At 37.7% G+C, this 72,089-nt stretch overlaps 3 protein-coding genes, 1 long non-coding RNA gene and 2 pseudogenes across 8 annotated transcripts; 3 read left to right on the forward strand and 3 right to left on the reverse strand.

Moving 5' to 3' along the window:
- Positions 1–20,484: 20,484 nt before the first annotated feature.
- On the forward strand, positions 20,485–23,666 carry LOC143543706 (putative LRR receptor-like serine/threonine-protein kinase At2g16250). The gene is made up of 4 exons (XM_077035965.1): positions 20,485–22,483; positions 22,563–22,691; positions 22,793–22,815; positions 22,908–23,666. Exons 1-4 carry the CDS (start codon positions 20,688–20,690, stop codon positions 23,426–23,428), a joined length of 2,469 nt encoding a protein of 822 aa, XP_076892080.1. The 5' UTR covers positions 20,485–20,687; the 3' UTR covers positions 23,429–23,666.
- Positions 23,667–26,866: 3,200 nt separating this feature from the next.
- On the reverse strand, positions 26,867–27,511 carry LOC143543686 (uncharacterized). Its single transcript, XM_077035951.1, has one exon. It carries the CDS (start codon positions 27,509–27,511, stop codon positions 26,867–26,869), a length of 645 nt encoding a protein of 214 aa, XP_076892066.1.
- A 5,984-nt stretch (positions 27,512–33,495) lies between these two features.
- Positions 33,496–35,464, forward strand: LOC143543692 (uncharacterized). 3 transcript variants are annotated; one of them, XM_077035956.1, is made up of 6 exons: positions 33,496–33,774; positions 33,858–33,965; positions 34,040–34,167; positions 34,236–34,336; positions 35,141–35,200; positions 35,313–35,464. In XM_077035956.1, the coding sequence occupies exons 1-6, from the start codon at positions 33,579–33,581 to the stop codon at positions 35,395–35,397; spliced, it is 678 nt and encodes a 225-aa protein (XP_076892071.1). In that variant the 5' UTR covers positions 33,496–33,578; the 3' UTR covers positions 35,398–35,464. The 3 variants fall into 3 exon arrangements, with proteins under 3 accessions (XP_076892071.1, XP_076892069.1, XP_076892070.1); XM_077035954.1 differs by having other exon boundaries at positions 33,500–33,774; positions 33,858–33,968; positions 34,037–34,167; XM_077035955.1 differs by having other exon boundaries at positions 33,500–33,774; positions 34,037–34,167.
- A 13-nt stretch (positions 35,465–35,477) lies between these two features.
- LOC143543687 (uncharacterized) lies at positions 35,478–36,556 on the reverse strand (annotated as a pseudogene). The gene is made up of 2 exons (XR_013137123.1): positions 36,171–36,556; positions 35,478–36,103 (listed from the first exon to the last, which is right to left on the reverse strand). The product of XR_013137123.1 is annotated as an uncharacterized LOC143543687 (transcript).
- A 6,142-nt stretch (positions 36,557–42,698) lies between these two features.
- Positions 42,699–45,131, forward strand: LOC143543693 (uncharacterized). The gene is made up of 4 exons (XR_013137124.1): positions 42,699–43,043; positions 43,198–43,348; positions 44,259–44,611; positions 44,767–45,131. It is a non-coding gene; the product is annotated as an uncharacterized LOC143543693 (long non-coding RNA).
- A 14,936-nt stretch (positions 45,132–60,067) lies between these two features.
- LOC143543694 (uncharacterized) lies at positions 60,068–63,893 on the reverse strand (annotated as a pseudogene). Its single transcript, XR_013137125.1, has 6 exons — positions 63,730–63,893; positions 61,941–62,082; positions 61,078–61,253; positions 60,895–60,993; positions 60,567–60,812; positions 60,068–60,484 (listed from the first exon to the last, which is right to left on the reverse strand). The product of XR_013137125.1 is annotated as an uncharacterized LOC143543694 (transcript).
- Positions 63,894–72,089: the final 8,196 nt, after the last annotated feature.

Genomic DNA, 72,089 nt, shown 5'->3' on the forward strand with positions numbered 1-72,089 from the left:
TTATTGACTGTTTTTAGCACATCAGGCGCTCCTCATGGTGATGAACTTGGACGGATGAATCCTGTGACAATCGTCAATTTCAGGTTAACTCCGTTAACTCAACTCCGTCAATTCAAACTTAAGATCACTGAATCTATAACGCACACTTCATTACATTTAAACTAGGGTTTAAATGACGCTTAACACTTACTACATGTGTAGTCTTTCGGGAGTTGCACCGAAACGCAAACGAGTTGACGCAAACGATTGATGAATAAACGAAAAACGTCAAAACAGTAATTATGTGATAATTATGTGTTAGACTTATGTGTTATGTGATAACATGGTTATAAACGTTAACTCAAGATGTAAACAAGTTAGTTTAAGCTAGGAAAAGTAATACTTAGAAGTGGAGGGGCCAAAGTGTAACATAGATTATTATAAATAATACTAATAATAAAACCCTAACTTATTATTATTCTTCCCCACACCAAAACCGATCAGCCCACTCCCTTGGCTCTCCTTGGCTGCCGTCCACTATACACACACATACAACCAAGAAATCAAGTGTTTGATTCAAGATTAAGGTGCTAGGAAGGTATAATCAACTATCCTATGCATCGTTTATACTTAATCTTGACTTTTATTGGGTTAATTACAAACCCTAGATGCCGATTTTTATATGTTAGTGTGTTCATATGATTTTGTTTGATTTGATGATGTATTGATAATGATTTGATAACTAGAATTTATATTGTTACACGTTAATTGTTGTGTCTTTGATTTGAGTTCAAACAAAAACCCTAATCATGTATGTAATGTGTAATTGATGTGCATGGATGGTGTTTATGGAGTCTAGAATGTTATATGAATGCATGATAGTTCATAGATTGTTAATATGTTGAGTTTGGATGCAAACAGTTTCTGGACAGAATGTGTATTTGATGTTTAAGTGACTGTAACGAAGTGTAAATGTGAAGATTGGTTGAGATTATTGGTACTACAGTAAACTAGGTTGAGTCTAGTTTCTATAGAGTATAAATTTGTAATTTTTGGACAAGTAGAAGTTAACTTTTATGATTTTACCAAAACGTTGTGCAAAGCTGAGCTGTTAGACCTGCTGTTAGGTTGTTTTGTAAATGTTATATCTCATGATCTACGAGACCAATTGGGTTGGTTCCACTTCTGGAAGTTGACTTACTGAGTTAGGAACCTAACACAAGTGGTCTTGCATTTATTGGATTTTTCGTTTAACAGGAATTGCAAATAACATTCTGTTGCGCATGAATTTGACTGTTATGAGTTTGCTGTAATGATTTGATGATTGTGAGAAACCTATGTGGAATAAAAATATACTAAAATATGTTCTGGAAACCTAAGACATATATGCTTTTGTGATGATTTTTGGTAAATTAATTGAGATGCTATGATCGGTGGAATAGTACAATCTTTTAAGTAGAATTTCTGTCTCGGTGAAACTAGCTGCTGAGTTTTGTGAAAATGCATGAAATATGATACTTGCTAATTTATTATCGTGTTTTGACCAAATTGCCCTTGAGGGGAATAATGGCTAGTTAATTGTCATGATTTGACAAAAATGCCCTTACGGGAGTAATTGCTAGTGATGTACTTTATGAATACATGACATGTATATGATTGCTTGCACATGTAATGTGTCACAAATACACTTGTTAAAGTCACACACAATTCACAAACGAAACACGAAACATGTTATGTGCATAGGTATTATGTGCCGGGTCTAGAGACTCGATAATATTCCGACACTTAGAAAAATCTCTTTGTTGTTTTAGAACGCTAGAGAGAGTTTTTCTGTGACGCGCATCTTGGTGATTTAATTTGGGAATTTCTTCGCAAACAGTGAGTTTCACTTACCCCTTTTAAACTGTTTTAAACGCTTTTCACTTGGGGGAGATAACATACTCCGATAAACGCATTTAATATTTTGTTAGTAAATTATATATCACTTGTAAAGGCTAAGTGGCAAACGAAACAATTGAAGTCCTACACATCGAACCGGTTAATATTTGGAATAGCGAGTCACTGTTGAGTAGTACTACTGGGTTTGACAAACCCCATCCAACGCTAAACTCGACTGGAGGTCGAGCGGGTGTAATTTTGGCTAACACGTACCATGGTCTGGAGGACCTGGTGACAAGGCACTTAATAAACGAGTCAGCTTCGGTGTCGAACACTTAGTAATGCTTGCTTTATAGGCTAGCTACCTATAGATATATAATTGACGTAACACTATCTGGTAACGCAAAACGCTGTAACGCAAAACGCTGTAACGCAAAACGCTGAACGCAAACGCTAAACATTTATTTTTATTTAAACTTGTGAACTCACCAACCTAGTGTTGACACTTTTAGTATGTTATTCTCAGGTAGCCGAGGCGGGCGCGCGGTTTAGGAACATGCATTGCTTGAAACATTTTTAATTATGCAAACTTATTTTAAACTGTTATCATTGGGTTTTAAGTCGTCCTGCGTGACGCAACATTGGTTTCTATGGTTTTACGCTTCCGCATTTAATTACTCGTAAACGTTTTCATGGTTTTGAAACTTTGTTTTATGGTTTGATTATAACTAATGATTCCGATCCTGTTAGTTCACACCCTCTGACGGTAAAACTCCGTTAGTGGATTTTGGCAAGTGTGACAGATTGGTATCAAAGCCATTGGTTATAGTGAACTAGAAGCTGCATGCATACTAGACTATAACCGCGACGACCCATTAGTTATAATGATACGCACTGCATAGATTTGTGTAGACTTTGTTATCCTATCTCTTTACCTCTTTCACTCATACGCGCGCGCATACACGGCTTACCTGTAGGAATGTCGACGCCGCCACCCTCATCATCATCTGATCTGATGACTCATGCTCACGGGAAGGAACCGCAGTTACCTACCGCCTCGCCACCCCGTGTAGTCCCGGAACTCGAAGCTCCCACACCGAAGAGGTACCGCCTATCCGGAGGCATATACAAAAACGACGTTAGCTGGGATTGGTACCTTAACATGATCAGACGTATGGTCTATTGCGAACAAGTTCCCCCGTTACCTCACCCGAACCATCCTGCTTATCCCAACACCCTACCATCCATAACCGAACCTGTAGAGCGAGTTCTCGCAGCTGTTGTTTCATGCTTGGAGCGTGACGTGGGTTACATGCGCTATACGAGAGCGAACGTTTCCGGACTGTTAAAAGACGGAACCGAGACTAAGGAGGAAATTGCCCGCATGGCAGCGGCAATGAAGGAAATGCAAGAGGCTAGTGATCAATAGATGAAGATCATGAGAAAGATGCAAGCCGAGATGATAGACTTGCAAGAGCAACTCCAAGTAGCAAGGACCCGAACCGAGATGGCTCTAGAGCGTTGCGATGTCTTACAAATGCAACTTGCTCAGAACGTAGCCGAACCTGAGGCAGAACCTGAGGCCGAGCCTGAGGCAGAGCCTGAAGAAGAACCGGCTGAGGAGGAGGCACACTCAGAGGTGTCCTCAGACGATGACATCTAGACACGGTCGTGGTAACATCAACTTGACTGCAGCTGAACTCCAAACTCTGCTGAACGACCATGCGGCGACCGCTCTAGCCGCACACGTTCAGAATCAAGCTGGAGGTCCAAGTGGAATGTGTACCTTCAAGAATTACCTTGACTGCAAGCCCAGTTCATTTAAGGGCACTGAGGGAGCTATAGGCTTCCTGCGTTGGGCTGAGAGGCCGAGTCGGCGTTTGAGATGTGTAATTGTCCCCCTGCCAGTAGGGTCAAATTCGCTGCTGGAACACTTGAGGATTCTGCCCTCACTTGGTGGAATTCAAACGTGCAGATCCTTGGATTGGAACTGGCTAATGCTATGAACTGGGAGGAGTTCAAAAACATGATGCGAGAGGAGTACTGCCCGAGAGAAGAGATTTCAAAGTTAGAGTCAGAATTCTGGTCACTGAAGATGGTGGGCTCGGAAATTGAAGCCTACACTACTCGTTCCCACGAGTTGGCTGTGATGTGTCCGCGGATGGTGGATCCGCCGAGTAAAAGGATTGAAATGTACATTGATGGGTTAGCACCGCAGATTCAGGGCATGGTGACGTCTTCCAGACCAGCCACGATACAACAAGCGATCCGGTTAGCTCACAAACTGACGGATCATGCTGTGACCCAAGGTGCGTTACCACCTAGGGGTTCAACCACTAAAGCCCGTGACAACCCGAGTAATGACAACAACAGTAACAGCAACCCGAGTAGCGGCAAGAGGAAGTTTGACAACACCAGATCTTCATCCTCGAACCTCCCACCGCAACAACACTACCGTAAGCCCGAATTCACTCGGAGCTTTAACAATCAAAGTCACAACAACAATAATAACGGTAGCGGGCAGGGTTCGAGCGGATATGCTGGGAAATATCCGAAGTGCAATAGGTGCAATTATCATCATGTTGGCCCGTGTAACCGTGTCAAGTGTCAGAGATGCGGAAAGATGGGTCACCAGGCGAAGGAGTGTAGAGGAGACCTTGCGGCAACGGGTGCTCCTAAACCACCTATGACGACGAAAGGATGTTACGAATGTGGGCAGAAAGGTCATTTCAGGAAAGATTGTCCCAAGCTGAAACAGAACGACAACAATGGGGGTAATGGAAGTGGCAGTAATGGTGGAAGCAATGGCAAAGGAAGAGCGTTTGTAATCGGGTCGGGTCAAGCCCGCAATGATCCGCACGTGGTGACTGGTAAGTTCCCTGTGAACGATTGTTTTGCTTCTGTATTGTTTGACACTGGAGCTGATAGGAGTTTTGTGTCGAAAGCCTTTAGCCAACTCTTAGACTTAACTCCAACTCCGTTAGATGCTAAGTTTCCTGTTGAATTAGCTGACGGTAAGACTATAGTAACGACTCATGTACTTGCAGGATGTAAGTTAAAACTGTCAGGTCATATTTTTGATATCGACCTTATTCCTTTTACGCTTAGTAGTTTCGATGTCGTTGTCGGCATGGATTGGTTATCCGAGAACCGAGCAGAGATTATATGTCACGACAAGATAGTTCACATTTCTACCCCTTCCGGCGAGATCATTTCGGTCCGAGGTGAGAGGAGCGGCATGACCACCAGCATCATTACCCTTATGAAGGCGCAGAAGTATCTACGAAAGGGTCATCCGGCAATTTTGGCGCAGATTGTTGAGAAACCCGCGGAGGAGAAGCGAATTGAAGATATACCAGTTGTGCGAGATTTTCCGGAAGTTTTCCCGGATGATTTGCCTGGACTCCCTCCTATACGACAAGTCGAATTCCAAATCGAGTTGACACCCGGTGCAGCACCCATAGCACGAGCCCCGTATCGGCTCGCACCGGCGGAGCTTCAGGAGTTGTCCACTCAGTTGCAAGATTTGTTGGATAAGGGTTTTATCCGACCTACCTCATCGCCATGGGGAGCCCCTGTCTTGTTTGTCCGAAAAAAAGACGGGACTTTCCGCATGTGTATCGACTACCGGGAGTTGAACAAGGTGACGGTCAAGAACCGTTATCCTTTACCCCGAATCGATGATTTGTTTGACCAGCTTCAAGGATCGAGTTACTACTCGAAGATCGATCTGCGATCCTGTTACCACCAACTAAGAGTGCGCGAAGAAGATATCTCAAAGACGGTTTTCAGAACACGGTATGGTCACTACGAGTTTTCGGTTATGCCTTTTGGCCTAACCAACGCACCAGCCGTATTTATGGATCTTATGAATCGAGTATGCAAGGCGTATCTCGACAAGTTTGTGATTGTTTTCATCGATGATATTCTCGTCTACTCCAAGAACGAGGCTGACCATGAAGAACACTTAAGGGTAATTCTGGAATTATTGAAGAAGGAACAACTGTATGCTAAACTCTCGAAATGTGAGTTTTGGCTTTGCGAGGTTCACTTTTTAGGGCATGTGATCAACGAGAATGGTATCCACGTCGATCCCGGTAAGGTAGAGGCCATCAAAAACTGGGAAGCACCTAAGACTCCGACTGAGGTGCGACAATTCCTAGGACTGGCCGGCTACTACCGGCGTTTCATCGAGGGATTTTCAAAGATTGCTCAACCCCTCACCGCTTTGACTCACAAAGGTACTAAGTACAATTGGGGTGATGCGCAAGAATCCGCTTTTCAACTATTGAAAACCAAACTCTGCAGCGCCCCTATTCTAGCCCTCCCCGAGGGAACGGAAAATTTCGAGGTACACTGTGACGCATCAATACAAGGTCTCGGTTGTGTGCTGATGCAACTCGAGAAGGTTATAGCTTATGCCTCTCGACAACTACGGGTTCACGAGAAGAACTACACGAACCATGATTTGGAACTCGGAGCTGTGGTGTTTGCCCTTAAGATATGGAGGCATTACATGTACGGTACCAAGTTTACCATTTACACCGACCACAAGAGTCTCCAGCATATCTACGATCAGAAGGAGCTGAACATGCGACAGCGTCGTTGGGTCGAGCTGCTTAAAGATTACGATTGTGCCATCAAGTATCACCCTGGCAAGGCCAATGTAGTGGCCGACGCTCTCAACAGAAAAGAAACAGATAAACCCAGACGAGTGCGAGCATTGCAACTCACGATTCATGCAAACTTACCTGACCAGATTCGCGAGGCGCAACACGAAGCTTTAAAAGATGATAATCTTCCATCGGAACTCATGCGGGGCATGAGCAAGCAACTTGAAACCAGATCGGACGGGGTCCGATATTTTGAGAACCGGATTTGGATTCCACGATACGGAGAGTTGAGAACTCTAGTGATGGACGAAGCTCACAAGTCCCGATATTCTATCCACCCTGGCTCAGATAAAATGTATCATGATTTAAAGGCACTTTACTGGTGGCCGAACATGAAAGCCGACATTGCCACCTACGTGAGCAAATGCTTGACTTGTGCCAGAGTCAAGATAGAATACCAGAAACCATCTGGTCTACTGCAACAACCGGAACTCCCAATGTGGAAATGGGAACACATCTCAATGGATTTTATCACGGGTTTACCTAAGACACCGACGGGATGCGATACCATCTGGGTGATCGTTGACCGGTTGACTAAGTCTGCACACTTCTTAGCGATTAAGGAATCGGACAAAATGGAAAGACTGACTCGCGTCTACATGAAGGAAGTAGTGTCTAGACACGGAGTGCCTGTCTCAATCATTTCTGATCGAGATTCTCGTTTCACTTCGCACTTTTGGAAGTCGCTGCAAAGCGCACTAGGCACCCGTCTTGATATGAGCACAGCATACCATCCTCAGACGGATGGGCAAAGTGAACGAACTATTCAGACCCTGGAGGATATGTTGCGTGCATGCGTGTTGGATTTCGGAAAAAGTTGGGAACCTCACTTACCTTTGGTAGAGTTTTCGTATAATAACAGCTACCACGCAAGTATTAAAGCAGCGCCGTTTGAAGCGCTGTACGGACGGAAGTGTTGATCACCACTCTGCTGGGCAAAGGTGGGTGACAGCCAAATCACTGGTCCAGAACTGGTACTCGAAACTTCGGAAAAGATTGTTCAAATCCGAAATCGCATGGCAGCAGCACGAGATCGCCAAAAGAGTTACGCCGACAAGCGCCGAAAACCTCTCGAATTTCAAGTGAACGATCGAGTGTTGCTCAAAGTCTCACCTTGGAAAGGTGTGGTTCGCTTTGGTAAGCGAAACAAACTCAACCCACGATATGTTGGTCCCTATCGAATAACTGAGCGCATTGGTCCGGTGGCGTACCGACTGGACCTACCAACGGAACTCAGTGGCGTACACAATGTATTCCACGTGTCCAATTTGAAGAAATGCCTATCTGATGAAACCCATGTAGTCCCTTTGGAGGAACTGCAAGTTGATGAACAGTTACGTTTCATTGAGGAACCAGTCGAGGTTTTGGATTGGGAAACCAAAACGCTCAAGCACAGCAAAATTCCAATCGTTAAGGTTCGTTGGAACTCGAGACGTGAACCGGAGTTCACGTGGGAACGCGAGGATCAAATGATGAAAAAGTATCCTCACCTTTTTGAAGGGCTAACCAAACACAGAAAACCGCGAAACCCGGCAAACCGTCAGACATCACCGGAGACACTCATCACGACTTGACTCAAATTTTCGGGACGAAAATTCTTTAACATGGGAATGATGTGACAATCGTCAATTTCAGGTTAACTCCGTTAACTCAACTCCGTGAATTCAAACTTAAGATCACTGAATCTATAACGCACACTTCATTACATTTAAACTAGGGTTTAAATGACGCTTAACACTTACTACATGTGTAGTCTTTCGGGAGTTGCACCGAAACGCAAACGAGTTGACGCAAACGATTGATGAATAAACGAAAAACGTCAAAACAGTAATTATGTGATAATTATGTGTTAGACTTATGTGTTATGTGATAACATGGTTATAAACGTTAACTCAAGATGTAAACAAGTTAGTTTAAGCTAGGAAAAGTAATACTTAGAAGTGGAGGGGCCAAAGTGTAACATAGATTATTATAAATAATACTAATAATAAAACCCTAACTTATTATTATTCTTCCCCACACCAAAACCGATCAGCCCACTCCCTTGGCTCTCCTTGGCTGCCGTCCACTATACACACACATACAACCAAGAAATCAAGTGTTTGATTCAAGATTAAGGTGCTAGGAAGGTTTAATCAACTATCCTATGCATCCTTTATACTTAATCTTGACTTTTATTGGGTTAATTACAAACCCTAGATGCCGATTTTTATATGTTAGTGTGTTCATATGATTTTGTTTGATTTGATGATGTATTGATAATGATTTGATAACTAGAATTTATATTGTTACACGTTAATTGTTGTGTCTTTGATTTGAGTTCAAACAAAAACCCTAATCATGTATGTAATGTGTAATTGATGTGCATGGATGGTGTTTATGGAGTCTAGAATGTTATATGAATGCATGATAGTTCATAGATTGTTAATATGTTGAGTTTGGATGCAAACAGTTTCTGGACAGAATGTGTATTTGATGTTTAAGTGACTGTAACGAAGTGTAAATGTGAAGATTGGTTGAAATTATTAGTACTACCGTAAACTAGGTTGAGTCTAGTTTCTATAGAGTATAAATTTGTAATTTTTGGACAAGTAGAAGTTAACTTTTATGATTTTACCGAAACGTTGTGCAAAGCTGATCTGTTAGACCTGCTGTTAGGTTGTTTTGTAAATGTTATATCTCATGATCTACGAGACCAATTGGGTTGGTTCCACTTCTGGAAGTTGACATACTGAGTTAGGAACCTAACCCAAGTGGTCTTGCATTTATTGGATTTTTCGTTTAACGGGAATTTCAAATAACATTCTGTTGCGCATGAATTTGACTGTTATGAGTTTGCTGTAATGATTTGATGATTGTGAGAAAACTATGTGGAATAAAAATATACTAAAATATGTTCTGGAAACCTAAGACATATATGCTTCTGTGATGATTTTTTGTAAATTAATTGAGATGCTATGATCGGTGGAATAGTACAATTTTTTAAGTAGAATTTCTGTCTCGATGAAACTAGCTGCTGAGTTTTGTGAAAATGCATGAAATATGAAACTTGCTAATTTATTATCGTGTTTTGACCAAATTGCCCTTGAGGGGAATAATGGCTAGTTAATTGTCATGATTTGACCAAAATGCCCTTATGGGGAGTAATTGCTAGTGATGTACTTTATGAATACATGACATGTATATGATTGCTTGCACATGTAATGTGTCACAAATACACTTGTTAAAGTCACACACGATTCACAAACGAAACACGAAACATGTTATGTGCATAGGTATTATGTGCCGGGTCTAGAGACTCGATAATATTCCGACACTTAGAAAAATCTCTTTGTTGTTTTAGAACGCTAGAGAGAGTTTTTCTGTGACGCGCATCTTGGTGATTTAATTTGGGAATTTCTTCGCAAACAGTGAGTTTCACTTACCCCTTTTAAACTGTTTTAAACGCTTTTCACTTGGGGGAGATAACATACTCCGATAAACGCATTTAAGATTTTGTTAGTAAATTATATATCACTTGTAAAGGCTAAGTGGCAAACGAAACAATTGAAGTCCTACACATCGAACCGGTTAATATTTGGAATAGCGAGTCACTGTTGAGTAGTACTACTGGGTTTGACAAACCCCACCCAACGCTAAACTCGACTGGAGGTCGAGCGGGTGTAATTTTGGCTAACACGTACCATGGTCTGGAGGACCTGGTGACAAGGCACTTAATAAACGAGTCAGCTTCGGTGTCGAACACTTAGTAATGCTTGCTTTATAGGCTAGCTACCTATAGATATATAATTGACGTAACACTATCTGGTAACGCAAAACGCTGTAACGCAAAACGCTGTAACGCAAAACGCTGAACGCAAACGCTAAACATTTATTTTTATTTAAACTTGTGAACTCACCAACCTTGTGTTGACACTTTTAGTATGTTATTCTCAGGTAGCCGAGGCGGGCGCGCGGTTTAGGAACATGCATTGCTTGAAACATTTTTAATTATGCAAACTTATTTTAAACTGTTATCATTGGGTTTTAAGTCGTCCTGCGTGACGCAACATTGGTTTCTATGGTTTTACGCTTCCGCATTTAATTACTCGTAAACGTTTTCATGGTTTTGAAACTTTGTTTTATGGTTTGATTATAACTAATGATTCCGATCCTGTTAGTTCACACCCTCTGACGGTAAAACTCCGTTAGTGGATTTTGGAGGGTGTGACAAATCCTTTCTCGAGTAGTTCGTCTAATTGTTTCTTCATCTCTGTAGATAGAGGTGGACAAATCGGGTTTTTAAATACCCGGGTTCGGGTATGGAACTAGGTTCGGGTATGACCGGGTATTGGCAATACTCGGGTTGGGTTCAGGTTCGGGTTCGGGTCCGGGTATTGTCTCTAAAAATCATACCCTATGTATCGGGTTCGGGTCGGGTATAGAACCGGGTATTTAAATACCCTATTTCCGGGTATTAAAAAACCCTATTTTAGAGTTTTTTTCTAGTTTTTTTCCGGGTATTTTTCGGATATATATTGGATTTTTAAGGGGTTGCACCTTTTCGGATTATTTTTTCGAGTAAGATCGAGTATATATCGGGTATTTGAAAAACCTGGATCCGGGTATTGGTAAAACCCGGTTCGGGTATGGAACTAGTTCTAGTTATCGGGTTTACCGGGTACAAATCATGTCCGGTTTTGGTACTGAAATGCATACCCTATCCGTACCCTATGGGTAGGGTAGGTTCGGGTAAGGGCATTAAAAACCCAGGTATAAAAAAACCGGTTTGGGTATTTTTATCGGGTCCGGTTTGGGTTTTTTGTGCACCTCTATTTGTAGGTGCTAAACGGTACGGGGCATTGGCTATTGGAGCGGTTCCAGGCATGAGGTCAATTCTGAATTCTACTTCTCGATCGGGTGGAATACCTGGCAGCTCATCGGGAAAGAAGTCGGAAAATTCGAAAACAATATGCACGTTCTTTATCTCCTCTGGTTTCGATTTTTCGGTGACGTAGGCCATGAATGCTAAGCATCCTTGGTTCACATATTTGTTCGCTCTAATCATGGTGATTATGCTAACTTGGCCAGTGTGACATTCGTGACAAAACGAGGAACACCTTATTCATTACGTACCGAGTAAACGATAAATCGGTTAATTCGTAGCGATTAAATGAGTAACCGACTGATACTGCCTAAGACCCGTATATATATACTGAGGGGTCATATACGAGTTATATATATGCTACAGAGGCTAACATATTGATATTTAGGCCTCAGTACGTTTAAAACCATTTAAACGAAGAAGGTTTCGTTTATCGATACGCTATAAGCTTAAACACAATCGTTAACATCAAAACGAGCATTGTAGCATCCGTTAAGCCAAAAAATATTTATAAAACACTTATATGACGTGTTCTAAGCAATCTGTGAAAATATTTTGGATTTCTACAACGAGTCAGTATGTTTTTATTATTTTGCAAAAATGAGTTGAAAAACGAACGTTATCGCGCTATTTCTCGCACCCGATTTAATTTTCTCGCGAAAAACCGAACCCGGATTAAATTTTGGACTGAAATTTACGCGTGGCATGAATACCGAGGCACCATTGGGCCTTCTTTTGGCCCAATGGGCCTTTATATGTTACGGCCGCAAATCAAAGGGGTGGACCCCTTTTGCTTCTAGCTTCTTGTGTAAGCTAGTATGTTTAGATATTTTTCACAAGGATAAACCTGGATCATTATTCTTCTGTTCCTCTTCATCAAACACCCAAAAACCTAGAGGTAAATACTCTATTATATGATTTCCATGCTTGATTAATCAAGTTTAAATATGAAAAATTAACCCTTGATTAGTTTTAAACATGTTTATCCATTCAAAAACCATAAAAATAAAGTAAAATCACTTTTTGATGTTAAACATGTCTACAAATCAGTATCATATAGTTTTTTGGTCAAAAAACGCGGATTAGAACATGAATATAACGTTTTTACGGTTTGAAAGTTCGGTTTGAAACCAAAACCGAAACCCTAGTTAAAAAGGTTGTTCAATGGATGATTTATGCTTGGTATGATGTTATATGATATGTAGAAACACTGAGTTTTCAATCCAAGACCCGGAGAGTTGTTTAAACCATCGGAAACCACCGAAAACCGACAAGGTAATACCGTATTACTCGTTGAGGGGCTGTTTGTGCTTCGATTGTGACGTGCTTGTTGTTGGGTTATTAAAATTTTCAAGGACATTAGGGTTCATGTAAATGAGTTCCAGTTCAAAATTTGGTAATTTTTCGATCAACGGAGAATATTTGGCGAATTTATTACCGTTTATTGGCGTTTATTCAGGAAAAATAGGTAAACTTCATGAAAAATTATGAATTTTGGTTTGGAACACATATATGTTATGGTAAGATCACTGGAAAAGTTTGGGATGATTTGGAGATGTATAAGTATTTTTTTGTGCAATTGTGTTTTAATCGAGTTTTAACAGCCGAAAAACACGCAAAAAGGCATTTTGGCCAAAGTGTTAGATTCTGGAGATTTTTCAGGGGCTATTTGATGATATTGAGACCACTTGGAAAAATTATTGGATTTTTCATATGTCGTTTGGTATAAACGGGCTATTTATTACTTAATTATAACACATTAAATGAATTTTTATAAATAGATAATTAATGATAAAGTTTCTGAAAATATTTTTTATAAAATTCTCCATATTTTAATTTATTTTTACAAAAATTTCCTTAATTTATATAAAAGTGCATAATTAAATATGAATAATCAAAGATTTACACTAAATTTGTTTTAACGAAACCGTCAGTTTTTTTGTTTAACGGACTGACTGGTATGTCAAAATGTCAAAAGTGGTAAAATATCATAGTTTTAGATGGATTTGATAAAAACGAACTTTTTACGAGAATTCCGGACAATTCGGATGGATTGTACACGTTTTGTATTCCGTAAGAAAACGGACACGAACCCTGCGATCAATCGAGATACCGAAACTTCAAAATTCTTTTATAAATCAAATCATTTTATCAATAAGTATGTTTACTTAAGTTTATGTGATCTTACCTATTTCCGAAACGCGTAAACGATCAACTTGGCTAGGCTCGGAAAACGGTGAAACTGTGCCAAATCTGATTTTGAACATTTCATAGTATACAACGTCGCAATCTAAGACTATGGTCATGCTCTGGGCCTAACAGCTATACCTAGACTAGTTATACAGCTCGATTTAGTTTAAACACTGTACTAGTATTAACAGTACAATACCGGTTATAGGATTCAAGCTATAATCGAGGCATATTGCTTACTGACACGTATTACCCGCTCAAACTACGATAAGGTGAGTTTCACGACCCCACTTTCTAAACTATTTTAAGAACTTTTGGGGTGGAAAGCATGTTTACATATACTTATATACTTGAAAACGTGTGATGATGTGAATTATCTAAGTACTAACACTTGAAAGTCCCCACAAACACAAGTGATTAACTTCGTGCCGGTGACGTGTGGATAGTACTATTGGTTTGACAAACCCAACTGACAGGGCCGGTGGGGTATGCCAGAACATTTTAACCCAGTTGCACATTGTCATTTATACTTATTACATTCTGCTATGTGGTGTTAGACATAGTACATACTTGGGGCAAAGTGACTGTTAAATGCCAACGGGAGTGCATGGGCAGGGGTGACCATGTGTTTTAGCTCGTTTCGGTTTCACTTGTGGCTTAGTATAATACATCATACACATACTTATATACATACGTACTATGAACTTTACGAACTCGTATATTGACTCTGTTCGTACTCGTGAAACGTGAAACTCACCAACTAGACATAGTTGACCCGTTTTAACATGCTTTTCAGGTAAGCCGAAGTTGGAATGAAATGCTTACGTGCTTGGTGTTAGAAGCAAAGTTGAATAGCTATGAATAGATGCAAATACATAGTAATGAATAAGAAGCCCGTGAACTGGTTATGTGATTTTCATCTAGTTTGTAAACTTAGTACCAAACCATGTAATATGATGTAAATTAGTTTGTTGAATTTCTTTATAAACAATGTGGTTGATACCAGTGTTATTTGTTACATTCTCGTATTACGCTTCCGCAACTACCTAGTCGGGGTGTGACAGTCAGCGTCCTTATCCCCTTCGATTCGAATGGTTCGTTTGTCGGGGGCTCGAAGTTCTATGGTTTTGTTATTGCAAATGATATAAGCATTATTATCGGATAACCAGTCCATACCAAGTACTATATCAAAACCAACAAGAGTCATGGGTAACCATTGGATAGGTAAAACGTAACCAGCTAATAAGATTTTTCAGTTGTCTTAGGCTTCGGAAATTTTAACTACTTCACCACTAGCGGTCTCGACGCTTAAAGTTTTATTTAATTTCTTTAGAGGTTCGTTTAATAAACTACAATAGTTATAATCTATCAAACTTGGATTGGCGCCTGAATCGAATAAAACTCTAGCATACGTGATGTTAACTAAGAACGTACTGGTGAAGGTTTCCGGCATGTCAGCCGCTTTCTTCGTATCAAGGGCGAAGACTCTGTCGTTCCCCTTCTTTGGCTCGCTCTTTTGACCGCTTCCTCCCGCGCCTCCAGTAGCGGGTTTGTTCTTGGGGCACTCGAAACTGAGATGTCCCATTTCTTTGCAGTTGTAGCAGGATATCGACTTCTTCCAGCAATTGAATAAAAGTTTCGGGCCTACCGTGATGATTGGGCTGAGGACCGTCGACCACCCTGTCCTACTTCAACAAAACCGGCATTGGTTGGTATTTTGTGTGAGTTTTGTTCTTTATAGATAACTAAAAAGTGAAAAGAATCAAACAAGTTATTCAAATATCGTGTGTTTTGTGTTCGAGTTCAGGCCTAACTACAAACAAATAAGACGTTTTGTTCAAACCACGCCATAGTCGATACTCCATACCCACTAGACGAGCTTCCTTTGTTTGCCTTACTATATATAATAAAGAGAAAAGGACTTCTAAAAAGCTCTCATTGTACATTCGGAATTGACTATTATATATATCGCTTAAATATTGTTAAAAGAAGACAGATGTGTATTTAATTTTTTTTATATGAAATTTAGATGTAAAGAAAAACAAAACATTAGGACCAATAAGATAATGGGTCACCAACCCCGGAATTTCAATGTTTTCGGGGTCTTAGACAAGGCGATCCACTATCTCCTTTTCTGTTCATCATTGCTATGGAAGGTTTGTCGGGGATGATGAAGTCCGCTGTTAAAAAGGGGTTGTTTTCGGGGCTGAAGTGTGGAGAGGCGGGGCTAGTTTTATCTCACTTTCTATACGCGGACGATGTGGTTTTTGTTGCTGATTGGAATGACCAAAACGTGCTGAATCTACGCAGAATTCTGCGATGTTTTTACTTGGTGTCGGGATTAAAAATTATTTTATCTAAATATAGAATCTTTGGAATAAAGGTGGAAGGGGCTGAATTAGCGAGGATGGCTATGCTATTACGTTGCAAGGTGGGTCATTTCCTTTTCAGCATTTGGGTCTACAAATTGGCGCTAACATGAACTTCATTGATTCGTGGGACCCGGTCGTAGAATTGTTTAAAAAGAGACTCTCTAAATGGAAAGCTAAAACCTTGTCATACGGGGGTCGGGTTACTTTGCTTAAGTCGGTTCTAAACTCTCTCCCTACGTATTATTTTTCATTATATAAAGCGCCAATGGGGGTTTTAGAAAGTAAGATCGGCTGCGGAGGATGTTTTTTTTTTGGGGTGGGGGGTTCGGAAGAAAAGTCGAAAGTTAATTGGGTGGCTTGGGATAAAGTGTCGGCTCCAGTTGAGTATGGAGGGCTTGGATTTGGTTTTTTGCGAGACATAAATGTTTCCTTGTTAACTAAATGGTGGTGGCGGTTTAAGAACGAAAGAGGTAAACTTTGGTGGAAGATTATATGGTCCTTTCATCACTTATCACGGTCGTGGTCTTGTATTCCGGCTAGACTCTCTTGGGCTGGTCCATGGGGCAGATTGGTAAAGTTTCGTTGGATCTTCAACCAACCGGAGTAGAGTTAAATCAGATGATTCGAAGTGATGTGAAAAATGGCAGAACACATGGTTTTGGCTGGATTGTTGGCTAAATGTTGGGCCGCTGAAAGACCTTTTTCCAAACCTATTCTCAATTGAAAAGTCGAAGAGGTGCACAGTGATGGGGTGATTTGCGGAAGATGGGATTGGAGTAGAAACCCGGTGGGTCCGGTTCTCTTGGAGGAGTTTAGGGAGTTGCTAACTATGTGTCAACAGGTGTTACTCGAGCCCGTGAAGGATAAAATATTCTGGTGCGGTGACCCCTCAGGTGAGTTTTCGGTCCGCAATCTAAAAAGCATATTGGTGGAGAAATAATTAGTCAAGCCCGTTTCTGTTTTTGAATGGAACAATTGGATTCCAAAAAAGGTGGGTTTTGTGGCTTGGCGAGTCGTGCTTAATAGACTTCCGACCTTTGAAGCTCTGGCTAGGAGGAGCATTCCGATAAGTTCAACCGAGTGCCCGGTTTGTGGTATGCAGGAGGAATCGGCCGATCATATTCTTTTCTTGTGTGAAGTAGCTCAAGCGGTGTGATGTTTGATTTCCCAATGGTGCAAGGTACCTACAATTTATGCATTTAGAGTTCAAGATTTAGTGGAACTTCATAGGAATATGTCGGCTCCAAAGGATAAAGCTAAAGCTTTTCATGCGGTTTGTCTAGTTATAATGTGGTGTCTTTGGAAGAAACAAAATGATATAGTCCACAATGGGGCCTCGATTCATTTTCAAAGTCTTTTCGAAGAGATTAAATCACTAAGTTACCTTTGGATCAAGAATAGATCCAAAAAAAGAGGGTTAACTTGGGAGGATTGGTGTAGGTTTCGGTTATAAATTCGTTGTTAGTGTTGTATGGTTTTGCTTTTGGTGGAGAGGCTTAGTTTGTATTTTCACTCTTTGCCTTCGTTTTTGGTGGTTGTATTTGACGGTTCTAGCATCTTGCTAGTTTAATAAAAAAATTTGTTGGTCGTTCAAAAAGGACCAATAAGATAAGATGGTTTATTCATGATTATCAGTATTAATTAAAATTTAATATACTAGTGGACACTTATGTATAAATCATTGACTCTTTCTCGACGACCATAAATCATTAATCATTACCCTTCCACACATTATTTCAAAAATAAAAAATGCCCTTCCATCCACACATCACTCTCCTTTCACATGTATTGATTACTTTTTGCAAAATTGCCCCTAAAATTGTCTAACTACCATTTTCATTTTTGTTGCTATATAATCAATCATATTGTCTGATATTTTACAAATTTCCCCTAAAATTGTCTCCTGCTATCATTTTTGTCGCTATTTAATCAATCATACTGTCTGATATTTTTATTATAAATTAAAGTTCGTAGAACTTGATTTTATCAGGTAAATCACTCTAAAATCAACAAATTTATATAACTTAATAGGATTGTTTAGCTCGTGAGTCTACCGTTCTATAAAGTACAAACTAAAACCTGTTTAAAAAAAATTGATTTCGAGTAAAGCAAATAGGCTGCTTACACCCGTAATCGGAAATTACTAAAATATTATTAATAAATCATCTTTTCTTTAATTAGCTTATTATGTTAACTATGTCTAATGTTTTTTAAAATATGTTGTTTATGGTTAGAGAAGACACAACCGATATATAAAGGTCACGTGAATGTTAACTAATTCACTCTACGTAAACTTTTCCCAAGCTTATATAAGTTAACAGCTTAATTTGACTAAGTTACTTATTATCCTTCAAAGATTAATCTTGTAATTTCTTTATCTTCATTATTGATGTAGATATCTTCATGTAACACTTTGTGGATTGAAACTTGTTAATTCCACCATCTTTGATCTTGATTGTGTAATCTTCGTTAACTACTTCATCTTACTTAATTATGACCAATGATGATCAATTAAGTTTAAGTGTTAAGTGACATGTGTTTTTCATGTTATACAAGCTTAATTAAGTAATTATCAAAATTCAAAACATTAAGATTGATTAAAGTTTTTAAATATTGTTTTTCTAACAAAAAGGTTTAAAATAGTACTCAATAGCTGCACTTTAAACCACAAAATCAAATTTTAAGTTTTTTATAATGGCATTATATTATTTTAACAGAGTAGTTTCAATAATTAATATATTAAATGAAACTTAAAACTTACCAAACAATATGGTTTCTTAGTAATTGCTACCAACAGAAAGATATAACCAAAAAGTACAAGTAAATAATGCATTTTACCATTATGACCTCAATATTGATTGTTTGGTACCAATAAAACAAAAACACAACAAACCATTGTATGAATGTCAGTGGCCACTAAAAGAAACATAAGTACAATAAAACATGAGTGGTATTGGTTTACATATTTTGACCTTACCTTTTCTTTCCCATAAAATAATCCGGAACTAAATCAAAATATCTCCATAGGATTTTGCACATGAATGCATTATGCTAACTATTTTAGGACATTCACAATGAAACACAAGTTTAACCATATTGAGATAGGATGAATAAAACTCTACTGAGATTAATTTGTTGGTATAGGAGAAACCAAGTCCATCCACTTCACTCTTGGAGTGTGAATATAACCTTTGACCAAAATATAATTTGCTTATTGGAATACTATGTTTTGGTGATATTTGAGTAAACAAAATCATTTAAGTATAACTACATCTGCTTTAAACCAAAATATGATATTATACTTCGATATAAGTTAGTTGCCTGATATGTGTGAAGCACACACTTGTTAGAAGCTATTGTAATTTCAGGAATAAATGAACCCCATATTATACTTCATTGACTAACACCCCATGCGAGGTTTGCAGTTGGTGGCGTCTCACTGGAAAAAAAGTATGTTGCCTTATTAAAACGCTACCAGAAGTTGTTTCAGATTTACATGATTAACAGAAATTAGCACATAAACTAATCATCAGTCATAATTGATTATTAATGGTAACTATCAGTAATATTTTACTACTAATTGGCAACAACTTAGTCCATTCATGGGAAATGATCATTTGTAACAAGTTAAAACGGATTAACAATAACTTGGTAAAATCGTATGATCAAAATCTAGCTCAAGTAATCATCGTGATAATCCTGATAATCGTGTGGTGTATATGAAAAGAAAGAAGCAAACATTATTTGAGAGCTAAAATCAAGATCCAACATAACATTTGATTGATATAAAGGCTCATTCAATTTTATGAAGGGAATATAGATGGAAATCGTCCCATTTAGTTTTGTCCGTTTTTCTTCTATTTTAAGATGTATGACATTAAAAAAATTATATATAACTAAAGAAGCCTTTAAAAGTTTAGCTCGTTAAAGTTTTGCTATATAAATATTAAATATTTATCTTTTTGCTCTGAACTTAAGTTATAAACTTTAGTTTATTAGACTTTTAACACAAAAGTTTCACTTATATATTTTCTAGCCACAACTTTGGTTTCAGACATTACCTTTTTTAGTCATCCAACTTTAGTAACCAAACTTTTACCTTTCAACTTACATATTTCTCTTTTAGTCTCTCGACTTTGGTAATGAAGCTTTTGCCACAAAATTTTTACCATAACGAATCGAATCGATATCGACCGACTTCCAACCATGTTTCCGCCACAATACTCGATAGCTTTCAAACATATAATGTAGTTAACCTGATCCACCGCAATACCTGAATAAAATACTTGTTATTTTTGTAAATAAACCACATATATATATATATATATATATATATATCCCCCAAAAGTAACCTTACTCAGATTAGAAAGGTTTACTAATTATGTGTTTACTTTCTTCTTCTTATTGTTGTTCAGTCAGTCAACTAACTATAACCAGCAACTTAATCTCCTTCCTCCTCCTCCTCCTCCTCCTCCTCCACACACTTATACGCTCTTGTGTTCCCACATCCTTATTTATTCCACTCACCTTTATTATTATTGTTGTCATTCCATTAATGCCTCACACTATACATACATATACATATGCCCACAAAACACTCCATTTATTTTCATTTTCTTAAAACACCCTTCTTTTTGGCGCCTAAATTCTACACCCAACATCATATAATACTAATTATTATTATTATTATGACTCTATGATCAACAACACCCCCTTGCTTTCACTCTCATCATGGTTAAATTATTATTATTATCATTATTATTACCACTCCATCTCTGTTTCCTCTTCTTCCTGGTTAACTCGGTCTCGACTCAGTCGTTGCCACCGAGTTCGAAACTAGAACGAGCCGCCTTACTCAATCTCCGAGCTTCTTTAGGAATTAAAGCCAAGTACTGGCCAAAGAAACACGACCCATGTACCAATTGGACCGGGGTTACATGCTCCAACGGCACTCTCACCGGTTTAAACCTGTCCGGTTTACGACGAACACGATACGGCCTTCGAAACCCTAGCTTTGCGATTGACTCCTTGATGAACTGTACTGGGTTAATTTCCTTTAATTCATCTGGGTTTTATCTCCCTGGGTCAATACCGGTCTGGTTGGGTCAAAATCTTAGTGCACTCCAGGTGCTCGACCTAAGGTCTAGCTCAGTTTCCGGTCCAATTCCTCCGTCGATTGGTTCGTTGGATAAACTTAATGTTTTGCTTCTTTCGGGTAATTCCATTACCGGGAGTATCCCGGATTCTTGGAGCCGGCTTTCTTTGTTGTCCAATTTGAATCTTTCGGTTAATATGCTTACCGGGTCAATACCCTCTTCACTTTCGGCTCTTAGAAGAATCAAGATTCTTGATTTATCTTCGAATTCCTTGTCGGGCCCGATCCCTCCCGAGTTGGGTTCGCTCTCGAGTTTGAAAAGGTTGAATTTTTCTAACAATACTCTTGCTGCTGATATACCTTTGCAGCTTGCGAACCTTCATAATTTGGTTGAACTTGATCTTAGTTTTAATGATTTGGGTGGTGAGTTTTCTGATAATTTGACGATGAATATGCGAGATATCGTCTTTTTTGATGTGTCTAGCAACAACTTCACTGGCAATCTTCCGGACCTGACGGTGTTTTCTAATGCCTCTGGCGTCACTTTAAACTTTTCAAATAATAAGTTTTATGGAAACTTGAGTTCCAGTCTTCCAAATGCTAGTTTGATTGATCTTTCAAACAATTATCTTCAGGGTTTAGAAGTTAATCGAAATAACACTTTATTATCAACAAACTGCTTTCGTGGACAGCCGGATCAAAGGAGTTTGACTGATTGTAATACTTTCTATGTTCTGAGTGGTCTTCCTTTTGATGAAGATTACATAGCTCCAGTGCCACCTCCAGTCTCAAGAAAGAGCAACAAAGATTTGAAATATGTGTTCGCGGGAGTGTTTGGTGGACTTGGAGTCATTGTAATTGTAGTTATAATATTGGTTTTGATACTAAAACCATGTTATAAGAGAAGTGCAAGCCAAAGAAGTGCAAATGTAGAGCCGGTTCAAGAAGAAGGAACCGCGATTGATGATCAGAATATTTCAATTGATCTAATAAGCTTCACGGACTCATTTACATATGAGCAAATGCTGCAAGCCACAAGTGGTTTCAATGATGCAAACCTCATTAAGCATGGACACAGTGGAGACATATTTTCAGGGAGGTTAGAAGATGGAACTGAAGTAGTTATTAAGAGAATTGATATGCGATCTTCGAGAAAAGATTGTTACATGTCGGAATTGGTGTTGTACAGTAAGGGTACGCACACCAGATTGGTACCTCTTCTGGGACATTGCTTAGAACATGAGACTGAAAAGCTTATGGTGTACAAGTACATGCCAAATGGAGATCTATCAAATTCTTTGTACAGATGTACAGATTTGGAAGATGACGGTTTGCAGTCGTTGGATTGGATCACGAGGTTAAAAATTGCTACAGGAGCTGCTGAAGGGTTAGCATACTTGCATCATGATTGCAATCCTCCATTTGTTCATAGGTAATTTAACAACTCGATTTTTCAGTTACTAATAGTTTATACAAAAATATTTGGGACATCAAGTTTTCTTGATTTACAGAGATATTCAAGCAAGCAGTATTCTACTTGATAATAAATATGAAGTTTGCCTTGGAAGCTTAAGTGAAGTGTGTGCTCAAGAAGTTGATAATAATCAGAATGCCATCACAAAGCTGCTGCGAATTTCATCGTAAGTGTTATTTCTTATGTTCTATATAATAAGCAGAATGTTATCACAATCTTGAGAATGCAACATATTTATAACTTTTTTATTCTTTGTGAATGTTGCAGGAGTTCTGAATCAACACCTTCTGGTATGTGAACATTTTTATCACATCGACTACTTTTGTATTAAATTTTTAGTTAAGTTGGAACTTAAATTTTTGTTATATTTTGGACCAAACAGGATCGCTACCTGCTAATTGTGCGTATGATGTATACTGTTTTGGAAAAGTTTTACTTGAGCTGGTAACAGGTAGACTTGGAATCAGCAATTCAGAAGATACATCCACGAAAGAATGGATTGACCAAACTTTGAGTTTGGTCAACAACTATGACAGAGATTTGGTATCCAAATTTGTTGATCAGTCTCTAGTTATAGACGAGGACTTACTGGAAGAGGTATGGGCTGTAGCCATAGTGGCTAAGTCTTGCTTAAACCCGAAGCCCGCAAAACGCCCTCAAATGGCTCATGTTTTGAAAGCATTGGAAAACCCTTTTCGGGTTGTACGGGAAGAAGACTTTAGTGCTGAAATATTGAGAAAAAATTCATCAAAAACGTCGTGGAGTACTTTGTTTGGTAACTGGAGGCAGAGCTTTTCAGGGAGCGCGCATAGTCAAGGTCAAAGTCAAACAAACAAAGATGGTAACGGTGGTTCAAAGCTTTCTGGGAGAGATAACTCTCAGGGAAGTGGAGGGACAGGATGAAACTATATGATGAAAAGATGTTAAACAGTCTTGAAATTTTGATAAACTTCATCTTGTTTGTCATGTTTCAGGTGATTGGTTCCGCGGTGTGTGGTAAGATTATATAAAAGCCTGGTTTGAAGCCAAATTTTTTATGGTTCTGAGATTTTGTGCTTGTTATAGATCCAGATCCATTTGAAGTTAAGTGTAAATTGCAGAGTGTAGTTTTGTGACATGCTATTGTTGTAATGTAATATGGTTGTACCTAAGTATTCAAGGGAAAGAAAAAGAGCAAAGCTTGAATTATGGGATGTTGTAAACATTAAACTTGAGAGTAGAACTTTTCAAGTTAATGTTAGTGTTTGACTAGATTCTGAATCAAAGTCATTATAGGTTAAAGTTGGGGAGACAAAGATACCTTTTTAGATTGTTGGGAAACTTATATCACCCAAAAATCATGCAACTATTCAACATTTGCCGGAGGTTGTGAAAGAAGTTTCAATGTTGTTTCAGTAAAGCGATTTGTGTTTTTTCTAACTTTTAAAACCACTGAAGTGTAGTTGAATACACCGGTGTCAAGTTAGAGTCGCTAACGGTTGGTCTGAAATAAATTAAATTGTGTTAACGTAACAAGGCTTTGAACAAGATTGGAGACTAGTTTGAGAAATCACCAATCAAAAGTATGTTGTCTGGTTTACGGATTGAAAGGTCTAAGCCTAGGCCTGCTGATTGGTGCATTTGACATCCATACTGATCATATATTAAATGCATTGGCCTTGTTAGAAAATCTCACTTTTATCACTTCTCATATTTTAAAGTTTAGAGCTAATACAGTTGAGATAAAAAGAAAACAAAGATTAAAATATTTTGCTAAAGATATTAATAGATAATTAAAAATCTCGTGTCAATTATGATCAAATGGCAGTGAAGTGAAGATACAAGTTATAAGATTATTGACATTTGTTTGTTGCATTTATAGAAACAACTAGGATTTTTACCCCGCGCTTTGCGGCGAGCGCCAACTATTGATCAACTAATTAACCTACCCGCATGTTGCGACGGTACTCTGACTGTTCCATTCTTTCAGCCTACCTGCCTTAACTATACAAAATTATATAAAATTAAACTACTAAGTAAACTATTTGAATTTAGTAAATATGTATGTATTGAATTACATTGTTTATAATAAGCATCTAAGATACAAAAGCCAAAAAATTACAAGTGACAACTTTAAAACAATGCACTTCTCCGACCATTTTCAATTTCTTCCAAAACGTCTAGCTGATATGGCACTCATGAGTTGCTTGTTTGCATCTGAAGTTGTTTCAAGTTCATATAACAACATGCGTTAGGTTATGTTTTAGATTTGAATGTTACATTGGTGCTGACCTGCCTATTATCAGAACAAACTGCGGAAACAGCCAAAATTCCCTTCTTGAAAAATCTGACCCGCTATTAAATTGGCAGCCGACCCATTTCCTCTCTTTCCGATCTTTACTATTGTCAAAACCGACAAACCGGCTCTGGTTTTTTTTTAATTTAAACCGGAACCTGCGTGCTGTCACGTTACTCATTTTTGGCCCATCAAGATATATCCCTTTTAGTTATGCCATGAGTTAAAGAAAAGGTTGTTATAATTATCTGTTGTGTGTGATAGTATACCCCCTTGTTTGAACATATTGGACATCTCACGTTATAATTCTGTCAAGAAAAAGCAGCCAACAAAACAACAGTCAGTTGAATCTTTCTACTTGAAAAATATTAAAATTTGTTCAAGATATTTATATAATTACATACTATTTAATTACCACCTAGACACCGCATCCACCACTCGATGACACCGCATCCACCACCCGATTGATTCTTTTCCGTAAATGGAATTCGGATCTTCGGACCAAACAATAAACCTTGAACAACTTAGTGTTTCAAACATTTAGATAATACTATTGCCACGCCTTTATGCAACTGAGAAACAAAAGAAGCAATCAAAATTACATTACAACTAAAGCATATATAAACCTAAAATTTGTCAACCAATTTGTAAACTCACTCGCATTCTTGTGTAAACCAAATAGGCAACATAAATATGAATTTATGAAAATAAATAGAATTAGCAGTGGTAAATAAAATGTGACTTATAGCTTTCAAATAAAACAACTTACACAAAGAGAACAAACTAACAAAAACAAAAGAAAAACATGTTCTATGTTTACTAAGCCAAAGTGGTCACAGATGAATTTATAATCTTATTTTCATCCTTCTTATTGTTCCCATATAAAAAGGCAAAAATGGCTCACAAATCCCACAAAACCTATTTATCAGAACAACAAATGCATAGACAGAACGAAAAATAAAAATAAACAACTATCAAACGCTTCCAATTAGAAATGAAAGGGCTAATTGGAGAACCAACTGCAGCAAACAAACAATTATAAATATACGATGTATAACAACAATCTAAAAAGTCAATGAAAGAATTAGAAAAAACAACCCTAATTGTGACTGCCCATATATGAATGAAATGCTTTCAATTGAACACTTTAAAGAGTTGAAGTAAGGTAAGGCATAATCAACTATTGAGTCAAACAACTCAAAGAAGAAACCAAAATAATAATAACTCAATACAAAACAATATGTAAAGCGAGAAATAATACAGTGCAAACATAGCACTTAAAAAAAGACACCACAATCATACAACTACTCTACTGGTGATGAAGTCGAAAGAAAAACTGAAATCAGGATTCATACCAAGCTAAGCTAGAGACGAACATGGAGAGAGTCGATAATCAGTGATGTCGGGATTAGCAAGCAGCGCCGGAATCAATGTTAGCGTGGTCAAAATCCAACATCAATCGACGGCTTTCGTTTCTTTCATCTTCGTCGCCTATGAAAGTTAAAGTCAAAAGAGGATACAGATACAGACAACGAAGCATTCAGTTATCTGTCTCCTTGAAATTTGCAATGCCTTGTACATGTGTCACAAAGTAACTGGCTTCCCGTATGAATAGTATTTTTTTCCAACAACCAACTAAAATATATATATATATATATATATATATATATATAAATAGAACCCAAAGATACACCTAACAAAACAACTCACCACAAAAAAAAACAAACAAACATCATACGAAACTACAAATGAAACCTCGTCCAATCTTCCCACGAAATGTTAAGCTTTTTTGAGCGGTTCTTAATCCAAAGAAAACTAAGAGATTTGATTTCCCCCACCACCCTCGCAAGTTGACTCGGCTTCCCATTAAACACCACATCGTTTCTCAACTTCCAAATACTCCACATAGTTATAAGACAAACCGCGTGGAACGCCTACTTTATAAAAGAAGTGAACCTCGAATATTTAAACAGATTTAGGAGATCTTGTATACAAAACGCGTAAACTAAATGGGCCCCACACCACATCAATATCACCTCCATACGTCTTGTGCAAATCGACAAGAATTAAAACATATGTTCCACAGTCTCCTCCACTTCCCCACATATCGGACAAAGAACCGACTCGTAACATATATTTCTTTTTGCTAAAGCCACCAAAGTTGGTAGCCTCTCCAAACCTGCACGCCAAGCGAGTATAGATACCTTCTTTGGAACCCAATTATTCCACGTGAATGTGTTTAGCGACGACGGGTATCGGATCTCTTCCACCTTCCCCTTAATGCTTTTAACAGAGAAGATCCCATTATCGTTTAAACTCCAGCATACTTTATCACCCTCATTGCTTAAATGAATACCTTCACAAATCCTCAACAGATTTCTAAGCTCCTCAATCTCGTCTGCCGAAATCGGGTTTACTATCCAATCCCACACACCACATATTTCTCCATCATACATAACCAAACGGTCTGAAACTTGGCACGCCTTATTATTTTCTAATGAATACAGACCCGGGAACCGAACTTGAAATGCTTCCTCCCCAACCCATATATCGGACCAGAACATTAAGGTTACCCCATTTCCGACTACAGATCTCAATTCTGATCGCATACTAAGCCCCATTGGATCCAAATCTGAATCAATCTTCCATATACTCCTCCACTGGCTCGGAATCGACAAACTGTAAGGAATAAAATTCCAGTAGTTATCCATATGATGAATTGACCACACTACTTTCCTCCACAACCCTTCCTTTTTATTTTTGAACCTCCACCACCATTTTGCAAGCAAAGCGAGATTAGCGTCTTTTAGAGATCCGAACCCAAGCCCCCCTTTTTCGATGGGAGCAATAACAATTTGCCAAGCGACCCAATTAATTTTAGATTTATTGTCACACCCACACTTAGGGCCTAGGTGTGTGACCACAAGTTGGTACCTGTTTTGTAAATATATCAGAGTTTACTTTTAGCGGAAGACTTTTAGGTTGAATATAATATTAATTTACATTGAAAATTTTACTCGGGAATTAAATACCCGAGTGTTAGTTTACACAAGATATGTTTTCATTTTATAAGGATTATATATCAAAAACATAGCCATCTTGTACGTACTTCTATATTTAAGACTCCAATCCTTGTTAATGCTATTAACACTTAGTTACCTGCAAATGGTGGAAAAATACGTCAGCTATATGTTGGTGAACACGTTTGACTCAATAAAACATTTTGAATGACGATTACAATACAAATGTAGTTTTATTGACAATCTCAGCGGAAGCATTTCTACTTCCGGTATATGTACCACTGCCTTACACACACAACGGTATTCCCCGAGCCAAACGGTCCTGAACTGAGAACTGGTCATGACCGTTTAAGCTCGCGGCTTCATTGCCTTTGATTGATTGATTGAGCTTTAACAGTTATGTTTGGATCCATACATATGCGTATTCGGTCTGAGTTGATATTATTCTCTACTTTGTATTATAACGTTTTTAGAGATTTCATTATCTCATGTAGATATTGATTGTCTCGTTAAGACAAACACTCGTTCGTCTTATTGAGTATAAACAAGTTTTGACTGATTGAAAAGGTTAACATATTCACATGTACTGTCGGTGTTGGAAAACCTTGACTGATTGGTTGATTGTGAATGATACTTAACCTATACACAATAGGTTCGTATGAATGTTTTGAATGATGATTAAGCTATGATTTTAAGCTTAACCTTGAAATCGTTTATCCTTGACTGTGATTCAAAACACTTGGTTTTATGTGACGTTTGATATAGCATGCTTTGGCCTAATAGGTTCTAACACGTTGGTAAGTTTCTCCAGGTAAGTAAACGGGTCCCTCGGTTGATTGGGATTTATGCGAATTACTTTTCCTTAAGCAAGAAACTTACTACTAGTGATATCCCCCTTCCAGTTACTACATGCCCGTCAAAATATATCTTTTTATTTGACATTACTTCTTTATGAAGTAACGTTTATGAAAACATGATTGTGAATGATTTATAAAATACGATCAAGGTTAAAGGCCATAGCCTCGATTGATAGTCTAAGCTATAATTCAAATAACTTAAACATAACTCCTACCTTAATTCTGATGCTTAGATTGATAATAAGAAAAAGGCAGAATCTTTATCTACTCGCTTAAGTGATTGCTACTTGATTATAACTTCGTTTCTTGCACGAAATACGAGAAAACAGCACGTCGGCGTGTTACGGAAAAAGGGGCACGCCTTACGAGGTTAAGTGTGTGTAAAGGAAGGTGTGTTTGGGATGAAATGAGCTCAAGCCCGTCACCCCCCTTTTATAGCCGTTTTTGGACCCCATCGCGGTACGCGATGTGTCCCTTGTGGCCCTTCGCGTATCGCGACGCCGCCTTTTTACACCGCCTTATACGGTGGTGACACGTGGCCTGTCATTTTGCGCCACGTGTCGACACAGTGTTCAACACGTGTCCACCGACTCAGCAACCCCATCGCGCTACGCGATGGGTTACATGTTACCCCCGTCGCGTATCGCGACGGGACAAGATTTTCAGAAATTGCAAATCAGTCCCTATACTTTCTAAGTTAGTACATTTGGGCTTAAAATTAAGGAGGGTAAAAGTCGCGGTGTTACATCCTCCCCACCTTTTGAATAATCTCGTCCTCGAGATTTATTGGAATAGATAGGGATACTTCTTTTTCATTTCTGACTCAAGTTTCCATGTATACTCGGGTCCTCGTCTTGAATCCCATTTGATTTTTACGAGTTTGAGTCACTTGTGCTTGAGAAACTTAATCATATTATCTTCTATTTGAATCGGTTGTTCTACAAACTTAAGTTTTTCGTTGATTTTGACATCTTTTAATGGCATTGCAAGGGTTTCGTCGGCTAAACACTTGCGTAGATTGGATATGTGAAACACGTCGTGAATACCTTTCATCTCATCGAGTAATTCTAGGCAGTAAGCAACTGGTCCTATTCGTTCGAGTATTTTGAATGGTCCAACAAATCGTGGACTCAGTTTTCCTTTCTTCCCGAATCTTACTATACCTTTCCAAGGCGATACTTTTAATAACACTTTGTCGCCTTCTTTGAATTCTAGAGGCTTGCGGCGTACGTCCGCATAGCTCTTTTGTCGATCTCTTGCTGCCTTTAATCGTTCACAGATTCGTATAACTGAGATAAAGATGGGTCGTTATAACCACCTTCCAAACCCTCATATAACCCAATGGAACATGCCTTTTTCATCATCCGTGTCAAGCCTTCCATGGCAATGAGGAAAAGAAAAGGAGATAGCGGATCTCCTTGTCGTATACCACACGAGCATGGGAATTCCTGAGTTGGCGACCCATTGACCAGGACCGAAGCCCTTGAAGCGCTCAAAATATTCATCACCCACTTCCTCCACAAGTCAGGAAACCCCATTTGTCCCATTACAGAATCCACGTACCCCCCAATTTAACGCATCATAGGCCTTGTCAATATCTACCTTGACTAACATAACCATGCAATAAGCTCATTAAGAATAAACGGGCCATCGAGGATACTACGATTTGCCAAAAACGCCGACTGTTCCTCCGAGATCAAGTTGTGAATATACACTTTTAACCGAGCCAAAAGAACTTTTGACACCACTTTATTAATACAGCCAGTTAGACTTATTGGTCTAAAGTCCGCTAACCCACTGGGTCCTTTATCTTAGTAATTAAAGCAATAAAAGACGACATACAACCCCAGTTAAACGGCGCACCCTGGTGAAAATCATCAAAAATTTGAAGGAAATCGTACTGAAAAATGCCCCAACACCTCTTTAAAAATTTAAAATTATAACCGTCCGGACCCGGAGCCCTATCACCAGCACCACACTGTATCCTTTATTTCAGATAAAGAGAAGACCCTGATCAGACTTGAAGCTTCTGCTTCCGAAAGCTGGTTAAAATCCAGGCAGATTAAGACCAGCCTAGACGGAATTTGTTCGGTAAATTTCACCGAAAAAAATTAAATATCTCATCCTTAATTACCGGCGGATCAGAGACCCAATTCCCACCTAAGTACAGCCCATGAAGACGATTGTTACTTAGATTCGAGTTGAGGATTCCATGAAAAAATTTCGTATTATCATCCCCGTCTACCTCCCACCGAATCCGTGATTTTTGTTTCAAATCTTGTAATTTTACCCGGTCAAAATCCTCCACCATAGATTTACAGATCAATAAATGCTCCTCTTCACCTTGTAACAGGTCTCGTACTTCCGAGATCGAGAGTAACCGGCAAACCTCTTTTTTATTTAACTCATAATTCCTTTCGGCTTGGGGTTTACTCCTAGCGACCCACCCTTTTATACACCCTTTTAACCACCGCAACTTGGTCGCCAATGCCAAGTCAGCCGGGCTTGAGAACCGAAAGACTCTACTTTTCCTCTCAACAAATTCCATAAAACCCGGCAAATCTAGCCACGAATTAAAGAACTGGAACGGAATGTGGCCAAAGTCTTCACACCCCGACACTAAGGCCATGTTTGGGATTCCTTATTTACACTTCCTTTTGACTTAAGGAGTTTTTGATAAGTTACAATATCCTAACTTATCAAAACTCCTTTTTCCTTCTTTAAAAACTTAAAAAATTCACATTATCCAAACACTCTTTTAACTTACAAAAGTCAATAAGTTATAAGGAGATAAAAATAAGGAATCCCAAACACCCTCTAATAATAACGGACGGTGATCCGAGGTACCTTTTACCAAAGCAGTAAGCGAGGCCGTAGGCCAGAGATTCAAGAACCCCTGACACACCAGAAAACGATCCAGTTTGCTCTTATCCCCTCTGTCCGAGATGTAGGTGAACAACCCCCCCCCCCCCATTTGATACTCCGACAACTCCGCCTCATCAATGAAATCATTAAACTCAGCCGTATTTACCGCCGAAAACTCAAAGTTTCTACGCTCTGACACACTTCACCTCATTAAAGTCTCTAACCAAAACCCATAATCCGCCCAACGTCTGCTTTAGATGAAGAAGCTCCGCCCATAACCCCCTTCTCTCAACCGCATCGTTCGGAGCATAAATATTTACCACATTAATTACACCCATAACCCATATTTACCACATTAATTACGCCCATAACCCCTTTATGAACAGTATGTATATGTGAGTAAACCGTAACTTGTGAATTAATATATATATATAATGTGGAGTATTTTTTATTTTTTCTGGTAAAGAAAAAAGTCAAGGAATAAGTGGGCTGTTGGGTCAGGGCTGAATCAATGAAAAGTGTTAAGGGGTTATAACTTAGAAGGAGTGAATATTGGCAACTTGGATTCTTTATCAGATTTCTTTGTTATGATTAGCAAGTTATTATGTGATCACAACTCGATTTGACGATTTGATAATGCAAATATAACTATTGAATCTTTAGTAGACATGAATATGTTCTTTAATTTTTATTCTACCGAATAAGTTGAGTAAATTCACATGTTTAACGTGCGTATTAGGTTGCCAAAGACATTAACTAGGGTCACTTCTTGTATTTGCATTAGTATGCTGATAATTGATAATGATTACTTTGTGTAATTTAAATCTATCAATTCAATTGTACAAGATATAATTATACTTTTACAACGTCAGTTATTCATTATATATTACTGTCAAACAAAGTTATGTATGTGTAACTTTCTTACATCGTTAACTAAGTTAGACTATAATAATTGTTAGTTTCTTATCTTGTATTTTTGGTGGATCTTTTTAATTTGCTTGCAATTTAGGTTAATATTAGTTTAATTCACAATCTATCAAATTGATGTCCTTAATTTTCTAAAATCAAGCAAAACGTGTAATTCTAACCACACGTTTATCATGGATACGATACCTAGTTACCTTAGTTGTCAAAGATTAATTAGGTTCTTGAATAACTTGATGGCAGTCATCATCTACCGTTTATTTATATCATGTATCATAATGTGTATATATTATCTTCGTATTACAACATCTATGACTTAGAAACAAAAGATATTCACAAACAATTCCATCATGCCCTTGTAAATGTTTGTGTTCATATAGCTCTTGTTGATGTCTTAACATTAGTTTAGAGGGCAGAGATGGTGATAAATTGGTAGTCATATATTTTTCTAAACATACTAGTGGGAGAGCCCGCGTATTGCGGCGGGATACAATAGAAATTCGGTCGATGCGTTTATACATCGAAGGAAAACATTTTATATAAGAAACTGAACTAATGGAGGCAAACCCTAGAATCCGTAGATGTGATTTGGGAATTGAAGATGAGGTCTTAAAGTAGGCTTCAATTGAAACAGATCTGAGATTCAATAGCGGGTAGATGGAAAGGTTAAAGTATTCATCTGTTGCATTCAAATGAAAGATTCAATGACTCAAGAAACAAATGTGATAATGACAAAGCAATGAATGGAATTGAAGGTAGCATTCAGTCCAACATTAAATATACAAGCGTCTCATGAGAGAGAAAATAGGGAGGTGAAAGGTTGCCTATATGTATTATAATGTAATATATGTAATTTATCTTCATCAGTAGTGAATCTAAAAGAAAAAATGAGGGGTAACATGGATAAACAAATTTTGTTTGGAGATAGCCGATAGCCCGATAAACAAAACGAAGAAGGAAAAATTTTATAATAAATAAATGTCATTTGTGAAGAAAGTTGATGGGCGATATGTAAAGTTTCATAGTGCAGGGGGGTTAATTACAACTTATCAATCTAGTTTCTCAAATTAAATTTAATAATAAACAGATATTTTATACCACCACCCGCAAAGATGTCACCACCGTCAATTTCCACCCTTATCTCCACCACCACCACCACCACCTTATTCCCACCCAAGCCACCACCACTTTCAAACTCCACTCACCTTCTTACCACCCGCAGAGCCGCCGCCGCCTCCGTCATTCTAACGTCTTTAACCTCACTCCTTCACCAGCCTCCAGTCGCCACCGCATTCTCACTCGGCATTTGTACGTTTTCCATTATTATTCTATGTTTTCGATTATATCGTTATATGTTTATACAATATGCCAATATGTTAATTGTCTCTCAGCAGGACCAAAGGATTGGCTTAGAGATCAAAAGAAGAAGGCGGCTAAGTATTTATTAGCTCCAATTGACGCCTCTCGCAACACTCTTCAAGCTGCATATCTCTTAATCAGTTGTAACAGAATAACTAACTAACAAATTTCGGTTACATGACTAACAGAAAGTGTTTGATTTGATTCGCAGCAGGCGGTGAAACAATATCACCGGAAAAGGACTTGGAGGAGGTTCAACGGCTGCTTATATCGGCCGCAAGGGATTGTATTCCACAGGAGAGGACTTCTATTGTTACATTTCAGTCGAATACCGGTGTTGAGGTTTTATTTCTATTAATTATTGAATTAGCAGAATGAACTGCAGGATCATTTCAGTTTTTAACTTGCAGGTTTGCACATTTAAGTTGGTTTTGAAGAATGCAGCCTCGTTGCTTGAAGATAAGGATCCGATAAAGTTGCAGGCAGAAGCTAAGCTCACTGATCTAGAAAGGTACTTTGCAGTTTTGATAACCGTTTGTTAGCTAAATAACTGTCAAGATTAGGGGTTTCAGGTGATGGAATTTAGGATTATGTAGTTTGTTAACGCTTCTGGGATCGGGTATTGACGTAGAGCGGAAGCAAGAAAAAACACATAGATAGAATTCCCGAGAAACTTTGATGATTATTACTGAAATTAAAACCATAGATGGACGCATAAATTAGGACAATCAAGGATTCATGCATTTTAGAATAATAAAGGGAAATTTTGAAGATTTCTTAGGGGAAAATTTTGAGTGAATCGGAACTCTAAAAGTGCGTACCTAGCGCTTGTCTTAGCTCTCGCATTTGCGTAGAGGCCAGGGAAGGGCCAGAGCGCTTCTTGATGAAATTGGCACTCTAAATGAAGGAATTTGGGTATGACAGCTGGGCCAATCCGTGGCATCTGCTTATAGCATTTTGCCAAATAGTCTTGCTCGTTGAGACATTCCGTCCGTTGGTTATAGCCCTCGTAATGCCATTTCTAGCCCAGCTTATGCTAGTTTGAAGTTTAGGTCGTTTCTGCCTTGTTTCTATTTATCTAGATAAAGTGCCTGTTAACTAATGGATTAAGTGATTAACTCATCACATATGGTATATGTCAACACGTCATGGCACAAGGTAGCAAACGCCATACACATATGGCTTTTTTGAATAAAAAGTCGGTGTATGTATTAAGTGAATCAAGTCATCAAAAGTTTGAGTTTATTCATGTTTCTTAAGATTTGGATTCATAAAAGTTACAGTTTTACACCATTGTTGCATTTGCTGATTGCAGGTCTTTTAGTTCTCTTAATAGTGTGGCAAAAGTATCTGCCCCTCAGCTAGCATCTGATAGGTACTTTTTTTGTTGAATCAAACATGAATAATAGTTTCCAAAATTGCTTTTGAATCAAACATGTAATACTAATAATAATATTATATTCATGATACATCTCTTTGCTATACAGACAGAAGGTGGCTGATGCACTAATGGACACCATATCGTCTCTAAACATTTTTGAGCAGGGGATCAAAGATTGCCTTGAAATTTAAATTATTTACTTCTTGATGTAAACCTGCAACTTTGTGTTTATTAATTGCTTCCTTAAAATATCACATGAATGCAATCAAATCTACATGTATGAGATAGTTTAGCTGGGCGAACCAGAAGCCTGCATCAGATACAACCGCCTACACGGGGTTCCATCATCCGGGTGGTTTTGAACGGACCGTGGCAAACTGCGCAGCTTGTTAAACAGATTATGTGGATCATGTAACAGACCATAATCAGCATCCGGGTCCCCAATTTGTGAAAGTTTGACATCAGAGAACCCTAGAGATGGAAGCAGCTGATCAGGCCAGTCACTGTAAAACTGGAAGTTTGAAACCGAAAGTGTGGTTGATTGTTTGTTCATGAAATTAGCTAACAAAACCGTGTGCGTGGTCCTGCAACCGTCGGCTATTGTTTTCAATACTCTCATGGCTTGAGAATGAGGGAGATAGTAGATGATTCCTTCTAGAATCCACACGGTTTTGTTCTCAGGTATGAACCCGGATTCTAAAAGCTTCTTGAACCAGTCCTCATCTCGGATATCTGCTGCTATTCTTTTAAGTGATTTCGCAATTACTTTTGGCTCGTCTAGTGATTCCATTGCTGTTTTAAGTAACGTGTCTTTCATTTGCATCACCTCTGCAAAATCTATCTCGTAAACATCACATTCTTTCAGGCAATCTAACCTATACGCCCATGTATCCATTCCTGCATATTTCATATTCTTCATGCAAAAAAGTAACAATAGTATAAGTTAAAATGCAACTAGACAAACCTGCACCAAGAAGAACAACTTGAGCTCCACCACCGAAAGAGTTAACCGCTAGCTCGAGCTTTGAATCGAGCCATAGAGTCCTAACTGCAAGAATCACACCAGAAACCTCTTTAGCATTGTTCAAACGGTCTTTCTTGATCTTCTCATAAAGGTTTTTCAAATACATTTCACCCACAAACAGCTCGGCTAATGGGTCATGTACAGCATGGCTCCATAGTGCCCTTCCGGCCGCGGTCTGGCAAGCAGATGCTTAACCGAGTCCCAGTTGGTCTGTATGGTTGCATGGAGGTCTCGAACCGCTTTGCTGTATGACAAGGTTGGTTGTGGCCAGGTGTGGTGATCAGGTAGGGTGCCATTCATGATTAAAGTTGTGCTTGGTTTAATTTGATGGGTTTTGAAGGAGTAAATAGGAGATGGAGATGGAGATGAATATGAAGAAGAAAGAGGGTAATGCATTTATAATATGAATTATAAGTGGGGTTGATTTTGTTGAAATGAATAGTTTTATGTGATAAGGAACCAACCGTATCCATGTTCTTCTCATAGGGTAGTGAAGGAGTCCACGATGACCACCCAATTTTGTTGTGGGAAAATCACATCAATAGCCATTTTGATCAAAATAGTTGCATTTTCTTAAATTTATAGATTTAATCTTTAAATAGAAGGGACTTCATGAGTACTGGACACGTGGAACATTTTTGTCAAATATCACTTTAGTATACTACTTTTGTCAACCAATAGCACATTTGAAGTAAAAGGTTTAAGCTTATCATAATCTATGCCTTTAGATTTTGGTAAGTTTAAGGAGTCAATGACCATTTGAGTAATATGTTGCATGGTCTTTATCTCATACTCCATCTTTAAAATAAACTTACCATAATTAGAGAGAATAAGAGATTATAAGATTATAGAAATAAACTAAATCATTCATGCATTTCATTCTCTAGTTTAGAGAAAATAGAGAGAGAGAGAGAGATGCTACAATGTATCTTTAAATATAAGGGATCAGTATTCATCCTTCATAAGCATCTGTATAAATGTTGATGAGCGATTCATTGATTGTTACTCGTTATTGTATATGTAAGAAAACCAAAAGTAATATAAAAATGATAAAGAAATACTTATAGAATTGAATAGATATTAAGAAAACTAAAAGTAATATAAAAAATAATAAAGAAATACTTATAGAATTAAATAAATATAAATGATGAGACGTGAAAATTTTTAAAATGGTAATGAAATATAAAGAAACGTATGTTATCAACTAAAAAACAGAGATGAAGAGAGAAAAGACATTGTGAATGCTACAAGAATAAACATTTTACTAGATGAGTTCACTAAATATAGCTTTTTAATTTTATTTTTTCAAATTCTCAATTTTACACGTATAGCATATTTCACTTACAAAGGAAAACCAGTTGGGGTGGAGGGGGTGCATGCCCAGTGGCGGATCTAGAAAAATAATTCAGAGGTAACCTAGTTTTTTTTATACCATACATTCATACTAGACAGTTTATGAGAATTCAAAAAAAAAAACTCTCAGGCCGGTACGCGTAGGGGTGTTATTCGGGTTGCACTTTTGGGTTGGGTTCCTCAGGTTCGAGAATTTTTTTTTCAAGTACTCATACCTGACCCTAATCTCCCCAGGGTTATTCGGGTTCGGGTTATTCAGATTCGGGTTTTATGAGTAGGGGTTAATTGGGTTTCGAGTATTTGGCCTAAAAAACTATATATACCGTATCATCTTCAAGTTTTAACTTACATAAGTTAAATAGCAAACCACATAACCCAATCAAAAAAGTTTGAAAAACGTTTCAATTGATGGAATGAATAACCGGTCGACTGATAAATTGAATAACATTTAACTTGAAATGCAGACCGGATTGTTTTATATAAAACTTATTTTTGAATAAATATAAAAATAAGCACGTCGTAACAATATATATCATAATATATAAGACACTATGTTTTAAAGTTACAAGAGAACAATAAAATCAATGTGTCGAAACTGTGGCTAAAATATTAATTTTTAACAAGAGTAGCATGATATATATTTATTTATATTTGCTACAACGTGATAAACACTTCTACTGAATTAAAAATATATAAATAAAATAATAAAGTAAAAAAAAATAATGCAAATAAGACTAACTAAAATAAATATATTAACAAGTGTATAAATACATAATAAGGAGAAATCCAAATTCAAGATAAATTTTCTCTATTATCAATTAAAAATATTAATTTAATAAAGATCAAATGAGTGGACATGAAGGAAAGAGTTATAGTACTTGTTAATATTCATTTGCCTCGATTAACTTAAAAAACTTCAGAAAATTACAAAACAAAACCTATCAGGCTATCATCTTCTACCTTATCATCTTCAACCTAACTTTAATGAACCTGCAACTATGTATCGCCGGAAAAAAAATTCCGATGAAGCGTTTCTCACTTTCTCGCATTATACAATGTTTGCTCAGTCAGGGGTAACCTAATTTTCGTTTAGGGGTATCCCAATATATAAAACGGTAGAAAGTAAATAAAATTTTGAACTACGCAACAAAGTTGAGAGGTAACCCAGGTTACCCCTGGATATATGGTATGTCCGCCGCTGTGCATGCCGCAACCACCCGCCGGAGCACCAACCACTGGCCACCACGTCATCCGCTGTTCTTGAACCCGCACATATTGGCTCCCCATTAATTGTTGCTTCCTACTACGCACACAAATAATGTCGTAGTGTTCAATTAGATGTATTCATTTAAGAGAAATCAATTTATTTTTGGTTTTTTAATAACGTTTGGAACTACCCCAAACACCCGATCAGTGAGCTTTCAAGTGACGGGATATCAACTGTCCATACTAATTTTGACGCTCCATAACTGATTCATCCTATAGCACCATTAAGGAGGAAACCAACTAGTGTGATCTCACAAATTGTTACGATACAACTGGTAATCAAGCGAAGATCAATCCCTCTACTATTTAGGCTATGTGTATTTGAGGGACTACAAAAGAGGCAATTTGCGTCATGTGGCGCCCAGTCAGTAAATGGTAGGTTTTTGTTTTTGGGATGTAATGGTGTTGTAGCCCTATATATATATGGGTTTGGATCATACACAAATGAAATTAACGTGCTAAACGTGAGAATCAAGTAGAGTAATTATCATAAAGTAATTACATAACTACTCAATGATAATTACTCTACTTGTATATATAATTACTCTACTTGATTCTCACGTTTAGCACGTTAATTTCATTTGTACGTTAACATTCCTCTATATATATATATACACACACACACACTAGGTTAGTTACCCGTATAGCACACATGTTAGAATAAGTAATTTTTTTAAATAATAACATAATGTGAAATACAACAAAAATATGTATCACATATATAAAGATATATTATACAGTAAAAAAATTACACATTACACAATTTAGAAATAAAAAGTTGTTAAAAAATTCATAAATTATCTCTTTGTTATTTTCTATATCAAAACTTAGTTGTAAATTACAACTTTTTAAAACCAACTCGTGGATCAAAATCCATTCTAATCTTAAACGTTTTGATATAAACAATGTTTGATATTTTATCGGTTAAAGAAACCCACCCGTTTCGTATTGGTTACTTATAAAAATCTAATATTAATAACTAATGCAATACATTTTATATTAAACAATTAACATATTTATGATGGTATTAATTCTTTTAAATTATGATGGAATTATTAAAAATTGAAAATGAAATATTAAAAAGAGAAATATAGTTAATGTGATAGAGATGGGATAAAACTATTGGACTAAAACCGCAGATTTCAACAAACCATAGGGACGAAAACCACATTTCACTCAATAATAATAGATTGAAAAGAAAAAAAAGATAAAATATAAAACTATTAATAAGAAAAAGAAATATGTATTTAACATGAGAGAAATGAGAAAATTTTGTAAGGATCACTCATATGTAATGGCATATGGCATTAAGACCCGTGTAGAACATGAGTTAGAATAAATAAATTTGTTTAGATAATAACACAATGTAATATGTTAAATGATATAAAGATATAATATATGGTAGAATAAATTGCATATTACACAATACGGAAATAAAAAGTTGTTGAAAATTAATAAATCTCTAAATATTTTTTTGTATACAATATTTGTAATTTTAACCTACATATCAAAATATATTTGTAATTTTCCTACATATCAAAATTACTAATTTCGTTTTGTTTTTTATTTCAACTTTAGATAATGAAACACCTCACTTATAATACGTTAAACCAGGTTGTCTCAAAAACAAATCAAACCATCTATAGTGATTGACTTTAGCTTTTATTAATCTTTATTGCAAAACAAAGATAAAGTTAAAATTTCTTTATTTTGAAATTAATTATTTTATATAAATTAAGGTGAAAATTTGTTACTTATAAAAGCTTAATATTAATAACTAATACAACATATTTATATAAAACTAAATAATATATATCTATGTTTGTATTAAAATTTTAAATTAAAAATTAATTATTAAAAAGAGAATAATTGATTAAGAAGAAAAAAAGAGTTAAATATAAAACTATTAATAAAAAGGGAAATTAATTTAATAAGAGAGAGAGAGAGAGGCGGGAAATTTTTGTAAAAAGTTATCTTATGTGATGTCATGTGCATTAATAACCTTTATTTATTATATAGTATAGATATCACACACACATAGATATATAATAATAATAATAATAACAACAACAAACAAGCAGGCAATAATAACCCCTCCCCCCTCCTCTATCGCCCCACAATTCGCCGGGGTGGGGAGTAGGGGTGTTCTCGCCGGAATTCACCCATTTTTGCCCAAAGTCCACGCCTACTACGGGTGTCCTTAGTATGTAACACGGATCTCAAGCCTTAACCATCAATCTCATATCATTGAATCAAATAAATCATGATACAGAACTCGATAAAATCTAAACCATGGCTTTTAAAAAAACATATAGGTTGGATCGGTGCGGGTTAAACCAGGTATTCGGATAATGTTCAAACCTCAACTGCAAAAAATAAAGCCTCGAAGTGATAATATAGTTATTCTTTTTCCGTAGTTACATTTTTTCTTGTAGCACCACCGATCTCATATCACGGATCTCAAGCCTTAATCATCAATCTCATATCATTGAATCAAATAAATCATGATACAGAACTCGATAAAATTCTAAACCATGGCTTTTAGAAAAACATATAGGTTTGACCGGTACGGGTTAAACCATATATTCGGATAAAATTCAAACCTCAACTGCAAAAAATAAAGCCTCGAAGTGATAATATAGTTATTCTTTTTCCGTAGTTACATTTTTTTCTTGTAGCACCACCATTATGTATCTGTAATGATGAATGTACGGGAAGGATATCATTACTATTAATATTTACTATATATATAAATTACTATTACTGTCACTAATATATATAAAGAACAACTTTGGTGTCGCAAGTGGCCTATTGGATCACTTGACGGCATCGTATTGGTTGGTGATTTTTTTTTCTTATTTTTTAGTTCAGTTACCATAATAAACGTAATGCAAACTGACCAAAGGTTAAATTTCTTTTTTTTTTTGTTCTTGTACCATAACAAATCTGAAACAAATCGACCGAGTTCGTGCATACTCGCAGCCTTATTTATAGCACATGACCGTCAATGCTCAGGTCTTACCAGTGTGCAAATTTACCGACCCCCCCCCCCAAATTGGTTGTTGGTACTACTTGGTCCACCTCAATATTTATACGTTTTCGTTTTTAAGTTCCGGTACTGTAACGTACATAAACAAAGTCGACTGAATTAGTATCAAGTTACCACCTCAATGCTCGAGACCGACAACACTTGGCTTTACCACCGCCCATGTTTGCCAAACAAATAAACACCGTCTTAAATATTTTGTTTTCTTATATGTTGATATTTTTATATGTTAATTTTACGAATTAAACTTTTGGGTTTTAATGATCAAATTTTACCCATGGTGTCTATATCGTAACGAACGCAGCCGGTACTGACCGAATTCGTGTCGACTCATCGTCGTAACGCTCAAGTTTTACCCACGCTCGAGTTTCAGTGATTAGGTTTTACAAGTTGCCCCGGCGCAACGCGCCAAATATAAAAACTAGTTATATATAAAAGTAAAGTCACTAAGCAATAAATGATGTCTTGTGATATAAAAAATGGGTAAGATTTGATTAAATAAATATAGAGACGATACCGGTTTCCTTGAGTATTGTCTTACCAACAATTACACTATTAACTATTATTCATTAACTGATCCTTGAACTCTCTTTCTCTATATATACACAAACATGCATATATCTCTGCTGGCGTAGGTTCATTTGTTTGTTTATAGATACATATATGGTACATAACATGTAGTATGCACACACAAGTCCATATGAATTACATATGTATTAAAGTGTAATTTTTTTTATTTGATACATAGATAAATCCTAAGCTTATAAAAATTTGGGCCGCATGTAAAAGATATACATGTAATAGGATATTATCATGTAACTTGATTATTTGATAGATAATAATGTTGTTTATTGGAAGCGTTCTAGACCATGGCCTTCTTGATCTTGGTTCAAAACCCTCCACCACACTTACTTTTCATATATTTTAGTATTAATTTTAGTGTGGATAGACTGTATAGGCCCAAAAAAAGCCCAATTTACTTTAGTGGGTCATAATATAAGCTATTAAATATCACACCACACTCAACACGCTATCATAAACCTAATTCTCCATTCAATAGTTTATTAGTACCATAGCCGCTGTCGTCTACAACCCTAAATGGTAAAGATTATTTGACAATGATAGAGGAAAAGAAACATCATTTCAGGGTAAGTATTCCTTAATTCTTGTTTCGTTACTTGTATCTTTTCTATCTTCTTTGGAGTTATTACTGCGCGAGAAATCCGTTATGATTTTATTATATGTTTTCGATTTTCTTCTACAAATATAGTAGGCTTACTTGTAATCGGTTTCATGATGCAGGGCAGTAAAGAACACATACATCAAGCGCTCATAACATATCGATTGTTCATAGCTATTTATCACTATGGAGGGTGTTTTGACCCAAATGAAGACGGGTCAATGGCAATGGCGTATGCTGGTTGGAAGGTCTATGGTGTTGTCCATGAAAAATGTAAGCTTGTAAACGAACCGAACGAACATGAATAAGGGCATGTTTGTTCACTTAACTTTAAATTAACACGAACACGGAAACTTAATCGAACACATATATTGTGTTCATATTTTTTTATTTAAGAAAATGAAAATGTCGGTGTTCGTTTGTTTAAACTCTAAACTAGTTCATGAACATAAATGAACAGTTCACTAACATAAATGTACATAATTGAACAAAGATAAACATATATAAATGAACATATGTGAACAAATGTAAATGAACACAAACAAACATAAATGAACACGCTTAAATAAACACAAATGAACAAATATAAAAACGAAGTAAATGACTCATCTAGATAATATTTAATTATTTTTATTAATACAATTAATACATAATCGTATTAAGGATTGTGATCAAATCAATTGATTATGAAAGAGCAAATCTAGTTTGGTCAATATATTGGAGTGATTGTCTCCACACAATTAGCTTGCATATAATTTGTATTTAATAGTATCCATACATATTAGTTATTGTATTGTATTTATATCTCTCATTGTAATTGAACAATTTGTGGTTTCATAATATATTAAAAAAACGTTAATAAATCGAACATAAATGAATATAAATAAACGGACAAACATAAAAAACGAACACAAACGTACGTTCACAAACATAAATGAATGAACGAAACACGTGTTAATGTCCGTTCATTTAATTAATAAGCGAACACAAATTTTTCGTTCATGTTCGTTGGTTTCTTAAATAAACGAACTTCTCGTTGAACGGTTCACGAACAATTCACCGAACGTTCAATTCGTTTGCAGGCCTAATAACATGCAGTCGAGCTCGGCTCGGCTCGTTTACTCCCCTATATGCGCGCATCCTATGATTTACTTATTATTTATTATGCTTGTAAATAACGTAGGTGCCCAAATCTCAAGCATCTGGTATTACCTGCATGGAATCGAATAGGATTACGGGGATATGCAAGGCTATAATTAGCATGTGGAAGGATCTAGAATCACTCACGATGCCAAGCATATTAAATCCACATGACTTCATGGAAAAGATTTCCAAACACTGCAAGAACTTCTCAGAACTTAAAATCATGGGCCCGTGTGACATATTATTTGTTCAGACCCTCATACGGTGTGTCCCAAACCTCAAAGTGTTAAGCCTTCGTTGTTCGTTTGTTTACTTGGACGCGCTTCTACTTATCCTAGACGGGTTAAAGAACCTTGAGGTGCTTAACATATCTCATTGTATCATTGGAGACGCGTTGCCAAACGCCTACCACCACAAAAGTGGTTGAGAAGCTTGATGATTTGGTTATAAAAGGGTAAACGGTTAAGTGAGTTCTTGACCTTCATGGATGTTACATGCATCATGTGCCAGAGGACAAGGAATGATGAGGGGCTGCTGAGGTGGTATAGGACTATAGGTATGATGAAGAAGGATTGTGGAAAGAGGATGAGGTGAAGTCTCTTGCATTTGAGTTTCAGGAGGTTTGAAGTCTTTTTTTAGTGTGGATGGGATGTTGATGAAGTATTATAAAGATTTTGATCAATTAGAGGTCTTATATAATGCAAGAATCCTCACCGGTCAACACTAAGTAGCCTATGCGTGGACCATCCTAGCAGATGCTGAAGCAGTATATAAATATTTTTATCTGCTAGTTTTCATATGGGTAGGTTAGATTAAATTTCAGTTGTTACGTGTATTACGGTAGAAACCCAATTAGATTCAAACTAAGTACATGATTTGTTGTCGATTCAAACTAAGTACATGATCATTAGAATACTTGTGAAATGTTTATATCAATAATTGTTTTTAGTTATCAGTTATCAGATTTTATTGTCAGATTAGTTATCATTTATCTTTTATATTAGAAACTTCTTACTCTAGTATGTTAAAGGTTTCGCATATCTAAGTTGAGAATAGGGCTGTTCAAAAAGCTCACGGCTCGAAACTCGCTCGAAAAAAGCTCGGTGAAAGCTCGCTCGAAATCGGCTCGATTGTAAACGAGCCGAGCCTAGCTCGACTCGATTTCTAAACGAGCCGAGCCTGAGCTAGCCCCAGCTCGACTCGAGCTCGCTCGATTGGCTCGAACTATTATATTTTAATTTATTATATATATACACACATACATGCATATAATTATCGAGCCCAATTATTTTAACACATGGGCTTTCCTTTAATCCAGCCCAATTTCCTTTCTCACTCCATAGTTCATATTCATAATTCCATATACTGAGTAACTGAGAGATGAGACTTCATAGTTCACACACTCAATAATCAGTATACGTTCCATTTTCCACCCTAACCCTAGCCGCTCATATTCACCCCCGCCATCGGCCGTCGCTCATAGATAATACTTCTCTGCTTAATTTTGTATTTGGTTTGGTTTAGACTTGTTGAACATATTTTGTTTTCGATGGTGTTATTAGACGTATTTATTTTGTTTGTATTTGGTTGGTGTTGATCTTAACGTCATATTTATTTAGTTTAGCTTGATGGTTGCATATAAGTTTTATTATTACAGGTTAACTCGAGCCAAATCGAACTAAACCGAGCCGACTCGATTTAAAACCGAGCCTAGCTTGAGCTCAAATTTTTAGCTCGATTAAGAGCTCGGGCTCGGCTCGATAAAAACCGAGCCGAGCTTGAGCTCAAATTTTTAGCTCGATTAAGAGCTCGAGCTCGAGCCGAGCCAGCTCGATTGATTATCGAGCCGAGCTTGAGCTTGCCTTGGCTCGAGCTCGGCTCGGCTTGTGAACAGGCCTAGTTGAGAAGCTGGAAGTTAGATATTGTGACCACTATTTTATACTCATTCTTATCCGTAGCTAACAATTTCGAGGTGGAATTCTTTTTGAGAAAGTAGAGTCGTAATACTTAGAATTTATCTACAACTAAAATTCAAATAAAGATAATAGTAATACAACACAGATAAAAAAATAATTAGACATTAAAAGAATGGTTATTCAAATAAAATGTGATAACAATAAACATGCACTTTGAAAATAAAACTTGTGGATCATCACCCAACCTATGTTCTTGACCATGACATGACATGACACACACCCTTGTTTTGCAACCACTCCCAAATGCCTTATTTCCTACAACAAATTAACAAGAGGTCTCATTACTCATCACAACCTTCTCAGTTCTGATCGTCTACCTCTACTCATGAATCATGATACTTGAGTATGACAACCCTCTCAGTAAAGGTGGTAATATTGACCCTGTTGCTTTAAAAAATAAATGAGTTGATTTGGGTTCAAATACTTTAACTAAAATGATCAATATAAGCCACTTAAAGGAAACCTTGTTATTTCGGGTCAAAATGGGTCAACAAATTTAAGAAATAGGTCGATTTGGGTTAGTGTCCTAACGAAATGTAGCATGTTCGGGTTGGAATGGATTTTCGAGTGGCACAGTTTTCCACACGAGACAGGTTTCGCTCAAAACAGGTTTTGGATTGGAACAGTTCAGGTTTCGAGCTGATACGAATTTTCACACAGGATGGGTTCGGTTCGGTTTTGGTTTTTTATTTTGTTTTCGTCGATTTTTTCAGTTTCAATTCATTTCTCGAGGGTTTTTTTTAACAAAGACAGTTGGATGAAATATTTTAGCTTTATTTTATTGCTTTTGATTTTTATTTTGAGTTATGATTTTTTTATTAATTTTTCTAAAAAAATTTTGTAGGGTTTTTTTATCTTAATAGAAAACCCCTCAAAAAATTTTTAAAAAGAAATAAAAAAAATCATAACTCAAAATATAAATCAAAAACAAAAAAAAAACAAAAAAAATTAATATGTTTGCTCCGTTGTCTTCGTTCATAAAAATAAAATAAAAAAAACCTCGAAACTCATTCCGACTCTAAGTTGTTTAGAGCCATGACCCGCTCGACTCAACCCAACTCATTTACCACCCTGATTAAAACGATTGTGCTTATACGTGGAAGTGATTTAAGTTTTATGCAAATATGGTCCATGTGATTAATTAATATTAACAGAGAAGGTCTACATGTGATTTCCTTTACTTAATTTTTCCTAAGGTTAACAAAAAGATGCTGAGATGTCCCACATAGATAATGCAACTTATGGATTATGGATAATATGGTTTTGTAGATCATATATTGAGTGGTTTTTGTTCATGGTGAACTGTTGTTGTACCTGTGGTTTTCAAGTACTGTTTTGTAGTTTTGTTTTGTTTTTCCTTTCCATTTTTTTGCCTTTTTGGTGGTGTATAAAGCTAATCACGGTTCGGGCCATTTGTGGGCAGATGATTAATATTTAATTAATAGTGGATAGCAGCCTATACAAGTCTATAAAATGGATAATGCAGCACTCATATAGTGACATGTTGAAATTATTTAATTGAATTTTTATATGAAAAATCATCGACCTTAAGTCCGTAACCCATAATTCTTAAAACCTTGAAGGGTTGAAGTATAAAACTAGTTTGTCCGCATCTACCAAAGGGGCAATGGTGGATGATTTGGAAAGCTCGAAACAATATAACTTTTAACAAACCATTAATTTTAATCAAATTGGTGGGTGATATAAACCCGTCTCCATATCTTTGAATCACTAGCCGGAATAAGCATTTGGAGATGAAGTATGGTGCAATTTGAGTTTCGTTTAGTTTGTAGTGTTTGCAATTTCGCTTTTGATTCCCGAGTTATGGGGTGTTTGGGTCCTTGGGATTGCTTATTGTAGTCAACTTATGACTTATAACTTAATGAAAAGTTAAAAAAAAATTTTTGAGATTGTTTGATTTGTATGGGGATAAGTTGATAAGTTACATTATTGTAACTTAAGAGTTTTAAGGAGGTAAAAATAAGGATTCCCGAACAACCCCCTATATTTGTTTTCTTTTGTACTTGGGGCCATGTGTCTTATGGGCTTTGATCGAATACAAATTAAATTAACGTGTTAAATGTGTGTATCAAGTAATGTAATTATATATACAAATTACACTGTTTGATTCGCATAATTAGTATGTTAATTTAATTTGTATGTTAACTTTTCCCATGTTTTATTGGGTGTCCTTTTTTAAAAAAAATAATCGGCCTTTAAAAAAAAGATAAAAATAGCTCAATAAGGTTATGTTTGTTTTTGCTTATAAGATCTGCAATGAGCCTATGTCTGCGGGCGCGCAGAGCTTACATAAGCTCTTACAGACTGTATGTTTTTTTAAAAAAAATATCTGAAAACTGTTTTTTATGAAAAATAAGCTTTTTTTCACCATCTTCACACTTCTTCACATCATACCAAGTACCAACACCCAATGTCCAACACCACCACCACCCACCGTCCGCCACCACCACCACCATCCACCATCCGCCGCCACCACCACCCACCACCACTGTCAACCACTCACCACCACCACCGTTAACCACCCAACACCACCACTGTTCATCACCACCACCACCCCCGTCGACCACAACCACCATCCACCACCACCACCCACCGTCCGTCACCACCACCACCTGCCACCACCATCCACCACCACCCGCCGCTGCCACCACCCATCGTCCGCCGCCACCACCATCCACCACCACCATAGTCCACCACCCACCACCATCGTTCATTACCAACACCACCCATTGTCGGCCACCATCACGGTACACCACCCACCACCATAACCGTCCATCACCACCACCCACCGTTCACCGCCTACCACAATTGTCTACCATCACCCACTTCCATAGTTCTTATACCACTACCAATTATTTTAGCAGTCTACAAACGTTAAATAACTTTTATCTACTGTAATATATATGATAGGTAACTACAGTGAAGGTTCATGTACATTTTGATCTTAACATGAGTATGTAGGAAATAATGCCAATTTATTTAAAAATGCGAATGTAAGAAACAATACCAACTACAATATCAATCTACATAAACAATGACTTATAATAACAAAGAAAAGAACCTAAAAACTACAACAAAAGAATCAAAATCAAGAACAAAATAATAACAGCATATATCAACAAATACTTATAACAGCAAAAGAAAACATCTAATAATAACAACAAAATATAAATAAACAAATACTTATAACGTCTCATAATCGAAAATTAGCAAATACGAACAAAAAATAGCAGCAAACACCTATAAAAATAAACCTAATCATAACAACAAATTGGTTCTCACCGTTTTCATGTTAAGAATAAAATGTATTTGATCCTGTTTCAGGTAACTACTTTTCAGCTTATGCAGACGATATCCAGTTTATAAAACAAACAGTATTATATTTTCAGATTGCAGACCTTCAGACCACATCTTCAGTTGCATACATTAAATCAAATGAAATCATATTGCAGACAATTTTTATCTTCAAAAACAAACAGCACCTAAGTCAACAACAATAACGAGTTGGGCTGGAAGGGCTTCAGAGAAGTTGAGTCAACGTGTCATCGTGATGTGCTGAATAAAGTATACGTAGTGGAATCGGGTTGGTTTAAAGAATAAAGTATGTCGTACGTTATGATAAATACATATGAATTCAATGGAAGTCGAAGATCTAAGCATTTAAAATTTTATATCAATTTGTTTAAAGAGAAAACAAAAAGAAATGAAGAAGTGATCCGAGTGACCTTGATCTCCTCTGTTGTGTTCGATCGGTTTGGTATGACTAACGACCCTAAAGAGAATGTAGTTGGAAAGGTGAGATCCTATCGTATTCGGGACAATAGAATTCCAACAAGACGTTGTAGTTCCAAAGGGGGTGAAATTGTGGTGCATGGGTAGTGGGATATTTCCCGTATGGTTTCGTTGTCCTATCGTGCCAAGGGATATGATGGGGGTGATGTATGCAAATGTCTCGCGTAATTTGGAATTGTGACTTAGTGCATTGCACACATGTGAATCAACGGCCAGTATTTGACCAATGTTCTTAAATCAGCGCTTGGGCTACCAAGTTTAGTCCACGCGTCCTCACGTGTTTGGTTACTTTAGTGTGCTTGTTCTGGCGATTGGGATTGGATTGAGCTGATGCTATTGGGCTTCAAAGTTAAAACAAGTGGATGTGAACTCAGGAATTAGCAGCTTGAATCTTTGGGAGTGTGCAATGCTCAAAGTCGTGTGTTTTTCCAACGCAGGAGCCTCCATGGGACTTTATGTAATGTGTCCGTTTAATGGGATTAATGGATTTGCATGATTGGGCTTGCCAGATAACTCAATCTGGGCCGACTGGGTCCGATGGAGCATATCAATGATGAAAAACGAGCAGGGGCTTAAAATGTATTTAAAAAAACCATAAATGGGGGGAACCCGGGGGGGGGGGGGGGGGTGGCTCAAGTTTTTGGTCAAAAAATGGTAAATTTACACTAAACATAAAAAATTTTAAGCGAAAATTAATTAAATTTACACTACTGCGCGAGAAAACAGAGGGCGCGGGGCCACCCCGGCCCTCATTATGCTTCGCCATGCCCTGAAACATAAATAAACGAACACATGACAAAAACAAAATTTTACTGGTGTCGATTTTCGAAAATATCTAATGAGTTGTAACGGTGGCTGCTTAGTAGATGTGACCCGGCCAACACACAAAGCAAGTTAGAACAAACACTTAATACTTGAATGTATAGTAAAATATCATAAGTAATAAAATAACTGATAATATATTTCGTAACACAAGCCAACCTAAACCTTTTGTCATAAGTCAATTATGAAATCTCATCATAAATTCAATATGGGTCTCTTATTTTCCTATTAATTTATAACCCAGATTCACCAATCACCATCTATGTTTTTAATTTTAAATATTTGCAATTAATGACTAATGCAAATATAGGTCAACAGTATTGTTCCTAAGAACATGGTTTCATCAATTTTTGTAGTTTACAAAATCAGAAAACATAGAATTCCATAAATAATAAATTCAAGAGACACCAAAATCTTCATAAATCAAACCAAATTATGTTCCATTCATCATCAAATAAATCCTACAAATTAACCTAAAAAAACAATAATTTTCCATTTTCCAATCATCCCAACCACAAAATGAATCAAAATTACCTTTTTTTTAGCTGCTCTTTCTAGGCTTGCTTTTTCTTCTACTTCTTCTTGGTTGATCTTGACTAATAATACTAGTACCAGAAGTAGAAGATCTTGCTTCTACTTTAACCACTTCTTCATTTGACTTTTGCTTCTTTGACTCATGCTCTTCATCTGAATCTTGTTGACTTTCTTCTTTTGACTCTTTGACCAGCTCTTCCTTTTTCTCCACAATCTTTCTTGGCCTGCCTCTCTTTCTGGGACTAATTTGTTCTTCAACTACTGGTGCTGATGACTCAGCTACTGGTACTACTATTTCATTTACTTTCTTGGGTATCTTCTTCTTTCCCATCTCCTAAATCTTTTATTCAAAACAAAACCATTGATATTCAAGAAAACACAATCCCAGATGAAAGATTCAATCTTTTTAAATATGTATGGGAAGCCTTCACCTTTTAGTGACACCAAGAGAACCTTGAACTAATAAACATGCATGTGTTGTAAAGCAATAATGGTTTGAAGTTGAAGGAGAAGACAGGTTAAGAGAGAGAAGAGAAGCTGAAGTTGAAAAAGAACGATATGATAAAGTGGAGATAGTGAGAAGACTATGATATATCATCCCATCCAATGTCCTTATTGGTTATTAGTCTTGATTTAGTCTCTTTTACTTTACTTTTTTGTTTTGTCCCTTTGAAATTTCAATACTAGTCCACAAAATTTGTTCATGTTTGTATATGTGGCCATCTGTGCTATATGTATTTCTTTATAACATCTTGAAATGTATATATTAGTTGAATTAGATAACCAAGAGTTATTAACTTTTTTTAAAGTTTACTCATAACTATGTGGGGCTAAATCACCCGTCAGGGCGTGACCATAGCTGAGCATGGGATTTATATTAGTTGTTTAATTTGAGTTTCGACCTGTGTAGACTTGAATGCAATCGTGTTTGTTGGATTGTTTTGATTATTTAAGTGTTTCTCGTGATTCATATGACTATAATCAAAGAACACACACACGAGAATATAAACAATGAATTGATAAACAATAGTTTCTTGGATTAATCAAAGTAAGATCAATCTTGGTGATTTACATCGTACAAAGTTTTGTTTTTATATAGACTAGGGCTAAAGAGAGATGACGATTAAACAGGTAAAACCGTTAATGACGGTTTTCTGTTTATTAACAATATCTCAAATAACCCTAAGTCCTATCTAATAATAATATTCATAAGTTTGTTACAATAATAAACTAAATACAATAATAATAATGTTTATAATTATCTAATATTCCCCATTAAACATTATTAAGTCCAAGAGGGTTCTTGGATAAACTCTTTCAAACATAGTAGGTTTAAGAGAGTTCTTCGTCTTTGGAGAACTGTGAAATGATTATTCAAGAGCAATCTTTGCAGCATTGAAGTCGATTTTCCGTTTCTTGTGTTCTTCATTTCTTTTCTTGAACATTCTTTTTGCACCAATCCAATCATTCCCCATAAACAAAGCATATTCATGTGCTTCTCGTAGTCTCTTATCAATCTCCGAATTGGGTTCCATAGCATCTTTACATTCTTGATCATTTGTTTCCGATTGTAATGTACTTGTACCATCTTTTCTTTCAATGCTTCCTTCTGCTCATGATTCTAGATCACGTTTATATAACATGTATTCAAACTCAAACACATCCAAGTATCTTGCATAGATTAGTTTCATAATATGTCCTTCAAACCAGTCGAACCCCATGTCTTTTGCTATTATTATCCATAGACCCTTTTCTTCCACTCTTTCATGTCCTCCTTTTGTGTTCACCAATATGTATTGATCTAGTAATTCAATCTTCTTGTTTTGATTATTGTATGGGGGTACCAGACGATTCAAGGAGAGATGATTATTGAGAAACCAGTGTATCATTTCTTCAAATTTATTTCTTAAAAGATTCCTATGAACATGTATATACTCGGTATCATCAAGTAAACTTATGAGGGCAATACAATCTTTAAATTTGTTAAACTCTAAGGCAAGTATTATTGCTTTATTCCAATCAAAGCTTTCACGATCTTGACTTATACTTTCCATATATTCTTCTAACACATTATCATCTTTATCCTTCACAAACTTTGGTTTTTCTATCTTTAAAAAATTCTCATAATCTTTATTACAATTGTCAATATAGTCTTGATTGACTACTTTGTTCCCTTCATCCCGGATAACCTTTTCAGTCTTATTGCCCTCTTTTGTACTCAAATTTTGATTGGGATTTGATGCTCTAAACATATGATGTATATAACCTATACAACCTTCTTTTCTTTTAACATATCCTTGAAAAATTAATTGATCATAACTTAGAATGTTTCTATCAATGATGGGGATATAAAATACATCGGGGATAAACAAGTTTTCTTGATTTGTGTCAACAATCACAATTCCTATACCCAAGTTTTCTTGATTTGTGTCAACAATCACAATTCCTATACCCCTTATAAACATGGTTCTTGTATTCTCTAAACATGTTTCTACACCATATGAATTTTTAATGTACTTAAACATAGACAAGTTACCCGATACATGATGTTTGGAATTGTAACTTATGTACCACATGCTTGCCCATAAGCCTTTGTCTGACCCAGCAACTAATAGATCATCATAATGGTAGTCTGTAGTGAATTGATTATGCTTTTCAATTGTCAAGGACAGTCGAACTAATTGAGCGGCTTCATCATCTTCTTTAATTGGGCAGTGGGCAATTAAATGTCCAGTGTCTTCACAGTAATAGCATCGGCGTTGATCCTTCTTGTTCCTTCTTCGTTTAATCTTCTGTTGTTCCATTATGCAGTGTTGGCAGGATTTCATATTTGAGGATTGTGTAGTATCTGTATCAATTTTGTATTTTGAGAATCGAATGAAAGCGTGGCTCTGATACTAGTTTATTGGAATCAAAGAACACACACACGAGAATATAAACAATAAATTGATAAACAATAGTTTCTTGGATTAATCAAAGTAAGATCAATCTTGGTGATTTACATCGTACAAAGTTTTGATCTTAAATAGACTAGGGCTAAAGAGAGATGACGGTTAAACAGGTAAAACCGTTAATGACGGTTTTCTGTTTATTAATAATATCTCAAATAACCTTAAGTCTTATCTAATAATAATATTCATAAGTTTGTTACAATAATAAACTAAATATAATAATAATAATGTTTATAATTATCTAATTAACAAGCATGGGATTTATATTAGTTGTTTAATTTGAGTTTCGACCTGTGTAGACTTGAATGCAATCGTGTTTGTTGGATTATTTTGATTATTTAAGTGTTTCTCGTGATTCATATGACTATATGTGTCGTTCAAAGTGTACTATTAACAAAGATCAATTTATATAGTATGACTTTACCGATGTTGATTTGTAACACATCAGAGTTGATAATTGTAGTGTTATGTTAGAGCATTCTCAACCCATCTCCTATGACATCGGATAACTCAAGCCACCAGCGGATTATCTGCATCACTTTTCAATTTACGAGTATCAGTCTTTGCCAATTAGTTTTCAACCACGTTTCAAGTTTTGATTGTTTTCTTTGGGGATAAGCGGCGGAAAATTGGGTTAATTTAGATGCAATGGTCCGCTTCATATGTGGTTTATCATCAAATTTAGTAAAACTTCATATTGGACCCTGAACTTTAACTTCGGCTAAATGACCAAATGGTCATTCTACTTCCAAAGTTATTAATTCGGTATGAAATTTTCAAGGTATTACAATAGGCACCGTTAAACTTCACGACTCTCTTGTTCTCTTCACACCACTTGGATTTGATTTGACGATGAGTAGCTTCGGTATTCATCATGGATTTGTGCCTACGGCAGCCCTCCCTCCACGTAGGCACAAACATGATGAAACGGTAAGTATATTGCATGGCCAAAGAGCCTTATTTTGTCATAACTTTGTTATAATAGTGATAGTTTTCAACAAATATCCGAACTAGAAGGGGTCAATATGTAAAATAGGAAGGAGTGACAGCAGTCAGTGTCTCAGTATAACTGTGGCTGAGTTGGCGCACTATCTCCTACGTGTGCCATGCCTTCCTCGTTTCTCAGCCGTAGATTCCATGCAACTGCGTACCCTAGGTTTGGATATTATAATCGTACGGTGATTATTTGGAGCATGTGATTCATTCTGGGCCGGTCAGAATACTCATGGGAAAGTGGAGAAAAGTATAAAACACTCAGCTTCTCTTTTTCTTTTTTAAAATTTAAGCTTTGTGTAATTTGTACAAGTCTATAACTAAATAAAAAGTGCATTAATAATAATAATAATAATAATAGTATTATATAGTTTAAAATTTAATAATCCTTGTTCTGATTTTCTTATTTAAGTAACAGCCATCCAAACACCATCCAAAGCCGCTCTAGAACGGAAATAATGAACTATGATTCGTTTTTAGGTTTCGGGTCGAGTATTAAAAGATACTTATGGCCTTATATATATATACACATTAAAAATCCAGGTGCTTGTCTCCGACTATCGAACTTCTTCTAATCTTCTCAAGTTTTCAAAAAACAAAACGATAATTAGATGTACACAAGAAACCTAAGTAAGCCTACAATTAGACCCACGTAGAACTTACACATATAATTTTCTAATTTATATATTTTACCAAGAATGAATACTAAGGAAAAACACACAATTAATGCAGTACATGATCTTTTATGAGTTAAAAGACATCAATAGTTATAATAGGATCACTCTGACCCTCACAAGGTTAAAAATATCAATATTCATTAAGTAGAATTATCTTAATGATTAACTTTATAAAAGGACATAAAGTCCGGTACGTTCCTTGTATCCACTATATTGAGTGGACAAATGAAGTTCGGTCTGTTGTTGATGATTTGGTTATGGTTTTCTGAAAGAGTATGCTACATATTACTTTGTTTCCTTGTTTACTTTAGTAAGTACATTGATCGTCCCTAAACTTCATATATTGTAACAACTAGTAATTTACCCGCGCGTTGCGCGGTGAATTTTGTCGGTAAATCCGGGTGTGATACCGGCGTGTTAACGCGAATTCAGACAGTATTTGTTACATTCGTTACGGTACCCGAATTAAACATAAAATATAAAGTCGTCAAGTTAACATGTTTAAACTAAAAAAAAAAAAGAAATAGCGGCACTTGTATAGCCTATCATACAAAAAATTAGCATATATTTTCGGTCGGTAAAGCGGGTCGTTAGTTCCTTGGCATTGGTAAAACCCGAGCGTTACAACAGTGAATCAACATGAATTCGGTCGTTATTGGTTACGTTCGTTACAATATAGACAATGTTGGTAAACCCCAAGCGTTGAAACCCAACTAAATTCATCAAATTAACATATATAAAATTAAATATTTAAAACGACATTTATTCAGTCAGTTACCGGGCGGTGGTAAAACCAAAGCGTTGTTCCCGAGCGTCGAGGTGGTAATTTTGCGTTAATTCGGTCGGTTGCGTTTACGTTCTTTACGATATCAGAATTAAATCAAAAACAAAAATAAAGTAAAAAAATTGAGGTGGACCAAATAGGGTTGTCATCGGTAGATAAAACTCGTGTGTTGGTAAAACCCGGGTGTTTCCGTCATGTTCGTTACAGTTTTGGCCGGTTTAAGTTATGTTAGTTATGATACCGAAACTAAAACAAAAAAAAATTAACTGGTGTTTAGTCGGTTATCGTTACGTTTCGTACGACATCAAAATTAAAAAAAACAAATTTAATTGTAGTCCCGCCACCTAGCCCAATCACAGGCTTGCGGCCGAGCGTCGAGGCGGTAATTCGGCGTGAATTCGGTATGTCTCGATTACGCTCGTTACGATATCAGAAATAAAACAAAAACAAAAAAAAAGTATAAAAATTGAGGTGGACCACTAGGGTGACGTTGGTCGATAAAACTCGGGTGTTGGTAAAACCCGGGCATTTCCATCATGTTCGTTAAAGTTTCGGTTGACTTCATATACGTTAGTTACGCTACCGGAACTAAATATTCTTTTGGTGTTAGGTCGATTACCTCTACGTTCCTATGGTATTAAAACTAAAAACATAAAAAAAATAAACAAAATTAATAGACTAATGTGGTACCGTCACTTGGCCCAATCACGGGCCTGCGACACCAACATTGTCTGAAATCAGTCGATTTCGTTCACGTTTGTTACGGTTTTGGAACTAAAACATAAAAAAAAAACAAAAAACAAAAAATCATTGAGGTGGCCCAATGGGGGGACATCAGTCAATGAAACTCGGGTGTTGGTAAAACTCGAGCATTATCGGCCCCGGACGTTGAAGCGGTTAGGCTACGCGACAATTTCAGTGCCAGAATAAAAACACAAAAAAGGGTGTTGGTGTAACCCGAGCATTTTCGGACCGACGTTAAAGCGGCTAGTCTACACGACATCGGTCGGTAAAAGAAACAAAAATACAATAACAGTCAAATTTCAAAAATCAGAAAAAATAATAAGAGTTTACAATTGATCTTGTGGCACTGGGTCTTATTTACTCAATATATAATATATACAGAAAGGAAAAATAACAGTAAAATAGTCAAATTGCAAAAAATTAAAAAAAAACAATAATAAAAAATCTTAAATTTCTTTCTTGTGGCGCCGACTGTCTATTTTACTTATATTAGATAATGTTCGACCTTAGGTCTAACGAACATTAGATTTGTCCGTTAAATCTAGTTATGTCCAATAAGTATAGGGTGTTTTTTTTTGTCTCTTTACATATTTAGTGAAAAAATATGCCTTTTTAGAAGATGATAAATATGTTTTCAGTTTTGAAATATATGATTTAGTTTTACTTAAATATTAAAAATGTTAATGTATATATTTTTTTAGATAAATATGTTTTCATTTTTGTATAATATGATTTATTTATACTTAAATTTTAATGTTTTTTTTAGATTTGTTAATGAGAAAAAACTGTGCAAAAGATTCTTTAAATGAAAGACAGAATTGTGATCATGATCAAATACAAAAATTGCAAAGGCATATTTTGCTAGATTAAGTTTGTTTGAAAGTACTTTTAAGTTTTGTTTGAACATTTGTTATTCGATTAACTTTTTGATTTAAATGTGCGGATAAAATATTTTATTATATTTGTTATTATATGATTTTTCTAATGCCAAGTAATATATCATAAGTGTAACACTAAATTTTTGTTATGTGTAATTCTTTTTTGAACTACGACTTTTTTTGTGTGTTAGGTTATCGTACTCTTAAATTTAGAGTATCGTTGTCCTACTATGGCTAGACTATACTGTCATAACCGGACATATTTTGGTTTCAGAGTTTGGCTTGTGCGTTCCCCCAGGAAACCATATCATCGGCTGCCACTTGACAGTTGTTGTGCCACCAAAGGAGCATAACTCTCTGGTGTACCACACGGTGAGACTAAAACCCGGGTGGGCTTGGGATTCGAACTGACAACCTCGCAATGTCTAGCTCAAATTCTTTGTTGTCAATATACACCCAAAGTGGCATAGATAGGGATCAAACTTAGGTCTTTATTGGAGAACCCAAACCTCCTACCACTAACTCACTAAGCCAAAATATAATAATAGTAAACTAATAAGTTGTTATGCCCTGCTGGCGGTGCACGCATATAATGTATATATGTGTGAACTCTCGGGTGGGCAAAAGTAAAATTGCACTAATTTTTGACGTTATTTTACTAATCTCGTGAAAATAACGTTAAAAGTGGGGGAAGGTTATTCAGGCATCATGTGGTGGCGTTGATAGCCGAAAGACAAGGGCACATGCACCAATCAGCCGGTGTCCCGATGATTGAGTGCTATGTGCCTTATGTCCAAGGCTTGATGCAAAACTACTATCGAGCCGGGGGTCTCATCGGAAGCAGCCTCTCTATCCCTATGGGGTAGAGGTAAGGTTGTCTACATCTTACCCTCCTCAGACCCTACCATAGCATTGCTATTGGTGGGATATACTGAGTACGATGATGATGATAATAAGTTGTTAACACAAAATTTATGCATAAATGTATTAAATTTTGAGTCCATTTTTGTCTGACAAGCCCATATATAAAACCAGAAATCAATCCATAACCTCACCACCAAACCCATTACTAAACCTAGTGTAGAGCCACCATGGACATCCTACAAATTTTAAAATTGCATCTCAGATCATGTGTTATGGTGAGGTGGCAGGGTACCACTTTCCTATTGAAGTAAATGGTAAAAGATGCACCCTGCAATCAGAGGGTGGTTCTTGTTGTCTAAGAACTAAGAAGAAACCGATCGAGTAGACAAGCAATTCGAAGAAGCTACATTTGTTAGTATATATGGACAGTATAAGGTTGTCGATCTGGTAGTGTAAAATTTGAGGTTTTTGATGGTCAAGATCTTATAAATCTTGGAATCTAATTGTATATGTTTTGAGACTCTGAAGATGGGATATAGCAGTTACAATTATAAACCTGAAAATGAGAATATTATGAGGCAGAATACATGGAAGGTGAAGATGGTGTGCACTCGTGTGGTTCAATGCTGGTGTTCGGGTGGGTGTTGCGAACGGCTCGGTGTTTGTCTTGGGGTCGGGTTTGGAGTCGGTCTTCGTGTTCGGACATACCAATCCACCACCCGAACCTTTACAAGACGCTTTTAATAATTCCTCATTTTACCTTTAGCTCATATATGTTATAAACAATGTAGAAAATAAGAAAATTACTTATCATAATTCCGAATCAGTAATACTTGCGGTACTTTAAACGAGTACAAAGGTCGACTAGGAAGAGTAAACGTATCATACTTAACCGCATATAATACAAGGAGTAAACAAAATTCAAGAAGATTAAAACGAGCGTCGAGGCTAGCCATGGTTGGACCCTGGTTAGCATGTCCCGGGCTCGTGTGCAGCCCCGTTAGTCTTTTGGTCCACACCACCCCAGTATTTAGCGGTTTTGGCATCGTCCTGAACCATTAATCTTGAAAATTCTTCATGGTCGTACTTCATAGTCGCCTTCCCGCCAAACTCGGATGGAAGATTATCCACATCAAAACATGATTGCATGAGCTCCACACTTTCTTTATTCTTCGGGTACACAAACTTCACCTTTTGGATTGTTTTCGGGTCCAAGAAGTACTTGACAATCTGCATAATATGATAATATTAATCATGTTATTCAACTTCCGGTTGTATTCAATCATAAACAGCAATGATATAAAGTACAAACCCTCCAAAACGCGTAAAAAATCCGTGGTGGGTTGTAGAGAAACGCTACGGCTAGCCTCTGTGGATAGTGGTTCTGTAATATGCTGATCGTTTCACGGGCTGTTTTAACCGACACGTTGGTGCTTAAAGACAATCCAGTGAAATCTATGAGCCACACCATTTCTTCCTGACCTTCCGGAAGATTAAGGATCGCGTTTTCTATCAAGTACACCAGATGTCTAATCTGGTTGTCCATTTCTTTTGTGTTCTGAAAACATTCGGTTTAATAATTAGTTACAAAGAAGAAAACGCGTGTAGATACTTAGAAGCTCGGGTTATCAATTGATCACCTGCATTCCGGGTCTCATTATCAAAACAGTCCGTCCAAAACGGTCACGAAAGTTTGATCTGACCACTTTCCCGGTTTCACCTTCGACAGCAATCTCGGGCTGACAAGATGAATGATATGATATTTTAGTATTGAGTTGATTTAACAACATGATTTAAATATAGAGGAATGATGAACTAACTACCCAACGGATTCTTCGGGTTTGTAGGTTGATCTCCATAGAAGTGTTTCTTCCAACATCTTTTTGGATTTGTCTACGTTCCAGTTTCGAGCTTCCAGATATCTTTTTAAGCATGCATCAGTGCAGTATTGTGAACTGCGTCCGGAGAGGGGACCGAGAGCTGATTTAAGCTCATTTATCTGCAACCATAGATTCAACAATTTTCTTTTTCTTTTTTTTTTTTTTTCCGTACTCAGTATATCCCACCAATAGCAAAGCTATGGTAGGGTCTGAGGAGGGTAAGATGTAGGCAGCCTTACCTCTACCCCATAGGGATAGAGAGGCTCAACAATGAGAGCAAATATTGGATGGGTACTAACGAGTCCGATTCGCTTATATACGCAAGAATCGAATTGTATTCGATTCATATAACGTGTCTTATTGACAGCATAATTAGATTATTTGTAATGCACATCCTTAGAAAAGCCAAGGATGCTATGTGACAACAAGTGGTGTACTAGTTCATAGTAACTGTATGAAAATTTCTAAAAGTTAAATATACTATTTATTAATTATTATATCTTTTAAAGTTATAAAAATATTTTAATATATCCGAAGAAACAAGTTCGGTTATTAATAAGTTATCAAAACCCTCGTATGCGGTCTTATACTTGAATCCTCCTCCCATATTTTTAGAGTTTTCTCGTTGGTTACGGATATATTTGTCATTCCTAGTTTATCCTTAGAAATGAAAGATATTTAGAAACCAACGTGGTCACGATAACTCTGGGAATATATGATCTACACAAACAGGTATTTGCTATGATTCATAACAAATAAATTAGCTACGAGACTTGTACATACGAACCAATGACAACATATAGTACCTTAGACTCGGGATGCTGCTCATGATGCTCTTGTTCTTGTTGTTGTTGTCGGCGAGACCCACGAAGACGAAACATGGACATGATGAATAATGTTGTTGCAACTAATGAACGAACGAACAAATCACCTTGAAAAACCAAATAACTAAACGGATGAAATTTTTTTGTTAAAACACCCAACAATAGCAACAAAATAGCACATAGGGTTTAGGAAGTTATATTATGTAACCAAAGTTTATTTAATAGTAATATCCGGCAACGGTCACGTGGACAAGAAAGTCTTAGGAAGGTGGTGAAGCATACCGAAGTTGACCAAATGACCGAAAAACAATGTGGAAAAATATGATACTTGGAAAACTGTTTCTTATGGTCTTTAGTCTTTACAAACGACTCCAATAAAATTAAAATAAATTATTTTAAACATTACTATGACTAATAGATATTAGGTAAGATGATGACAGCAAATAAAGTTTATTGCACCCAACTCATACGATGGTGTGAATTATTGACAAAAACAAACAAACAAAGCTACATGTTAGAATTATTTACCAATTAATTATTATATTATTTTGATTTGTAATTATATTTTATTTTGACGGTTTACTTTCTAATTTTAACCCGTTAAACTGATTTAATCAGTCGTCGATATAACATTAAATCTACTATTTTAAAATTATTATCATGACAGATTGCACAAAATTAAGACCGTGACTAAATTTATTTAAAACATAAGTCAAATTTACTATTACTTAGGACATTAATTTTCAACACACACTGAATATAAGGTTTAAACTTTGAAGTGTTAACATAAGTCAAATTTACTATTACAGTATTACTTAGGGCGTTAACTTTCAACACAACATTGAATATATATTTAACTTGTTACGGTTGAGGTTTAAAGTGTTAACAGGCGTTCATTTTCAAAACAACATTGTATATATTTTTAACTTATTATGGTTGAGGTTTAGAGTGTTACGTCCGTAAACTAGTTAACACAACTACCCTAGGTTCAAAAACGAGTTAACACAACTGCTCTAGGTTCACAAATAAGTTAATATAGCTACCCGTTTAATAAACCGGTTACAAGTTGGTTTGAAATACCACGAAAAATTTAAAGCAAATTATAAATTCAGTTTCACTTAATAAAAACTCAAAAATTTGCATATTAACTATCTTATACTTATATATTAGTTGATACTAATTTTTTGATAACATCACAGTATCACACTAGTCATGACATGCCTAAATAGATTAACCCGAATAACACATTTAACTCTTATATAGGTTTACATGAATAACACATTTAACTAATGTATCTTCTAGATTATATTGCTTAACTGTTTAACAAGATTGATTAACGGAGTCGTTACAAACTAGGGTTGTTCGCCAACGTCCTATATATGAATCATATATATGAATGGCCTGCCTATATATAGTCTATAGAGTCTGCCTCGAGGCCACCGGACTTGACTTAACATAAGAAAATAAACAAATTAATAAATAAATATTTAATAAACATATTAAAATGTTTGCCGTCTTGATCTAACCAGAATTAAATATCGAATTGAAAGGAAATATAATAATAATAATAATAATAATAATAATAATAATAATAATCACGGACGGTCATGCAAACTTTGTCTAACTGGTTGATTTCCCATGAATCATGGATGATATATATAAATGGGATCATCATCAAACACTGATTTAACAGATTCATAAAGATCGATCGAGTAGCTAGACACGTATAATAAAAACGAGACACACACGATTGTTATAACGAAAATCGTACCTTGATCAGTTGATTGTGAAAGTCAACCTTAAGAGCTAGCAGAAGTGGAGAGAGATGTAATATCGATTTCTGTTTGTTTGTTGGAGCTAGCACTCTTTAGACAAGGAGACGAAAGAGCTTTTTCTTTCACAGTTTATAAATGAAAGCGTTGAAATTGTGGGTATCCTTTTCTCAATTTAGCGTGGCATATATATATTCTAAGAGTTGAGAATAAACAATCACTAAATACGCATAATATGTGCATACTAATTACAAACTCCAACGTGGTAAAGTACGTCGTTTTTAGAAAATTGTTAGTTTTTAAGTTTTGTGTCATGGTGTGTTTACATGTCATTAGTTTTTATCTATTATAAGTATGATTTTTATGACTCGTTTTTAAAAGAAGTTCTTGGATAAAAACTAGAAAAAAAAGAGATGGAGATGGGGCCAGGAGGGAGTTTTGGATGTAAAAGATATGACAACATTTTTTATGATTATTGAAGAGGTAGGTCCCAGCAGAGACCAGTTGGTCCCGCAAGACTCACCTGGAGCAGGGACGTCTGCGCAAAGGCCATCTGCTCCCGCAGGACCCACCATGCTCATAGGATCTTACGCGCAGTACACAAGCTGAACACGCAGGGAAAGCCTCCCAATGGTGAAGTACCCCGCCTGTTCCCGCAGTTGCGGATACAAGCCATCAGGAAAGGCTACCCGCAGACAGCAGGGCTACACGCACAAGACATTAGCTACTTCAGTAGTCACATGAAGGGATGAGCAAGGCGGGAACAATCCCGCCTAAATGAGCCAGTCTGATTCTGAAAGATCTCTTGTACCATACCTACAGAAGTATGGATAGGACAGACGATCTGACCAGAACAGCCCATGAGCCAATCACAGGGTGACAGCTCATCGACAACAGGACGAGGAGGAGCACCCTCTAGTACTGTTTCACTATTAGCCGCTGCCTACTCACCAACCCTTACTGAGGAGCATGCGCGGCCTACAGTTAGTGGAATAGTGTTACTGTTGGCCGTAACCTATTCACCAACCAGCATGGCCTGCGTACAATCCACAGTAAGTAGGACGTGCATAATCTACAGTTGGTGGAATAGTGCAGCCGACTTTGTTACTGTTGGCCGTAACCTACCCACCAACCAGTATGGCCTGTGCATAGTCCACTGTTGGTTGAACAGGAATACTATTCAGCCGGCTGTACCTTCTAGAAAACCTACCTTCGGCTATAAATACTCCAACATCTTGGAATGGTAAGATCATATGCTATCCAGTTATCTAGCAATCTCTTAATATACACTTATATTCAGAGCAACCTAGTCTGATTCTCACGCCGGAGGGTGGTCACAAGGAGGAACCCCCCCCCTTCTCAGTGACGAGCTTACGGTGTTTGTTTTGCAGGTCTCCTGAAGAACAGCCTTCTCAGCTAGACCTCATTCGTGGGAAACATTACTTAACCCCCAGATTATCTATAATCTGTACCGGGTCACTTAGTGTTTCTTCATTGGCGCCATCCGTGCATAAAAGCTAGAACTATTTTAGTTTTCACAATTTCTGAAGAAATGGTTAACGTTACTCCGGTCCAAAGGCCTGTAACTGACCAAGAAACCCCGGTAACCACCCCAGCAACTGGGGGGAACACCGGCGGTTATACAATCCTTACGAACACTACCCCGACTACCCAAGCCGGGGCAAGTGGAGTAAATATTCCATTGGGGTTCACCGATACCCAACTGGAAAAACGAACGAAGGTCCCTCGCCAAACACTAGATCAAGTGAAGGCGTGGGCCGAAGCACGGCAAAGAGAATTCCAAGCCGAATTGGATGAACGCTTGCGTTCAGCTCAACAGGCTGACGAATTCACCAGTACTCGCCAACACCTCAATATGAGCAGTGACTGCGAGTACTCAGAAGATGAGTTGGAGTCTGATACCGACGCGAACCCTCGCCATAAGGCGAAAGGGAAGCGTAAGGACACGGACGTCCAACCAAAAAGGAATTTTGGGGAAGCTTTTAAACCAATCACGGAGAGAAACCCGCGTGACTTCTCCAAAACCTTTAGACCAACTGCCACAAATGCAGGAAGGTCAAAATTCGCAAGAGACATTGCGGAGGCAATCGCCCCGAGAAGTGCCAAACAAATGTCAAACATTGGCACTTATGATGGTCTATCCGACCCAGACGACCATCTGAACAGGTTCATTGCGGGGGCTACCGTCAGCAACTGGACGGAACCCACGTGGTGCTACATGTTCCAGATGACTCTGGTCGGAGCAGCCAGGGCATGGTTCGATCGTTTACCGATCCACCACATATATGACTGGGCGGACTTTCAGAACAAGTTCAGCCAGCACTTCAGCCAACAGAGGAAGTACACTGAAGAGCAGTGGACGATCCTCAACTGCGTGAGAGAGGAGGATGAATCTTTACTAGACTTCATCACTCGCTTCAACTCTAAAAAGCTTAGTCTCGGCAACATAAGTGAGGATCTGGTTCGCGCCGCCTTCATCCAAGGCGCCGAATACCCAGAACTTATCCGCACGTTGACGGGTAAGGATGGCATGCCATCCACATGGGATGCCATCATGACGGCGGCAAAGCGCTTTGCCGAGACGGAAAAGCAACTGGGAAGGGACCTTCCCCAGAGTACGCACCTCTACACGCAGAGGACAAGAGAGAACAATGTCCGGATCGCCCGGCAGAACAAAAAGAGGAGGCTAGGTATTTGGCAGTCAAGGGTAAACTTTGACCCCTCATCCAGCTCTCGCCCTCTTGTTGGCGGAAGGGACAACACACACCCTTCAAATCGAAAACACCGGTGGACGCCACTCACAAAGAGCGTCACGGAGATATTTGCCACGGAAAAATTGCCATGGCCCAAAGCCCCATCGATCCGGCAGAAACCTAATGCAGATCAAAGCAAATCCTGTGATTTCCACGGGACAAAGGGTCATGGTACTGAAGAGTGCACATCCTTGAAGGATATTATTGAAACATTTGTTAAGGATGGAAGGCTTGCACATCTCGTGGCATCAATTAGGAAGGGAGGAAGGAATGACAACCGGTACAGAGGTAACGGACGAAAGCCCGTCGACATCAGCATCAACATGGTTCATGGCAAGGTCAGAGGAAGAAAAAGACAGGTGATAGAACCATGCGCGTGGAAGGAAGCTGAGGTGCGCTTCCCGCGAGTGCCAGGAGGCCCCAGCAAAGAAGGCCCCATCGTCATCAGAAGCCAGCTGGGGCACTACATCACCTCCCGCACTCTTGCTGACAACGGCGCTTCGTCGACAGTGATGTACAGGCAGTTCTTTGATAAGCTGGATGATGAAGACAAGGAACGCTTGGAAACGGTCTACGCTTCAATGGAAGGGTTTGATGGCAGTACAGAAACACCCCTGGGTATCCTATCTTTCCCCGTTACTCTTACCGATGGGAATCATTCACGCACAGAAGACGTGGATTTTGTCGTGATGAAAAAGCCACACCACACATACGACATCCTATTCGGAAGAGATGGGATGGCAAGATTCAACGCCGTGGTATCTTCAGTCCACGGCATGATGGGATGGCCAACATCTGAGGGTGTAGCAATGATCTCTGGCATTCCCCAGGTATGCATTGCATCTGTCTCATCTAAACCCAAACTGAAGAAGGCTAAACCAACCATCACTGAACCGGAAAAATGGGCCTTCAATGGCAAATACCCCGACCAGGCCGTTACCATTGGACCAACAATTGTTGATCCCACCCGCACCTTACTCAAGCGCTTACTGCAGAAAAACGCTGACATCTTTGCGTGGACACCAGCTGACATGACTGGTGTACCCCGAAGTAAGGCGGAGCATAAGCTCAAATGCGATCCGGCTGTTACGCCAATCGTACAAAAGCGCAGGGTAATGGGGCCTGAACAAACTAACGCGTGTAGAACCCAAGTCAAGGAACTCCTTGACGCAGGCATCGTACGCGTTAGTAGATATCAAACATGGGTTGCAAATCCCGTAATGGTACCGAAGAATGACAAACAATGGCGCATGTGCATAGATTTCAAAGATTTGAACAAAGCATGCCCCAAAGATTGTTATCCGTTACCAGAAATTGATCTCAAAGTGGATTCGTTGGCGCCATTTCGCCTTAAATGCTTCTTGGATGCGTATAAGGGGTACCACCAAATCCACATGGCCATTGATGACCAGGACAAAACCGCATTTCGGACGCCCGATGGTACATTTTGTTATAAAATGATGCCATTCGGACTTAAGAATGCAGGGTCCACGTACCAACGACTAATGGACAAAGAGTTTCATGCCCAAATCGGGAGAAACTTGGAAGTCTATATGGATGATTTGGTCATCAAAAGCCTCGAGCCTGAGGCGATGTTGAAAGACATTGAAGAAACTTTCAACACGCTCCGAAAGATAAACATGAAGCTCAACCCGAGCAAGTGTTCATTTGGGATGGAAGAAGGGAAGTTCTTGGGAGTCATTGTTACTAAAGATGGCTTTAGAGCGAACCCTGAAAAGGTCGAAGCCATTGTTAAAATGGAATCACCTACCACCATCAAACAGGCTCAGACACTGAATGGGCGACTAGTCGCACTTAATCGCTTCTTGGCAAACCATGCGGATAAGTCGTTTCCTTTCGTGTCAACACTGAGAAACTGCCTGAAGAAAACGCACTTCCGCTGGACACCAGAAGCGGAAGCAGCTTTTCAGGAGATTCGGTCACGCCTGATCGAACTTCCAACGCTTACAGCACCACAAGCGGGAGAGGAGTTAATCCTATACCTTTCCGCAACAGATAGAGCAACCGGGGCAGTCTTGCTAGTAGAACGAAAGGGCATCCAGATGCCAATCTATTATGTTAGCCGTGTACTAACAGACGTAGAAACCCGGTACTCTACCCTCGAAAAATTGGTCTTAGCACTTATACACGCTTCACGCAGGTTAAGACGATATTTCCAGGGCCACCCAATCACCATTCTCACCAACTTCAAACTCTCAAATGTTCTAGGCAAACCCGAATTATCGGGACGTCTAGCCAAATGGGCAATTGAATTGGGAGAATATGCAATTAAATACAAGCCAAGACCAGCCATAAAAGGCCAGGTCTTGGCCGATTTTATTGCAGAAGTCCCCGTTTCGCGGGAAAAAGAGTGCCAGGAGGAGGCTCAACCCTCCCCAGCACAGGACGTCAATGATGTCTGGCGACTCTACACTGATGGAGCAGCCAGTAACGAGGGTTCAGGCGCAGGGTTAAAATTAACCAACCCAGCAGGCCAAGAATATACTTACGCTATTCGGCTGGACTTTCCAAGTACGAATAACGAAGCCGAATATGAAGCATTCTTGGCCGGTTTGAGAATTGCGCGTAAGATGGGAGTGAAAAACTTAGAAGCCCACGTGGATTCCATGCTGGTGGCCAACCAAATAAATGGAACATACACGGCTGTGAATGACACCATGGCCCTGTACCTCGCCCAGGCAAAAACCCTTATGCGTGATTTTAGTGATTGTAAAGTCATACACGTTAAGCGCAGTGAAAACAAATCTGCGGATGCGTTAAGCAAGCTTGCATCACTAGCCTTCACCCACTTGGGAAAGGACATCCGCATTGAACTCCTCGAAGCACCATCAGTCCCGCACAAGGAAATTTGTGTCATCCAGAACAATACAGAAACATGGATGACACCAATAATAAATTACCTTGCAGCAGGAATACTACCAGAGTCAAAAACACAGGCAAGAAAACTACGCTGTAAAGCACTGAATTATCAACTCGTCAATGACATCCTTTACAGACGTAACTTTCTTGGCCCACTCTTGAGATGTGTGGACAACCAAGATGCCGGCTACCTCCTAAGGGAAGTACACGAAGGCATCTGTGGGGTACACGCAGGCCCCCGCGCTGTTGTAGCCAAGCTAAACAACGCGGGATACTTTTGGCCGGGGATGCATACGGATGCACTGGCATACATCAGAAAATGCAGGTCTTGCCAGCTTTACGCACCTAACACGCATCGCCCAAAAAACGAACTGGTTCCAGTCACTTCTTCGTGGCCATTTCAGAAGTGGGCCATCGATGTAACAGGCCCATTTCCTACAGCAGCAGGAAATGTTCAGTTCCTAGTGGTAGCCATCGACTACTTCACCAAGTGGATAGAAGCAAAACCTTTAGCCCAAACAACCGCAAAGCATATCAAAAAATTTATTTGGGAATTTATAATTTGTCGTTTTGGACTTCCACAGAATTTGGTGAGCGATAACGGCACCAACTTTGCTGACAAGAAGCTACAACAGTGGCTGAAAGAACTTCAAATCACCCACACCTTTACCTCAGTGGCACACCCGCAAGGTAATGGTGAGGTGGAAAGAGCAAACAAGAGCATCGTCGAAGGCATCAAGAAAAGACTTTTGAAACACAGATCCGGCTGGGTGGACGAGCTTCCGCACGTCCTTTGGGCAAACAGAACGCTGAAGAAGGCCAGTACGGGGGAAACCCCGTTCAGCCTCACTTATGGCACGGAAGCCATGGTTCCGGTCGAAATTGGTCTACCCTCACCAAGGGTCTTGAGTCAGCCAGAAGACAATGATGCGGAAAGACGGTTGGATCTTATGCTAACCGAGGAACGCAGAGACTTAGCCGCAGTGCGTGAAGAGAATTACAAACGACAAATGCAAAAGTACTACAACACGCGGGTAAAACTCTGCAACTTCAAGGAAGGAGACTACATACTGCGTAACAACGAGGCTTCGAACCAAGAACGCCCAGGAAAGTTGGCCCCAGTCTGGGAAGGGCCATATGTTATCAAACAAGTTCTGGGAAAGGGCGCATACCGGCTCGAAAGGCTCGATGGCACTCCCATCCCAAGAACATGGAATGGAGCTCAATTACGCAAATGTTATATGTAGATCAATTCCAAAACTTGTAAAGAAAAGGCCAAGAGCCACTTCTAATGGAAATGATTCTCCTTTCATAATGTGTTTACCTTTATTCTTATGAACTCCCCACTGGTGCCGGTGTTTACCACATAAAGGGGGAGAAGTAAGTCGTTACGTGTGGAAGGCGGCAAAACCCGTATAAACACAACGTTAAAAATAAGGGAAACCTACACGCAGGTATGATGTAAGTAAAGTTTAGCCACCCTTGTAAGTGCAAGTGACGGTCTTATCCGCACAATCACAAATAAGGAAACAAAACTTTAAACTATCATTTACCACGTTCAAAGGTTATCCTAAAAAAAAAAAAAAAAAAAAAAAAAAAAATAATACAAGGAAAAAAGGAAACCCTACACGCAGGTCAGGTATGGGTAAAGTTTAGCCATCCTACCAAGTGCAAGTGACGGTTCTATCCGCACAATCACGAAGGAGGAAGCGAAACTTTAACCCACTATCAACCACGTTCAAAGGTTAACTTATCCTAAATACTTAGAAATGAGGAAAACCTGCACGCAGGTCAGATAAAGGTTAAAGTTTAGCCATCCTACCAAGTGCAAGTAACGGTTCTACCCGCACAATCACGGAAGAGGAAGCGAAACTTTAACCCATCATCAACCACGTTCAAGAGGTTAACTTATTCTAGAACAATTGGAAAATTGCTAACTTAAACTAAGTATGCAAGTCATGAGTTTATAAAGCAAGGAATCCAAAGAAGGAAATAACAATCTTATACGCAAAAAAGATTTATATTTCAATAATATATTACAAGAATGGCCGGGTTACTACCCGCCTAGAAGAGAATCTATACAAGTCTAAGCAATGGAAAGGGATCCTCGGGGTCAAGCTTCAGGGCCGCCTCCACTAGGACCCGCTCCGTCAGAAGAACGGGGTGGTTCGAGGAAAGCTTTGAGGACAGCTAACCCATCATCAGCAACAGCTACTTCATCCACCTTTTCCACCACTGGATGCGGGAAGGCGGCGTATTGGTTCAATGCTTGGTCGTAAATGGCTTCGGTATCCACATCGAACAAAGGGAAGTTGGAAGGCGGGACGCCTTTCTCAACAAACCCTAGACCAAGCATGAAGCCGGCCTTTTCCCCATCATCATGAGAAGCGTTGAGGGCTGCGGTCATAGCATCATCGTAGGAGGTCTCTGAAAAGACCCGACGCACAACCTACAAAGAAAAAAATACAAGTATTAGAACCTTTTCTTACAAAAGAAATGCGTGAAGATAAATCTAAACATACCTGAGGCAACGCTTCTCGAAGAAGCCATTGGAGGGCAGCTTGAGCTTCGGTATGGGCGCGTTCGGCTTCGCTCTTGTTAAGGTTGGCAAGTAAAACTTCCTTAGCGGCAGCCTCTTCGACACCCTTAAGCTTCCGCTCGGTTTGGTCAAGCACCCCCCTCTGGTCCAGGATTTCCTGGAGTTT

This window comes from Bidens hawaiensis, unplaced genomic scaffold (genome assembly GCF_021521415.1).
Source record: "Bidens hawaiensis isolate Kalapana, Puna unplaced genomic scaffold, B.hawaiensis_p1.1 tig00013251_1, whole genome shotgun sequence".
Classification (NCBI taxonomy): Eukaryota; Viridiplantae; Streptophyta; class Magnoliopsida; order Asterales; family Asteraceae; genus Bidens; species Bidens hawaiensis.

Bases quoted from the DNA above. Each gene is read 5' to 3' on its own strand.
- LOC143543706 (XM_077035965.1), top strand. From the start codon at position 20,688: ATGGTTAAATTATTATTATTATCATTATTATTACCACTCCATCTCTGT. The intron at 22,484-22,562 runs GTAATTTAACAA...CTTGATTTACAG, and splicing joins AATCCTCCATTTGTTCATAG to AGATATTCAAGCAAGCAGTA. The intron at 22,816-22,907 runs GTATGTGAACAT...TGGACCAAACAG, and splicing joins TTCTGAATCAACACCTTCTG to GATCGCTACCTGCTAATTGT.
- LOC143543686 (XM_077035951.1), bottom strand. From the start codon at position 27,511: ATGGATAACTACTGGAATTTTATTCCTTACAGTTTGTCGATTCCGAGC.
- LOC143543692 (XM_077035954.1), top strand. From the start codon at position 33,579: ATGTCACCACCGTCAATTTCCACCCTTATCTCCACCACCACCACCACC. The intron at 34,168-34,235 runs GTTTTATTTCTA...TTTAACTTGCAG, and splicing joins AGTCGAATACCGGTGTTGAG to GTTTGCACATTTAAGTTGGT. The intron at 35,201-35,312 runs GTACTTTTTTTG...TTTGCTATACAG, and splicing joins CCTCAGCTAGCATCTGATAG to ACAGAAGGTGGCTGATGCAC.